The sequence below is a fragment of the Stenella coeruleoalba genome (assembly GCF_951394435.1).
Source record: "Stenella coeruleoalba genome assembly, chromosome: 9".
Classification (NCBI taxonomy): Eukaryota; Metazoa; Chordata; class Mammalia; order Artiodactyla; family Delphinidae; genus Stenella; species Stenella coeruleoalba.
Genome location: NC_137155.1, coordinates 16,908,083 through 16,980,171, shown reverse-complemented (window position 1 = coordinate 16,980,171; position 72,089 = coordinate 16,908,083). Strand labels below are relative to the sequence as shown.

At 39.2% G+C, this 72,089-nt stretch overlaps 1 protein-coding gene and 1 long non-coding RNA gene across 4 annotated transcripts; one reads left to right on the top strand and one right to left on the bottom strand.

The window, feature by feature from the left end:
- Positions 1–28,209: 28,209 nt before the first annotated feature.
- NAMPT (nicotinamide phosphoribosyltransferase) lies at positions 28,210–68,613 on the bottom strand. Of its 3 annotated transcripts, XR_013829668.1 has the most exons (13): positions 67,958–68,613; positions 61,648–61,804; positions 59,584–59,687; positions 57,278–57,406; positions 51,763–51,921; positions 51,053–51,189; positions 46,395–46,620; positions 44,566–44,685; positions 40,918–41,058; positions 39,609–39,743; positions 33,977–34,105; positions 30,952–31,100; positions 28,210–30,204 (listed from the first exon to the last, which is right to left on the bottom strand). XR_013829668.1 is itself a non-coding variant. In XM_079931167.1 (12 exons), exons 1-11 carry the CDS (start codon positions 68,012–68,014, stop codon positions 33,995–33,997), a joined length of 1,476 nt encoding a protein of 491 aa, XP_079787293.1. In that variant the 5' UTR covers positions 68,015–68,613; the 3' UTR covers positions 30,839–31,100; positions 33,977–33,994. The 3 variants fall into 3 exon arrangements, 2 of the variants coding, with proteins under 2 accessions (XP_079787293.1, XP_079787292.1); XM_079931167.1 differs by lacking the exon at positions 28,210–30,204 and having other exon boundaries at positions 30,839–31,100; XM_079931166.1 differs by lacking the exons at positions 28,210–30,204; positions 30,952–31,100 and having other exon boundaries at positions 31,279–34,105.
- Positions 34,157–43,931, top strand: LOC307191256. The gene is made up of 3 exons (XR_013829669.1): positions 34,157–34,887; positions 40,245–40,380; positions 43,014–43,931. It is a non-coding gene; the product is annotated as an uncharacterized lncRNA (long non-coding RNA).
- Positions 68,614–72,089: the final 3,476 nt, after the last annotated feature.

Below are 72,089 nucleotides of genomic sequence, written 5' to 3'. Positions count from 1 at the left end.
CCGCCCACGTGGGCGCTGAGCCAGAGCACGAGCAGCCTGCCAGGGCTGTGCTGGGTCCTTGGACCCTGAACAGTAGGGCCTCCTTTCTTTCCGATTGCTTCACAGCTTCTCTCTCAGTTCTGCAGGACCCCGTGAAGAGGCAGGAGCAGATATTTCTGTTCCTTGGAGAGGCAAGTAAAAAATGGAAGTGAGTCTTCAAGTCTCTCTTTGGGAAGGTAGCAGCAGATGGTGGGAGTGGTAGTGTTCTCATTTGCCATCAGACTGGCCTCTCTCTCCCTCCATTAAAAACCCTTTGTCAGTCATCTTACACGCACTCTAAACCTTCCATTTTCATCTCTCTCTCTCTTTTATCCCCAGCATGACATTCTTTTCCTAGTCATGGTAACTTCTTGGTCTTGACTGTGATTTGCTTACTTATGCAAATCTGCAATGAAGTGTTAGGAACAGTATTAAAATAGAGGCCCTACTGCAGTGACACTTACCTGGAGCCCCGTACAGTACCTATTATTAACAGGACGCACAATTGAAGGAGGGGATAAACACAAAACACACGTAAATCAACCTGGGATGCTTCACCCAGACTTTCCCAATCCCTAGTCCTCACCTCGTGCAAAATACTACTCAAAACACAGCTCAGGGGAAGCCCAGGACAAACTGGCTGTCCATTTGTCAATGTGTAAGGCTAAAGATAACCAGGTAATTAAAGGGAACCATCAGTGCAAAGGAGGAGTTGAACCATGAAGAAGCAGAACAACCTTCTGCTAGGGGAAAACGAGATAATGCTGGGAGGAAGAGAACTTTTGAGGTGGTCTCAGTAGAGATGGGAGAGATTCAAGAGGACATTATATCCATAAACTGAAAGCAAGTTGCCATTGAAAGGGATAGTCAGAAAACTAGAATTCTTGAAATTGAAATCTTGACAATATGATTATCAAAATTAATTTCAGGGACTTCCCTGGCAGTTCAGTGGTTAGGACTCCATGTTTCCACTGCAGGCGGTGTGGGTTTGATCCCTGGTCAGGGAACTAAGACCCCACATGCTGTGTGATGTGGCCAAAAAAAAAAAAAAATTTTTTCAAAATTCCACAAAAGTCTGAAAAATAAAATAGATGCAGCCAAGGACTGAATTCGAAATCTGGAAGATAAAGTTGAAAAAAGAAATCTTCTGAAACTTAGAGACATGATGTCAAAAGAGATAAAAGAAGCTTGGGAAAAGATCGAAGCAGTTTGCCCTCCAATTCCTCTAATAGGAGTCTCGGAAGACGGAAAGAGAACACGGAGAGAGGATGTGACTTTTCTCAAAAGAGAGAAATGACTTGGTCTTCAGATTGAAAGGGCCCATCTCGATACATATTGGTGACACTTCTGCCCTACAGGGATAAAAAAAGAGTATCCTTAAAGTTTTCAGGAAGAAAACATAAAATCGCCTGACTAAAGCCACAATGGCTCAGAAGACTCCAATCAGCAACACTGGACGTTAAAAGAAAAGGGAGCACCAAGTTCCAGGTTCTGAGGGAAATGATTTGAACATATAAATATACCCCAGCTAGGCGAAGCCTAAAAATACCTTCAGACACAGGCAAGGACTCTGAAAGATTGTCTTCTCTATCCTTTTTCTAGAACAGCTACTCAGCGCTGTACTAGAGCCAAGCAGAAAAGGAACCCAAGAAAGAGAAAAACGTGGGCTCCAAGAAACCAGTCTAGGAGGACAGTGACATGACATCCCAAGACAATGACAGTTGCGTCGCACACCTAGACAGCAGTGAGTCCAAATTAGAACAGAAAGTCAGAGGGCTCCATGGAAACAGTTTTCAGGAAGAAAGTGGGCAATATAACACAAGTCTTGTGATTAGGATCTAGAAGTCTCACCACAGCCTTCGATCAATGAGATGGTGGCAGAAGTCTTCTTTTTCTCCCTCCACAACAAGAAAAAGAATGGCCACTAGATATTCTGAGAAATAAAAGGAAACACTCTACAAGAAAGTCATGGTCTGAATATGAAGCAAGTCAGATTTTGAGCAGTTAGTGTATATGAGAAATAGTGATACACCCTCTGAATTAAATAGCAATACAATCTGTCGATACAATCTGTTTGAACTTGTAATGGGTACTCGGTATACACATTTGCCTGTGTTGAGTGTGCTTTTTTATTCCTGAAAGTGGTTTGCCATTTTTATAGCATATTTTCTTTACATATCAGCTTTTCCCTAATAATTTTTTTGAAGAATCACCCAGAGAATAAACTTAGGTGTAAATTTTGTTCTCATTGTTTCTCTTTCCCTCTCAAAAAAAAAAAAAAAAAGAAATATGATTTTGTGGTTTTTAACATAGTATTGGTGACTTTGGATTTGTTTTTTTGTTCTCATGTCAAAGCTTATATTTATTGTCTATTTTATATTTTTTATTTTTTAAGTTAATGTTTATTGGAGTATAGTTGATCTACAATGTTGTGTTAGCTTCTGCGGTACAGCAAAGTGAATCAGTTATACATATACATATATCTACTCTTTTTTAGATTCTGTTCCCGTATAGGTCATTACAGAGTATTGAGTAGAGTTCCCTGTGCTATATAGTAAGTTCTTATTAGCTTTCTGTTTTATATATAGTAGTGTGTATATGTCAGTCCCAATCTCCCAATTTATCCTCCACCCACCATCCCCCATTGGTAGCCTTAACTTTGTTTTCTACATCTCTGACTCTATTTCTGTTTTGTAAATAGGTTCATTTGTACCGTTTTTTAGATTCCATATATAAGCGATATCATATGATATTTGTCTTTCTTTGTCTGACTTACTTCACTAAGTATGACAATCTCTAGGTCCATCCATGTTGCTGCAAATGGCATTATTTCATTCATTTTTTATGGCTGAGTGATATTCCATTGTATATGCGTATCACATCTTCTTTATCCATTCCTCTGTCCATAGATACTTAGGTTGCTTCCATGTCCTGGCTATTGTAAATAGTGCTGCAATGAACATTGGGGTGCACGTATCTTACCTTATCTTTTATTTATTTATCTATTTATCTATTTATTTATGGCTGCATTGGGTCTTCATTGCTGCGTGCAACCTTTCTCTAGTTGTGATGAGCATGGGCTACTCTTCGTTGCAGTGTATAGGCTTCTCATTGTGGTGGCTTCTCTTGTTGCGGAGCATGGGCTAGGCGTGCAGGCTCAGTAGTTGTGGCTCGCGGGCTCTAGAGTGCAGGCTTAGTAGTTGTGGCACACAGGTTTACTTGCTCTGTGGCATGTGGGATCTTCCTGCACCAGGGATTGAACCCGTGTGCCCTGCATTGGCAGGTGGATTCTTAACCACTGCACCACCAGGGAAGTCCCTGGGGTACATGTATCTTTTTGAATTATGGTTTTCTCTGGATATATGCCCAGGAGTGGGATTGCTGGATCATATGGTAGCTCTATTTTTAATTTTTTAAGGAACCTCCATCCCATTCTCCACAGTGGGTGTTACCAGTTTACATTCCCACCAACAGTGTAGGAGGGTTCTCTTTTCTCAACACCCTCTCCAGCATCAGTGGTTTGTAGATTTTTTTTTTTTTTTTCTCAGTACGCAGGCCTCTCACTGTTGTGGCCTCTCCCGTGGTGGAGCACAGGCTCCGGCCGCGCAGGCTTAGCGGCCATGGCTCACGGGCCTAGCCGCTCCGCGGCATGTGGGATCTTCCCGGACCGGGGCACGAACCCGTGTCCCCTGCATCGGCAGGCGGACTCTCAACCACTGCGCTACCAGGGAAGCCCTGTAGATTTTTTGATGATGGCCATTCTGACTGATGTGAGGTGATACCTCATAGTAGTTTCTATTTGCAGTTCTCTAATAATTGGTGATGTCGAGCATCTTTTCATGTGCCTCTTGGCCATCTGTATGTCTTCTTTGGAGCAATGTCTGTTTAGATTTTCTGCCGATTTTTTGATTTGATTTTTTTTTTTTTTGATATTGAGTACATGAGCTGTTTGTATATTTTGGAGATTAATCCCTTGTCAGTAGCTTCGTTTGCAGATATTTCTCCCATTCTGTGGGTTGTCTTGTTATTTTGTTTATGGCTTCCTTTGCTGTGCAAAAGCTTTGAAGTTTAATTAGGTCCCATTTGTTTATTTTTGTTATTTGCATTAGGAGGTGGATCAAAAAAGATGTTGCTGTGATTTATGTCAGAGAGTGTTCTGCCTATGTTTTCCTCGTAGAGTTTTATAGTATCAGGTCTTACATTTAGGTCTTTAATCCATTCTGAGTTTATTTTTGTGTATAGTGTTAGAGAATGTTCTAATTTCATTCTTTTACATGTAGCTGTTCAGTTTTCCCAGGACCACTTATTGAAGAGACTGTCTTTTCTCCATTGTATATTCTTGCCTCTTTTGTCATAGGTTAGGTGAACACAGATGTGTGGGTTTATCTGTGGACTTTCTATCCTGTTCCACTGATCTATATTTCTGTTTTTGTGCCAGTACCATACTGTTTTGATGACTGTAGCTTTGTCATATAGTCTGAAGTCAGGGAGCCTGAGGACTTTGGATTTTGATTGGACAGTCATTTAAGCTCAGCATCTGGAAACTTAAACTTATGGACGTGAAGAAGCATAAGCTTAAAAAAATACCCATTAACCTTAACGTCAGACTCATATTTTCGTAATCTTTTTGAAGTGTTCCTTAGTAACTAATAGGTCTTGTTTTGAAGAAATATATATATATATATATATATATATATATGTATGTATAAAATTCAGCCACTCCTCTAGTTTCCGTTCACTTTCTTTCTGCTAACTCCAAGTAAAACGAAATGAGAGAAGTTTTTAGAAATTTTATTTTTTTATTGAAGTATATTTGACATACAACATTCTATTAGTTTCAGGTATACAACATAATGATTCAACATTAAAGAAATATTTACAGCAGTTAAATATTTGTGGGATTATTTGGGTTGTGCGATTGGAATGGTGTGTGTGTGTGTATGTGTGTGTGTGTGTATAGTTTCCTTCTTGATGCCCCACTTTCCACCAATCATTGCCTTCACACTTGCAGACTCATATTTTTTTTAAAGGACCTCACCTACTTACTGATAGCAGGTGTAGGTTTTCTTGTTGAATGCTCCTGCCTACAAGATTTTAGTTTCTCAAGGACCAGGCCTAGGCCTCTATCCTGTTCCTCTTCCTCTGGCCTGGCTCGCCCAGCCTCAGGGTGCCCCCACCAGGTCCTGGAGGGTGTCCTGGGCAGATGAGAGCCTCTTGGCCCTGTGCCTCTTGATCCCTGCACTCTCATGGGCACCCCACATGGGGTGAGGGAGAAGGGGAGGCAGCTGGTCCAGGTTCGGGTAAGCATGGTGATGGGAACCCACATCGCAAGAGCCTTGAGTTCTCTGTACCAATCATTAGACTTTCAAAGTTGCATAAAGTATAAATCAGAGGCCCAAATGCTTACTAATGTCGATTCAGCACAATAAAGTAATCAATAAACAAAATAGTCTGAGAGGAACAGACTAACCTCAGAGCCTCTTCCCATGAATAAGTATTTGTGGGGACAAAGCATTTTTGGAGAAGTGAATCAGCTCATTTATTTGTAGAGATTTGGGGAATTGTCATAAGGGCCTGAAAGGGTAATGAACATAGGAAACTCTCAATGTTGGTATCATCATGAAAAAGCCTTTCATGGAAAGGAGAGAGACTAGCGCGAAATGTGTTTCCTCCCCTTAAACCATAGGTCCTTCTCCTTGCCATGCTTTCCTGCAGACAAGGAAGGCCTCTAGCAGAGACAGTGAGAATAGAAAGGGAAAGGAGAAAATGGAGAGAGGACATGGGAGGTGGTAGTGAGGATGAAACCCCGAGAGGCAGTGAGTACTTCAAGCTGGACCATGAGTCATAGAGTGACACATAGGTCTGTGGGTCAGTTTCCTTTCTTTGCCCCCAGATCTTGGCATTATCTTGACTTTCATCTCTATGTTCTGCTTGTAGCATCTATATTCCAAAGGGCAAGGCCATTTTTAACATCTTCATAGCTCGTACATGCTTCCTGTTGGAAGGCAAACTCGTTAGAATACATCTACGTCCCAAATTAAATATAGTTTTTTGGTAAACATTTTTGACAGGATATTACGTTGAACCATAGGAAACTGCCATTTTTACAGACCCCCAGAGCAGTCACACATTAGCAATTTCATATTGTTCAGTCTAATAATTTTGTCTTTGAAAGTATTTGGCTGTAAGTTCTGCCTTTAATTTACCATTATTTGGAATTCCCTGGTGGTCCAGTGGTTAGCACTTGGTGCTTTCACTGCAGTGGTCCTGGTTGGGGAACTAGGATCCTGCAAGCCAAAATAAATCAATAAATCAATAAATCATAATTTACCATTAGCTAAGATTTCTCTGCAACTACTACATAGAGGCTGGGAATTTACGTAAACTGAGAACTTGTAACCTACAGATTATTATTCGAGGTAATGACACTTTAGATGCTCATAATACGAAAGGGAATAATTAATGGAGTTGACTTAAGTGGCATCTGTAAACTGTCCTTTAAACGTTTATTAGCTAAAACCTCCTCGTTTTTATTTCGGGGCTGTGGCCGGTTGGCTTCTGGTGGCAGGCTCTGATGAGTGATTAGTGTGCGGGAGGTTTATTCGAGGAGATGCTGGGCTAGCACCCATGGGGGAGGGGAAGGAGCCACACTGGACAGAGGCTGGACTCAGCAGCCGCATAGAGAGCTCGGAGCAAGGATGGTCCTCATGCTGTCCGGTTTGGGGTGCCGGTCGCTGGAGGCAGGCTGCCATCTGCCCTGGGAGGGGGCTGTCCAGAGAGAGCCAGCAGCTGAGGGCTTTAGTCAACGATGTTCCCAGTAGCTGGGGAAACAACCCTGTTGTCCCGACGTGGAGATCTAGTTAGGAAAACACAGCATCCACGACAGTGCCATTTTTTTTAAGGTCTTCTCGTAGCACCCTAGCACTGGGCCTGTGGGGCAGAGGGGTCAATGGCCTGTGTGAGAAGCTGATGGGGCTTGAGGCTTTTAGGGAGAGAAAGGCTTTCAAATAGACTTAAGAGGAAAAGGGAGGGTATTGGGTGAGACTTGCCCGCAGATGTCAAGGTGGAGGGAGCTCTGGGTAGGGTCCCGAGTCCTGCCTGTTGGATCCTCCCTGGTCTTACCTGTGAATCAAGGGGGGCACAGACCTGATGAACCCCATCTCTGCCTCCAGCCTAGCACCGGGCAGCGCTCGGAGTCTCACCCCAGTGATCCCAGAGTAGAGCAAATCAGAGTCACTAACTGATTCAGATTTGAATTAGGCAGTTTGCGAATCTTTTCCTCGTTCCTTGTTCGCTCCTGGGGATTGGTGAGGCAGGGTCCAAGCCAGGCCATTTTACAGACAATCACATTGCTTTCTCCTTCGTCTGGCTCGGGACTCTGCACAGGCACATGTATGAATAGGACAGTCCGTTTCATTACTGAGCAGCAGGCAGCAGGTCACAGAAAGAAAAAGAAGAAAGAAAAATTGGAGAGGAGCCAAGAATTAGAAACCCAGCGGCTGAGGCGCACGCCCGCTGTGCTCACCTGGGCAGCACACGGAATAATACAGAGACAAGTAGTGTGGCCGTGTGCAAGGATGACACAGCAACGCGGGAAACAGCCTGTATTTTTTCAGGGGTGATGAAAACGTTCTGGAGATGGATAGCAGTGAATGGTTGTACAATAATGAGAATGCCCTTAACTGTGCACTTAAAATGGTTAAATGGTAAGTTTTAGGTTATGAATATTTTGCCACAATTTATAAAAAAAAGCCAGACATGGCCGTAAGGGATGGAGGGTTGGATAAAGATGTCATAAAGTAAAAGTCATGCAATTACACTGATGAAATCAATTACAGCCAAAAAATAGCAAATGTCACAACCCACATGCAGGCAGTGACGTGCACACCCCGGTATAAATACAAAGTAGTGGAAAGAGCCAACCTGGATATCAGCTGGGTTCAAAGCCTAACTCTGCCACTTCCTAGCTGTGTGACCTTGGACAAGACACCTAACTTCTCTGAGCCTGTTTCTTATTTATAAAATCAAAATGATGACATTGGGGCATCCCTGGTGGCGCAGTGGTTAAGAATCTGCCTGCCAACGCACGGGACACGGGTTTGAGCCCTGGTCCAGGAAGATTCTACGTGTCGTAGAGCAGCTAAGCCTGTGCACCACAACTACTGAGCCTGCGCTCTAGAGCCCGCGAGCCACAACTACTGAAGCCCACGTGCCACAACTACTGAAGCCTGCGTGCCTAGATCCTGTGCTCTGCAACAAGAGAAGCCACGGCAATGAGAAGCCCTCGCACTGCAACGAAGAGTAGCCCCCGCTCGCCGCAACTAGAGAAAGCCTGCGCACAACAACGAAGACCCAACGCAGCCAAAAAATAAATAAGTAAACAAAATCTATTAAAAAAAAATTCAGGATGCCTGGGCTTTAGTCATGGTTCTGCCACTGTGAAAACATGGGCAAGTCACTCACCCTTCCTGGATTTTGATTTTCTTGTTGTGAAACAAGAGTTGTACTCAGTGACCTCTATGATTAGTTCCTGCTCTAACTTGCTTTTGAGCTTCATAATTTCAGAGCACTCCAGACCTTTACTGGAAAGTGTGTGTCCAGGAAAGGTGAAACTCAGAAGAGCCAGTTCTGTTAGTCTGCTAGGGAGACCATAACAAAAGTACCAGGAACTGGGTGGCTTGAACAATGGAAATTTACAGTTTCATAGTGCTGGAGGCTAGAAGTCCAAGATCAAGGTGTCTGCAGGGTTGGCTCCTGTGAGGGCTTTGAAGGAGAAGCTGTCTCACACCCCTCTCCTAGCTGCTCGTGGCTTGCCAGCAGTCCTTGGCGTTCTGTCTTCTCTGCCTTCATTTTCATGTGGCATTCTTCCTGTGTGTCTCTGTCTCTATGCCCACATTTCCCTTTTTATAAAGACACTGGTCATATTGGATTAGGCCCACCCTAATGACCTCATTTTAACTTGATTACCCTTGTAAAGACCTTATTTCCAAGTAAGGTCTCACGCTGAGGTACTAGGAGTTAGGATTTCAACATATCTTTTTTGGAGGACACAATTCCGCCAGCCCATAACAGCAATCACAATACGTGGTTAAATATTTCTGTATGGAAGGAATGAAGAAGTGGACTAAAAATAGGTTTTTGAATTTTTTCAATTAGGTGATACCTTTTTTTTTATTTCTCTGGAATATACCTGAAGTTGAGTTTGTCAGGTATTATCGGGTTTGAGATGCAGTGTCCTTTCAAATGGTTCCCTCTGAGGAAATTTTACGCGTTCCTTTTTTTTCTTCTCCTCCCTACTTGCTTGTTCCCCTCATTCTTTTGTGTCTCCAGCTCTCATTGCATTAATTCTTACTCCATTCTCCTTCATCGCCCTACCTGGATCTCAGAAAATTAGGGAATATCTGTTCTTTATTCACCCTGCAGAGTAAAAACGCAGCCATCATTCTCACGGAATCATGACGTCTGCTTTCAAAGCCTCTCTTCTTCCTCCCCGCTTTTCCAGGGACTCAGAAACCTTGGGCCTGGAAGGGACCTGAGATGTTTTCTGAGCCCAGAGGTGGCTTGGGTCTCCTCGAACGGCCTATATTTTTAGGCTGGGCATGACCATCTCTCCACTTCTCAGGTATATTAGGTATCTCTTTCTTATGTCAATTTAAAATCCGTTTCCCCATTCTGTCGCCAGTGAGCTCTCTAGAGTGTGACAGAATGAAGCCATTGCATCTCCCATGGGAAGCCCTTGGAAGCAACACCAGCTACGCAGGTTCAGACTCCTCGTAACATTTGAGAGGTAGTTTTCTCTGGTTCTACTAGTTATTTAACCAGTCAGCTTCAGGGTCTGTGACTAATTAGTTGAGGTAACTTGGGTAGGTGATATAACCTCTTTGAACATCAGGGTCCACATCCTTGAACTGAGTTACAGCTAAAAGACTTGAATTTAAAGGGCCTGCTTTCTTCCTGTCTAGATTCACTTTTCTGAATCTCAGAAGATCATAGTACTGGGGGCTTCCCTGGTGGCGCAGTGGTTAAGAATCCACCTGCCAATGCAGGGGACACAGGTTTGAGCCCTGGTCCGGGAAGATCCCACATGCCATGGAGCAACAAAGCCCGCGAGCCACAACTACTGAGCCTGCACTCTAGAGCCCATGCGCCACAACTGCTGAGCCCGTGTGCCACAACTACTGAAGCCCGAGCGCCTAGAGCCCGTGCTCTGCAAGAGAAGAGTAACCCCCGCTTGGGGCAACTAGAGAAAGCCCGCACACAGCAATGAAGACCCAGTGCAGCCAAAAATAAATAAAATAAATAAATTTATAAAAAGAAAAGATCATAGTACTTACCTTCCCTCATGGGACTGCTGTGAAATCAAAGGTGATAGTATTTGTCAATTTTTGTTGTTGTTGTTGCTAGTAACTACTGCGGCTGCTGCTACTATAAAGGGCCTGGCAGGAGTTCCTCTTTCTAGGCTGGGTTAACAGCAGAAGTAAATGAAAAACTTTTGCTGCAAGTCACCCTGAGCTTATAGGAAGTGGTTGGGGACAGGATGTGTGGGAAAGCCAGGAGGGTTATTCAAAGAATTATTTCCAAAAAAAAAAAAAAGAATGATTTTCAACCTGTGACCCAAGTTATGATTGTTAGCCAACTTGTAGAGCTGTCTGGGAAATGGCCAAATTCAGTTCTTAGAAGATCAAACCTGGGAGAAGTGCATTCACTGTTTTGGAACAAATTAAGCAAAACACAGGATGACTGGCATCCTTTTGATCCCCTCCCTCATCCGTATCAAGAGCTAAGCCCCTTTGATTTCAGAGACTTCAAGAAAAAAGGTACAGAAATGAGTTCTTTTGTTAAAAAAAAATCACAAAAGAAAATAATAGGGGTTTGTATCTTCCTGGCTGGCCCTCTTTTTCACACATTTCTCTTCTGGCGTGAAGCAGAACAACAGAACTCTGTGTGGACAGATTACAGTGCACTTACCAACAGAACTGAATGGGCCCTCCCTCGTGGATGTGGCTCAGAGACTCCCACTTGGTGGCACTGATGGCCAGTTGGGTCCTTTCCATGGAACCACTGAGCGTTATTTCATCCTTGGGGTTTGCAGGGTGAGTTTGCAGCCATCCTGGGCTTCTTGTCGCTGTAGTGTCTAAGAGAGCATCTGGTGGTCTTTTCAGCCACTCTAATGAAGAGAGAAGAGAGGTTGCTTTCAAGAGCCCAAGGGCTTCGCATCTGTCATGCTTACACACGAATGATTTTAGTATCCGGAGAATCACATCAGGAGCTAGTTAAAGCCATTCCTAAATTATTTATCTGGGTCAGATTTTGGTTCACTCTCTTATTCAAGATAAAGAGACTGTTGCTCTGATAGTATCATAAAACCTCTTAACGAATCTTCCATGTTTGCTCGGTGCCTTTCTGATACCCTAGTGATTGTTAATTTTTGTTTGGGACCTGACCTTGGTATAAAAATCTACAAAATTTACCCAAATCTTTATTACCTCTACGTGTAATCAGCTGAAAACTTGTTATGTAGCATTGGTGAAACCACCTGGTAGTGGTATGAATGTATATTTGGAGATGACAGAACTAAGGAATTTGAACCTTTATCATTAAAATAAAAACCCTAAAGTAAGCAAAATATATACATAATTTTTAAAAGATTAAGGTGCCCATATTAGATCAGTCATTCCCAAACTTTTCTATTTATCAGGGTTACTGCAGTAGCTCCTTGGCATAGCCTTTCAAAATCTGTTCTTTAAAAACTCCACTGATGATTCTGATAGGCTCCATTCCACAAAATAGTCTTTTATATTTTTAAATTCAAACTGTGTCAGCACTGGCCCTTGTGCTGTTAGTTGTTCTCACTAACCCAATTAATTCCCTTCATTTTAGTTATAAACCATAAGTTGAACTTATTTATTGCATACTTTTTTTTTGCTGTACGTGGGCCTCTCACTGTTGTGGCCTCTCCCGTTGTGGAGCACAGGCTCCAGACGTGCAGGCTCAGCGGCCATGGCTCACGGGCCCAGCCGCTCCGCGGCATGTGGGATCTTCCCGGACCGGGGCATGAACCCGCGTCCCCTGCATCGGCAGGCGGACTCTCAACCACTGCACCACCAGGGAAGCCCTATTGCATACTTTAAAAAAAATATATTATTTATTTTTGGCTGTGTTGGGTCTTTGTTGCTGCGTGTGGGCTTTCTCTAGTTTCAGCGAGCAGGGGCTACTCCTCATTGTGGTGAGCAGACTTCTCATTGTGGTGGCTTCTCTTGTTGCAGAGCATGGGCTCTAGATGCATGGGCTTCAGTAGTTGTGGCATGTGGGCTCAGTAGCTGTGGCTCGTGGGCTCTAGGGCTCAGGCTCAGTAGTTGTGGCACACGGGCTTAGTTGCTCCGTGGCATGTGGGATCTTCCTGGACCAGGGATTGAACCTGTGTCCACTGCATTGGCAGGCAGAGCCTTAACCACTGCACCACCAGGGAAGTCCCTATTGCATACTTTTAAAACATATAGACTAATTTACAAAATCTTAGCTAAGGAATTCTATTGCTCACAAAGTAATTTCTCCTTCATCCCTTGTTAAGCTTTTTTGTCTTTAATCCTCTTCCAGCTAAAAACAAAACAAAAAAACCCCAAGAAAAACAAGAGGAGTGAATAATTTGAGAAAAATCCTTTAAGTGGCCATGTACATGTGTTTTCATGCATGCAACTGTGTTAGCCTGGGGCTTTTGGGGTTGCAATATCAGAGTCTACCTCAAATGAGCTCAAGCAGAAAAGTGAATTTATCGGCTCATGGAACTGGAAAGTCCAGGGATGCAGCTGTGTCAGCTTGATTCAGAGAATTCGAATCACCCCAACTTCCTTCATAATCTGAGCCTTCTTTTCTCTCCTTGGACATAGGCTTCCTCCATGTGGCTAAAAGCAGTGTCCACAAGCGGCCTGAGATTCACAAACCCATAGCCAAGTACCCTAAGAGAAAGACCTCTCTTCTAATGTCTGCTTATTAATTCTATGGAAGACTCCATTTATTAACCCTGCTTGGGTCCCATCTCATTGCTGTGATGGTGCACTGTGACTGACAGCACCACCTAGACTATATGGAATGTGGAGGAACCCTCCAGAGAAAAAGTTACTCTAGAGTAGAGGTTAGCAAATTGGTTTCTCAAGGGCCATAGAGTAAGTATAGTAGGCTTTACGGGCTACATAAATCACTGCTGCACCTTCTTTTTCTTCTCCTACTAAGCTTTCTTTCACACTGAGGAAAAAGTACTGGGAGTAGGATCAAAATTGAGCAGAAAAAGGAAAATAGGGACAAAGGAAAGCGGGAATGCAGAAAAAATGGGTGAGGGTAAGAAATAGTTTAGAGAGTATTAAGGAGCATAATTTAGAAAGTATTAAGGCCATATTCCTTATTCCAAAAGAACAGAATGAGCTCTAGAGTTGTGAGGCTAGAAAAATGACTATTGGCAGCCACCCTTTGTGAGAGTAAAAGGAAAATTCATTTCACTTAAATAGGAGCAACTGGAAAAGACTGTGGTCAATGTCCATACAAAGTTCTTATAAGAAAAAATATAAGGAGCAGAATAACGTTCCTTCAGATGATGAAAGCACACAAGAAGGACATGGTCACGAAAGAGATGAAAACCATAAGCTAAATTAAAAAAAAGCTAAAATGAAATAAGAAAATGATAGAAGCGTGGAAGAACAATATAAATCAAAGGTACAGAAACTCATACGTGAAGTATTTGGAAAAATAGGAATATATGAAAATAAAGGTGACAGAACTACCTCAGACAAGTATTGGAAACTTAAAATCATTTCAGAAATAAAGATTAAACTATACTGAATACAAGAGCAAATAAACACATATAATTCATTTTATTTATTTTTATATATTTATTTTTGCTTTTTTTGAAATATAGTTGATTTAAAATATTATATTAGTTGCAGGGTACAACACAGTGATTCAGTATTTTTATAGACTATAGTCCATTTAAAGTTATTATAAAGTATTGGCTATATTCCCTGTGCTGTACAGTATATCCCTGTAGCTTATTTATTGTATACATAGTAGTTTGTACCTCTTAATCTCTTACCCCATCTTGCCTCTCCCCCCTTTCCTCTCCCCGCTGGTAACCACTAGTTTGTTCTGTATGAGTCTGTTTCTGTTTTGTTACATTCGTTTGTTTTATTTTTTTAGATTCCGCACATAAGAAATGACATACAGTATTTGTCTTTCTCTGTCTGACTTATTTCACCTAGCATTATACACTCCAGGTCCATCCATGTTGTAAATGGCAAAATTTCATTCGTTTTTATGTCTGAGTAATATTCCATTGTGTGTGGGGGGGGAGGGTGGGGGGGAGGGAGGGAGATATCACATCTTCTTTAGCCATTCATCTGTTGATGTATACTTAGGTTGCTTCCATATCTTGGCAATTATAAATAATGCTGTGAACAGTGGGGTGCATGTATCTTTTCAAATTAATGTTTTTGTTTTCTTTGGATATATACCCAGGAGTGGAATTGCTGGATCATATGGTAGTTCTATTTTTAGTTTTTTAAGGAACCTCCATATTGTTTTCCATAGTGGCTGTACCAATTTACATTCCCACCAACAGTGCACCAGGGTTCCCTTTTCTCCACATCCTAACCAACACTTATTATTTCTAATCTTTTTGATAATAGCCATTCTCTCAGGTGTGAGGTGATATCTCATTGTGGTTTTGATTTGCATTTCCCTGATTAGTGATGTTGAGCACCTTTTCATGCACCTGTTGAGCCTCTGTATGTCTGGGAAAATGTCTATTCAGATCATCTGCCATTTTAAAAATCAGATTGTTTGGGGTTTGTTTGTTTGTTTACTACTGAGTTATATGAGTTCTTTATATAGTTGGGGTATTAACCCTTATAGGATATGTGATTTGAAAATATTTTCTCCTATTCTTTAGATTGTCTTTGTATTTTGTTGATGGTTTCCTTTGCTGTGCAGCAACTTTTTAGTTTGATGTAGTCCCACTTGTTTATTTTTGCTTTTGTAGCCTTTTTGCTTTTTGTTGCCTTTGCTTTTGGTGTCAAATCCAAAAAATTATTTCTAAGACCATCATCAGGGAGCTTATGTTTTCTTCCAGGAGCTTTATGGTTTCAGGCTTTATGTTCAAGTCTTTAATCCATTTTAGTTGATTTTGTGTATGGTGGAAGATAGTAGCCCGGTTTCATTCTTTTGCACATGGCTGTCCAGTGTTCTCAATACCACTTATTGAAGAGAATGTCCTTTCCTCAGTGAGTGTTCTTGGCTCCTTTGTAATAAATTAATTTACCATATATGCATGGGTTTATATTCGTGCTCTCTATTCTGTTCCACTGATCTATATGTCTCTTTTTGTGCCAATACCGTCCTTTTGATTACTATAGCTTTATAATATAGTTTTTAAAAATAAATCTCACTTTATTTTTTTATAAATTTATTTATTTTATTTATTTACTTTTGGCTGTGTTGGGTCTTCGTTGCTGTGCACCGGCTTTCTCTAGTTGTGGCGAGCAGGGGCTACTCTTTGTTGCGGTGCGCGAGCTTCTCATCGCGGTGGCTTCTCTTGTTGCGGAGCATGGGCTCTATGTGCGCAGGCTTCAGCATTTGTGGCTCACAGGCTCTAGAGCACAGGCTCAGTAGTTGTGGTGCACAGGCTTAGTTGCTCCGTAGCATGTGGGATCTTCCCGGACCAGGGCTCGAACCCATGTCCACTGCATTGGCAGGCGGATTCTTAACCACTGCGCCACCAGGGAAGCCCCTATAATATAGTTTTAAGGCAAGCAGTGTGATGCCTCTAGCTTTGTTATTCTTTCTCAACATTGCTTTGGCTACTCAGTCTTTCAAGGTTCCATCTGAATTTTAGGGTTGTTTGTTCTATTTCTATGAAAAAATGCCATTGGAATTTTGATAGGAATTGCATTGAATCTATAGATCACTGGGTAGTATGACTATTTTAATAATACAGATTCTTCCAGTCCATGAGCACAGATGTTCTTTCCATTTATTTGTGTCTTCCTCAATTTCTTTCATCAATGTCTTACAGTTTTCAGAGTATAGATTTTTCACCTCCTTGGCTAAATTTATTGCTAGATATTTTATTCTTTGTGATGCAATTGTAAATGGATTGTTTTCTTATTTTCCCTTTCTGATAGTTCATTATTAGTGTAAAGAAACATACTGATTTTTGTATATTGAGTTTTGTATCTTGCAACTCTAATGAATTTATTATTTTTAACAGTTTTTTTATGGAGTCTTTAGGGTTTTCTATATAAAATATCATGTCATCTGCAAATAGTGACAGTTTTACTGCTTCCTTTCTGATTTGGTTGCCTTTTATTTCTTGCCTAATTGCTCTGGCTAGGATTTCCAGTACCATGCTGAGTAAAAGTGGTGCGTGGGCATCCTTATTTTGTTCCTGATCACAGCAGAAGAGCTTTTAAGTTTTTTCCCATTGTGTATAATACTAGCTATGGATTTGTCATATATGGCCTTTATTATGTTGAGATATGTTCCTTCTATACCAACTTTGATGAGAGTTTTTATCATGAAAGGATGTTGTTGAATGCTTTTTCTGCATCTATTGAGATGATCATATGATTTTCATCTTTCATTTTGTTAATGCAGTGTATCACACTGATTAATTTGGAGATGTTGAACCATCCTTGCATCCCTGGAATAAATCCCACTTGATCATGGTGTATGATCTTTTTAATGTATTGTTGAGTTTCGTTTGCTAATATTTTGTTGAGGATTTTTACATCTGTGTTCATCAGGGATATTGGCCTATACTTTTCTTTTCTTGTAGTATCCTTGTCTGGTTTTGGTATCAAGGTAATACTGGTCTCATAAAATGAGTTTGGAATTGTTCCCTCCTCCTCTATTTTTTGGTAGAGTTTGAGAAGTTTTGGTATTAATTTGTCTTTAAATGTTTGCAGAATTCACCAGTGAAGCCATCTGGTCCTGGACTTCTTTTGTTGGGAGGTTTTTGATCACCAAATCAATCTTCTTACTAGTAATTAGTTGGTTCAGAATTTCTGTTTCTTCCTGATTCAGTTTTGGTAGGTTGTATGTTTTTAGGAATTTATCCATTTCTTCTAAGTTGTCCAATTTGTTGGCATATAATTGTTTATAGTAGTCTCTTATGATCCTTTGTATTTCTGTGGTTATCAGTTGTAATGTCTCCTCTTTCATTTCTGATATTTATATGAGTCCTCTCTCTTTTCTTGGTGAGTTTGGCTACAGGTGTGTCTATTTTGTTTATCTTGTCCAAAAACCAACTCCTAGTTTCATCACTCTTTTCGATTGTCTCTCTTTCTCTTTTTATTTGAAATCTTTCTCATTTCTTAATGTAGGCATTTATCGCTATGAACTTCCTTCTTAGAACTGCTTTTGCTGCATCCTATAAGTTTTGATATGTTGTATTTCAATTTCATTTGTCTCACAATATATTTTGGTTTCTCTTTTGATTTCTTCTTTGACCCACTGGTTGTTCAGTAGCATGTTGTTTAATCTCCACATATTTGTGAATTTTCTACTTTTGTTCTTGTAATTGATTTCTAGTTTCATACCATTGTGGTCAGAAAAGATGCTTGACATTATTTCAGTGTTCTTAAATTTATCAAGACTTGTTTTGTGGCCTAGCATGGGATTTATCCTGAAGAATGTTCCATATGTGCTTCCAATAGACTGTTTTGTTTTGTTTTTTCCTCCCCTGTGCTATGTGGCTTGAGAGATCTTAGTTCCCTGACCAGAATTTGAACCCAGGTCCCCTGCAGTGGATGCGCAGAGTCCTAACCACTGGACAACCAAGGAATTCCCTCCAACAGACTTTTAAGAATTACAAGACAATTGAGGAAATTTGCACACTGACTAGATAGGTATTTGATGATATTAAACATTGTTATTTTTAGCTGTAATGAAATATATTACAAACAATGAAATTTGGGTTTCATTTAGAATGGGGTGAAAATGAATTCCTTCTCAATTCTGATATTCTATCATAGGAAGCAGCTCATTGATTATGCTAAAAATTTGTTTGGAATAGATGCTACTATTCCTCATTAAGAAATGTGCTTATAGATATATGGGTTATTTAAGTGTCAAAAACTTTTGAAAAGGAGCTAGCTCTGAACACAAACATATAAATCTTCAGATATGTGATAAGCTGTGGAAACAAAAAAGAAGTCATCGACTATGCTATAGAATGCTATCTTTCTCACATTACTCTGAAAAACAGAGGTAGGCTGAGAAACTAGTTCTTTTTAGTCTACTTAAATCAAAACAGAAATACTAGTTCAAATTATTTGGAAAGACCTGATTTGTTCTTTCGGGCTAGAGCTTCTTTAAGCAAATATGTAAATTCATACACTGAAAGACAGTTTTTCTGCAAAGTACTAATTATCACTCCTAATGTGGGTCTCTTAGAGTGAAAGTGTTAAGTATAATCTCTTTGAATATTCTATATATTCCATATATCTCTGTATATCTGTACTCTCTCTGCATATTCTTAAACCAGTCAATTTAGAAAAGTTTTCAAAAATGAGATTGGATCAGGATATGTGCTGAATTGGCACCTGGGCAGTTAGATTGCTTTGAGTATTCCAGTCTGAGGAAGGACATATTCCGATCAAAGGGATCTGTCCTGTGTCTAATAGGCTCAGCCCCCTTTACCGGGGTGTGAGTGCAGGATCTCCAAGTGCGCAGTCTACACAGGTTGCTCCCAGTTTCCCACGGTACCACGTACACTGGAAAACCTTTGAGAGCTTAAGGAAGAGGTCAGGGTGGAGAGCCCACCTCTGGCTCTGTTCATGGTTTTGCTCTTAGGGGTTGGTTGGTTGCAGATTTGTTAGGGTGCCCTCACCTCCCTCTTTATGTTCTTTGCCCTCTTTTCACCCACAGCCCGAGCTGGCTGAGGTAGCTGTCTGGATTGCTGGTGGACCTTCTGGATTGCCTGCTCTTTCTTTCCCCACTTGGAAAGCTCTGCACATGATTTCTTATTTTTCACCCCTTGTCCCAAATCTGCAGGCAGTCAGCTGCCTGAGAAGTTGTTTTGATGAGGTTGATACAGCCCTTCCCAGCTCCGACCGGCTCCTCAGTGAACAGCCTAGGTCAGAGTCAGAAGGAACTAAAAACAGACGGAAATGCCCTAGCTAGTCATCCTCAGGTAGCTGGGTCAGATGAGGCACCCGAAGAAAAGTAATAGAGACTGACATACAGCCCTGAGACCTGCAGGCGCTGCTTGATGGAAAGCCGGTGTGTGATTCTGGCAGCAGAAGAGCAGTAGACACGCACGCATTCACACACACCCATACTGCACACACTTGACCAAGCACTGCAGAACCTCGTGGCAAAATAAAGTGGCAGTTGTACGTCTAGAGTTTGGCGGAGAGTGGCTCTTGGAGGGGCCTTCCTGGAGGAATGATAGCAGGCCAGATCTGGAGTGAGATGCTGCACGTGGACAGGCACGGGGGTGAGGGAAAGAAGGAAGGACTCTTCGTCGTGGCTGATGTAGTGCAGTCAGGAAGGTGAGCATGGTGGCTTGTGGAGTCGCACAGCCCTGGCTGGAAGTCTCACTCTGTTCCTTACTAGCTGGTTACTTTCTCTTTGTTTTCGTCAGTTGTTTCACCTCCAAAGTGGGGATGACGACTACCACAGAGAGCTGCTGAGGGGGTTAAGGAAGGCCATTCACGCAAAGTACCTAGCATAACATAGAGTACCTAGCATAACATAGAGTTAGCGAGCGTAAGTTTTCATTTCTTTCTTCACCTAGGAAATGGCACAGTGAGAAAGTTTGTTTACTCACCACATTCCTGAAGCTCATCTGGTTATAGTTGGGGCCCCTAAGTTTGGCTTAGGAGCCCCCATGATGTGGGGCTTCCTGGAGAGCTATGATCTTGTGCATATAAGACCGGGGTGGGTGATGCTGTACTGGGTCCATTTAGGCCAGTGGTTTTCAACTGCAGGTCATGACCATTAGTGGTTCAAGATCCCAATTCTGTGGGCTAGAACCAGCATTAAAGAAACCCAGTAGAGTAGGATATAACCAAACAGCAGATTTGGCTGTATCAGAGGGCACTGCACCAAGTAAGGGTTTCAGTAACATACGTATACGTGCGTGACGGAGTTGCAGTATGAAATGTGTTTTTTTTTTTTTGTGGTACGCGGGCCTCTCACCGTTGTGGCCTCTCCCATTGCGGAGCACAGGCTCCGGACGCGCAGGCTCAGCGGCCATGGCTCACGGGCCCAGCCGCTCCGCGGCATGTGGGATCCTCCCGGACCGGGGCACGAACCCGCATCCCCTGCATCGGCAGGCGGACTCTCAACCACAGCGCCACCAGGGAAGCCCTGAAATGTGTTTCTTACTGAAGGTTGTTGTCAAAAAGAAAAAAACAAACAGGCAAAAATTATGGTGTGGAGGATCAGAGATTTTATTTAGGGAGTTCTGACTACCCTGAGAGTTCAGGCCTTCTGACCAGTGAATTCCTGCGGAGATCTTTGTACCATTTGTAGTAATCTGGGGGTCTGTTGGGGAACGATCTCATTTGACCGTTTTTTGCATAAAGCAGCTGGAAATTCTAGTCTGGAATTCCCCACAAGATGCAGATGAATGAGGGCTCCTTGAATGGTTGACCTATTCCCACTGACCTTTTTGCCTTCAAAAGCATGAGTATTTGGCTCCAGGTAACGAGGACCTGGGGGCATGGAGTAGGAGAGGCAGGTGGAGGGGTGAGATGTGGCTGGACCATGAGGGATGGAGGGAGGAAGAAGTGAGTGCTGTAGGATTATGAAGCGCCATTCGCTCAGCAGGTACCTGGTGAATGTGTTCCGGGGGTCAGGCCCCAACTTAGGCCTGAGACAGGCATGCGCGGCCAGAAGGTCAGGCATTGTGCCTGCCAGCACAGGGCATAGCATCTAGTGGGGAAACAGATAAGGGCCTGATAAAGTAGTTATTTATTCCAATGAGCTATATTTTTTGCCTATTAAGAGTTAATGTGTCCCTGGACATAGCATGGCACTGAAATAGCTTTTTAACTGTTTGTGGCACATATATTACTTTGTTCTCTGTTCCTAGTTTCAAAACTAGCTGACAGGGAATGAGGTATTTCTCCCTCTCTGTGCATATACATACACACACACGTGCACACACACACGTACACATACGTACACAATGCTAAATGAAGATGCTTGTGAGCTTTGGGATCCTGTTTTTTTCAATGGGCTAGTGACTCCCAGTGGCAGAAAGCTCTCCTCACCTACCTCCAGCGGCTGGAAAAACTCATTTCCAGAGGAGTCCTGGGCACCTCGCTGTCCTGGCTGACGAGGCCAGCACTTGTAATTCTGTTTATCAGAAATGCTTTTTGTCATTTCTTGGTAACAACAGCAATACTTGCCCCTTGTGGAGAACATAGATAGCATAGACCTAGATCTCTTTTGTACATGGAAATTATTGTTAGAAACCTCTTTAGAGGTTAATTTTTTCCAGGTTATCATATGTGAAGAGGAGAGGAAAGAACATTTTAAAAAAATTGAAGCATAGTTGATTTACAATGTTGTTAGTTTCAGGTGTACAGCAAAGTGATTCTGTTTTATATATGTCATCTACTCTTTTTCAGATTCTTTTCCATTATAGTTTATTACAAGGTACTGAATATAGTTCCCTGTGCTCTACGGCAGGATCTTGTTGTTTACCTGTTTTATATATAGTAGTTGGTGTCTGCTAATCCCAAACTCCTAATTCATCCCTCCCCCACCCCCTTTCCCCTTTGGTAACAAGTTTGTTTTCTATGTCTCTATTTCTCTTTTGTAAATAAGTTCATTTGTATCATGTTTTAGATTCCACATATAAGCGATATCATATATTTGTCTTTCTCTGACTTACTTCATTTAGTATGATCATCTCTAGGTCCATCCATGTTGCTGCCAGTGGCATTTTCAGTGGTTTTTTCTGGCTGAGTAATAGTCCATTGTGTCTGTGTGTGTATATGGGTGTGTGCGCATAACACTTTTGTCCATTTGTCCAAATGTCTGTTGACAGACATTTAGGTTGCTTCCATGTCTTGGCTATTTTAAATAGTACTGTTACGAACATTGGGGTGCATGTATCATTTCAAATGAGTTTTCTGTGAATATATGCCCAGGAGTGGGATTTTTGGATCATATGGTAGCTGTAGTTTTAGTTTTTTAAGGAACCTCCATACTGTTCTCCACAGTGGCTGCACCAATTTACATTCCCACCAACATTGTAGGAGGGTTCCCTTTTCTCTACACCCTCTCCAGCACTTATTTTTTGTAGACTTTCTGATGAGCATTGTATTGACAGATGATTTGTAGACCATTCTGACTGATGTGAGGTGATACCTCATTGTGGATTTGATTTGCATTCCTGTGATAATTAGTAATGTTGAGCATCTTTTCATGTGCCTACTGGCCACCTGTATGTCTTCTTTGGAGAAATGTCAATTACGGTCTTCTCCTCATTTTTTAATTGGTTTGTTTGTTTTCTGCTATTGAGCTGTATGAGCTGTTTGTATATTTTGGAAATTAAGCCCTTTTCAGTTGCATCATTTGCAAATATTTTCTCCCATTCTGTAGGTTGTCTTGTTGTTTCGTTTACGGTCTCCATTGCTGTGCAAAGGCTTCTAAGTTTGATTAGGACCCATTTGTTTATTTTTGCTTTTGTTTCACTTGCGAAAGGACACGTTTTGCTGTTACTAGATGGAGGTGGTTTGAAGTCATTGTCCTCTTTCCTCCCTGTAGGAAAAATGCTGTGACCTTTGTTTCCTCAGGCAGGCTAGGGTGGTGTCAAGTTGTATAAACCTCACAGAACCATTCTTGGCCATCTTTCACAATGCCCTGTTCTCTAAGCAGAAAGGACACTGCTGGTGAAGTTTTAGGATGGAGGTAATAAGGTTTGTAAAGCGCTTATAGTTCTGCCTCAATATTTGGGTAGTGGTTTATATAGAGCAGTGAGTCTCAACCAGAGATGATGGGTGTTTACGAATTCTCTGGTGGTTTATCCAAACTACACAGACCTGCTGTACAGCACAGGGAGCTCAGTTTGGTGCTCTGTGGCGACCTAGATGGATGCGATGGGGGTGGGGTGGGAGGGAGGTCCAAAAGGGAGGGGATATAGGTGTACTTACAGCTGATTCACTTCATGTACAGCAGAAACGAACACAACATTGTAAAGCAATTATACTCCAATAAAAAAAAATTAGAAACAAACAAAAACAAAACAAGAAACAAACTACACAGACACTTGTACCTGTCATATCCAGGAACGTATCAGATGTTCAGGAGTAAGTGTATGTTTCAGAAAAGCCCCACAGGTAATTCTTACCCTACCCTCTCCTACTCCACCTACTGATGCAAAGGGGAATGCATGTAAACACTGCTCAAAGATACAGACAGTAGAGTTGAAAAATACAAACATGGGAAGCTAAAGGGTTCAGGACAAAAATAAACAGGAGGCACTATTTCTCAGATGCATCTTTTCCTGCAGTAAAGCGTCCACTGACATCCCTAAATGTGGCTTCCCGGGCATCAGCATAATCTGAGGGGAGACAGCTCTTTGCCAGAGGTACATATTATCCCCAAAGCTTGGTAAATACAGCTCTGAGCCAGAGCAGGGAGGCTCTCTTCCTTGTGCCACACTTGGTTGGCACGGCTTGGGAGCCCAGTGATGTAATGTGTAGTTTCAGCCCGCCTTGTTCAGAAATCCCAAGCAAACAAGTCCTCTGATTTAAAGGTAAATAGCAGCAATTATTTTCAGTAAACTGTTTAATTAAAAAAAAATTTTCATCCTTTTGGCATCTTATACTTTAGACATGTCTCTTGTAAGCAGCAAATAGTTGGATTAAAAAAACATTCTTTTAACTGATTGTGTAGGATATGTTTATGTACTATTGACATATGTTATATATATTGAATGTATGTAGCATGCATCCTATTATTATTCTTTTGCTGTTTTTGTCCCCCTTGTTTTTGTTACCTTTTCTCTCACTTTTGGCCACCTTTTGAAAAATTTTGATCTTTTCCTGTTAGTTTGAAAGTAACATACTTTGTTCCTATTCCTACTAATTCAATATACATACTTAACCAAAGTCTAAAATTGATCAATAAGTTTAACCACCTTCTGACGATTCAAGTGCCGTAGAACACTGAATTCCATTTACCTTGCTCCTGAGTTATGCTATGCCTATAGATTTTAAACATTTAATTTAAATCCATAAGACACCATCGTTGTTTCATACAGTCAATTTTGTTTAGTCGCCCCATATATATTTACTACTTCTATTGCTCTTCATCCATCTCTTAGAATTTTCTTTAGTGAAGGTATGCTAGGGACAACCTTTGAGTTTGGTGATCTGAAAATGTATCTTCATTCTTGAAAATTATATTTCATGGGAGTAGGGTTCTACGTTGGTAATTATTTCCTCTTAGGTCATCGCATTGTCTCCTGGCTTCCACTGCAGCCTGTGGCATCTTAGCTCCCTGACCAGGGATCGAACCTGGGCCCTCAGCAACGAGAGCACAGAGTCCTGACCACTGGACTGCCAGGGAATTCCCACAATCTCTTTTTCTCTGGCTGTTCTTAAGACACTTAGTGTACTATTGTTGATTTGCACTTTCACTATAACATGTCTGGGTGTGGCTTTTTAAAGTGTATCTTGCTTGGGATTCACTGAGCTTCTTTAATCTTTCACTTGTTGCTTTCTATCAGTTCAGGTAAATCCTGAACCCTCAGATCTTGAAATATAGCTTCTACCCCATTTTCTTTCTTCTTCTTCTAGAGCTCTGATTAGACATACCTTAGGCCCTTCCCCTCTCCCATGTTGCTTACCTTCTTTTTGATTTCGTCCATTTGTTTTGTGTTGCGTTCGGAATAATTCCTTCCGACCTGTCTTCCCTTTGGTTCCCTCTATGGCTGTCTAATCTGATAATCTGTTTCTGTATTTTTTATTTATACAAATTCCATTAATCCCTTTTTCAAATCTGTTATTAAAAAGATTTCCTATTCCAAGTAGCTTCAAGCTATTTCATTAACAAAAATATTATGCATATTTTATGTCTCATAATTTCCGTATCTGAAACTTTTGGATTTTTTGGGTCACTCTCATTCATGGTGTCCTGTTTCCTTGTGTGATTACTTTTTGAGTTGCTCATTTTCCTTAGAATATTATTTTGGGAGTCCTTTGAGGCTTAGGATGAAACAGTATCCTTTCAGAGGATCTGCATTCTGGCCAGCATTTAGGGAATTCCCCCAGTCCAGTTTAATCTAAATTTACAGCTTGAGGCTTTTGTAACATGTACAGGGTGTGAATTTGGGTTGCAACTAGGTGCAAGGGCTAGCTTGCAGTGACAGTTTGTCAGAGGTTTTTCTTAACTCGGTCTGCCCAGAGCTAAAGCAACTTTTCTTGCAGGGCCCTAGTGGTGTTGGGGTAAAGGTTTACTCCTGGTTCACCATCATCCGGAAGTAGCCCTTTGCAGGACCTGCTTTATAAAGGGTCTTTGATTTCTGTTCGCATGTCCCGTCGGGCCCTGGAAACTGAAGCTCATACTCCTCAGGTTTGGTAGATGCCCCGGGATAAAAGTACCTTCCGTACTTGCTTCTCTATTCCACATCCCATTTTCACTTGGATTTTGACCTAGTCATTTCTTGCTGATGTTTGTTAGTTAAATACAAAAAAAAAAAAAGTTACCCATTAGTTTTTGTTGGCTTTTAGTGGAAGGCAGTCAGAATTACCTAGTCTGTTTACATTTCTGGAAACAGAATCGTCTAGTTATAAAAATACAGAGAAAGCTTTTGTCAGAAGTTTGGTGTTGCTTGGTTTACAGAGAAGATTCTGTTTCTCCATCTGTGAAAGAGACATTTAAAATAGCCACCAATTTTGGAATCTGCATCAATGAAGTCTGCAGAACCCCTTGCGAGTTGAATTGAAATCACATTTACTTACTTTGCCTTGTTACAAAAACAATGATTTGTAGGTGATTTTAAGGTGATTAAAACCTTAAAATTTCTAAGAGCACCAGTAGACGTTCAAATAAAGAGGGAAGGGCATTTGGTAGAGAGCACCCTTAATCTCTGCTCTGCAATTACAGGCATACATCATTATTTTCCTGTGCTTGTTTTTTTACAAATTGAAGGTTTGTGGCAACCCTACATGGTCAGATGATGGTTAGAATTTAGCAATAAAATATTTTTTAATTAAGGTATGTACATTGTCTTTTTAGACATGCTACTGCGCACTTAACTGACTGCAGTATAGTCTGAACATAACTTTTATAGGCACTGGGAAAGCCAAAAGCGAGCCAGACTCGCTTTATTGTGACGTTTGCTTTTTTGAGGTGGTCTGTAAGTGAACCCGCAATATCTCCGACGTCTGCCCGTAACTAGGAGTTCTCATGGTGGAGTCTATGTAGCAACCCCCTTAAGTTATATGCAAAATGTTTTATTTGCAAATAAGAGTTTTTCTCTGAAGAAGGCCCACAGCTGTAAGCACAGTCTCAGAGGTCTAAGGTCCAAGGAAAGTTATGAACTACTTAAGTACATACAAGGAAATCTTAGGCAAATAATTTATCCTCTTTATATGTTAGTTTTCTAACCTATATTTTGATGAAACAAACACTTCATGAATTTACTCTAAGGGTTTTCCAAAAAGACGGTAATATGTGAACATGCTTTGAAAAAGTTATCCGTGTTTAAAAAACAACTTAGTAAAATGTTCTACTTGTTTTTTTTGTTTGTTTGTTTTTCAACACTTATTAAAATGTTCAGGGTACTACAAAGGGTACCAAAACACTGTGGGAAAGTGTTCATCTTAATGACATTTATTCAACAAACATTTAAATGTACTGAATGCAGGAGATACAGATGAATAAAACACCATTCTATATTCCTCATGCAGGACCCAGAACCATGGATTGTAAGAGCTGTTTTAGAAATACACTTAGTACCTGTGGAGGCCAGAGGAAGGGCATGTGGGGTGGGGATGGCAGATGAGCGAGCTGTTGCATGATTCTTGGGGGTGTTACCACCCAACACCTAAAATGAGTTAGTCAAATGCAGCATAAGTAAGGAGAGGAGTGGGGAAATGGTGTGATGTGTGTGCACGTGCAGGAGTGTGTGTAGGCAGAGCAAGTAGGTGATGCTGGCACAGAAAACAGAGGGCAAGACATGAGGCTGCGTGTGTGGCAGGGGCCAGATCAGGGAGGGTTTGTGGGTTAGGTTGGATTCTGAGCATTATCGTGGGCTAAAGACAACACCAAATGCTTTAAGCAGGGGACTGAAATGATTCGATTTTGTTAGAACACTTTTTTGGCAGTACACAGCAGTGGGGGGGAGGAGGCTAAGGATGTAAAATCTAGTTAGATATGTTTTGTATTGCTTCAGGAAGAGATTTGTGCGCCTAAAGTGGGAGTGGGAGAGAAGACAGATTATAACATTATTTAGTAGGTAAATCAATAGGAATGTGTAATTGAGGACATGTGCAGGGTAATGGAGAGGGAACTCTCGCTCGGGCGGTTGGCTGAACCCCCAAATGAGGTAGAGAATCAGGAGGAATATAAGTTTGGCCTCGTCGTATGTGAGTAGGTATCTGGGTGGAAATGCATCACAGGTAGAAAAGTCTGGGCTAGAGAGAGAAATGCGTGGAGGCTTGAATAAACAGGTGATTGCTGAGAGCAGGAGTGGCTGAGATCAGCCGAGATAAATAAGGAGATAAGCAGGACACGCCAAAATTGAAAAGGTAAGTGTGTGAAGAAGAGCCCCAGAGAGAGAAGGCACCTGAACTGTTCCAGCACAAGATGAAGCAGTTTCAAGGACTGAATTACTAACAGTGGCAAATGCAGGGGAGATCCTCCGGTAAGATAAGAACTAAACATATTCGTTTGACAATCAAGAGGCGTCTGTTTTGTTTAATGAGGGATGAGAACCAGATGGGAGATGAACAGCAAGTGAGGCAGTAAATGGAGAGGAAGTGTACACAGAGTTTGGATATGAAATGGAGAAGGGCGACTAAGCTGGTGCTATCAGGGAGTGACTTTTTTTTTAAGGACTGGAGAAACAGGAACATGTTTGTTGGCTGAGGAGGAAGGACTAGAAAGGGAGAGGGTGAAGATTAAGAGTTGTTTTTTCCCAGGCTCAGAGTTCAGGCTACTTAGGATAGAGCTAAAAAGAACTAAATTCGTAGTCAGTCCATCAGGAGGGCTCCTCAGCCCAACAGCTGATCCATCCATCTTAATAAAAACTGCAGAACGTCTTCCCTAGTTTACCTCAAAGAAGTAACAGCTCAGTAGGCAATTATAATAATTATAAAGAAAATAAAGTAAGTCAGGATAACTATATTTTTAATAGTATTTTGCTGCCAACAAAAGAAAGATGCTTCTTTGGGATGAACATAAATCAATGTAAACCAAAATTGTATTTTTCTGCAAAGATTATGCTATAAACTGGTAGAAAAGTCAATTGACAGCTTATTCTACTCGCCAAGAGAACAGTATGAGCCCTGAAAAGTGGTAAAAAGATCCCTTGTGAATATACCAACTAAGTCACCAAGAGTCCTGTATATACCAATAAGGTGAGGGGTCAGTCAGCCCACGTGAGAGCACGCAGGCAAAATTCTCGATTACCAAGGACCCATTTTCATGTTAGTTAAAAAAAATTTTGGTGAAGTTGGTAATTGGAGTGAGTCTAAAATTCCATTCAAGAATATATTTCTCTTTGCTGGAATAACAAATAAATAAGTTTTAATGGAATGAAGAACTGTGAACCAATTAAGATAGAGTTGTCTCTGGGGGGAATAAATAATAATTAGAGAAACTTTTGAATAAAATAAAATAATTTGAGGTGGGAATAACCTGAATAAGAGGTGACCGATTTTAACTGGCGCAGAATGCTTTGGTTTCTTTAAAAAAGAAAATGTGACTCTTAAAACATTAAAAACAAAAATTCAAAAATGTATTTAAAGGCTGGAACACTGGGCCCTATGTCAGTTGAAAGGGGATGCTGCAGCAAGCTAGCAAAACCAAGAAATTTTAAACCGAGATCATTCCTTCCTTCCGTCTATTCATTAACTCAACAAATAGTGCTTAAGCATCTGGTAAAGGACATCAAGCCTTTGGCAATACACAAAGCACTTTTTAATCAGTTTGTTACTCGTCCACGCATGTTTGGACCCTTCTAGGAGGCAGAGCTCCTCCTCTTGCAGGCTTGCCTGCGTCAGCGGTCTCCACTGCCTGATCCCTTTGAGGCTCACACCCCTCCTTGTTGCTGCCCCCTGCTCCCTTCCCTTCATTCACTGAACACACTGCCACCTGACTTAGTTTTCCTCTCCACTATGACTCTGGATGATCTTAATGTCCACCCGTCCAACCCACTTGTCTTTTTAGGCTTTGTGATCTTGTTTCGTCTCCAGTGATCTTCCTTAACTTCATGTAGCCACTGCAAGGTCACGCCTTGGATCGTACTACACCACGAACTTGCTCTTCTCATATCACTAATCCAGGCATCCTGGTCTCAGGCTAGCATTTTCTGTCCTTCCCAAGCTGCTTGCTCAACAACTCCCAGTAGACCACAGCTGTCGTCAGACTGTCCATTGGGCTGTCTACTGTCTTCCCAACACTGTGTGTTGCCTTGACGTCCTTACCTATTCAGTGTAAGTACCGTAGGACCCTTTTCAACAACTCAATTTTAATAATTATTCAGTTATTGTCCTTTGTTCTAGTCAGACTTATCTGGCAAAACTCCAAGTTATCTATTTTCTGCGCGTCTGTACCTAGGCATCAGGGTGTTACTAGGGAGGGCAACAAAAATAAAACCACAAGAGGCAAATTTTCAGTGTAAGTTCTCAATCACCAACTAGTTGGGGAACTACAGAATGGTGTGGAGGACCCAACACCTCTGGGCACTTTACTCTCCACAATAACTGTTTTAAAACGTGCATTTTCAACCATCTGCCCTGGTCTCAAATTTCAGAGAAAACCAAAGCCTGCATACGCACTAGCCTCTCCTTTCTTCTAGATTAAAAGCACTCTGTCCATCGGAAGCCAATCCTTTGGACCCCATCCTCCTCCACTTTCTTTGGAACCCAGTACCATGCTGATTCTTTTGACTCTCTGGTCTTCCACTTCTCCCTTTTTCCTGGGTCCTTCTCAGAGATAAAGCAGTACCTAAAAAGGGAAAGGGAGACACACTGTTGCCTCATTCTCTCCTCCTTCACACTTCCAACATTTGGGAGCTGTGCAAAGGGTAGCTTCTTTCTGACATCTACCTCCTCTACTACCTGGAAGGGCATGTCTCTAAGCTGCCAGTTATTTCCAGGAGGTCAAATCCAATAGATGCTTTCAAATCCCTCACTCTACTTGATTTCTCAGCAGTATTCAACACCTGTGCACAAAAAAAAAAAAGCCCTTCCCTGGGCTTCCATGACTTTCCTCCTCCTGGTTTTCCTTTCATTTCTTTAGCTACTGCTTGTCAGTCTCCTTTGCCTGCTGATCTGCCACTTAAAACTTTTGAGAGTGCCTATGGTGTTGCCCTGGGCCCTCTCTTCTTATAGCAGAGATCCGCACATTTTTTTTTCTTTAAAGGGCCATATAATAAATTATTCTAGGCTTTGCAGGCCATAAGGTCTGTCACAACCACTCAACTCTGCCACTGTGACATGAAAGCAGCCATGAACAATAGTTTAACTAATCGACATGGCTCTGTTCCAATAAAACTTTATTTACAAAAACAGATGGTGGGTTGGATTTGGCCTACAGCCTGTGGTTTGCCATGCTATACTCTATACTCTGCCTAGAGAAGCATCCTCTCTTGAGTCTCCAATGACCATCTATACATCACATTCATATCCAAATCAGTATCTCCAGCTACCTAAAATCCACATTTAAATGTCTCAAAGGCATCTCAAATCTTACCTGAGGAATTGTGCTCTTTGCCCCCAAATCTGATCTTCCTCCAGTGTCCTTAGTAAAAGGCACTGCCATAGAGTGCACAAGGCAGAAAGTAAGGCATCCTAGATGTTTCTCCCTCTTTCATTCTCTAATTCTTTGAACTGGAAGAATACCTAAAAAAGGTAACTCTGTAAATGCCATTATTTGAAGCACACAGTCAAATTTAACATTTCACTAATAGAGCTAAACTTTATTTCCATGTTTATTACATGTTTATCTTTGATGTTGAATACATATTAGATTGATTTAACATACAACTTGGGAGAAAAGCTGACATTCTCCATTAGATGGGTTAAAAAGGAATGTAAAACTACAAAATACTTGTTTAAGTTTGAATTCTAAATTATGGCAAACAGAACAATAATTACCTTGCCATTTTTCTCTTTCTAGTTTTCCAAGATGGATTTCATTATAAAATGTTTTTCATGACAATTTATTTCAAGAAAGGAAATAAGGGATAATCATTAAAACCATTTTACTTTAAGTATAGAGTACAAATAAAGAGTCTTAACGCAGAACTCCTATCTCCTATTTAAAATACAAATAATACTTCAGGATATTATGAACTGAGGGGGACTGACTGTTGTAAACTGCAAATCTAATGACTTGAGCAAACCCACACATGCCATTTGCTTTTGTCTGCAAGAGTCAGGCTAATTTAAGGGTGACACAACAGAGTCCTATTTGATATCTATGTCACCCAGTTTCTACTCAGAATGGGGATGGCCAAATACTAAGTGCTTACGTGATGGAGATTCAGGATTCATCAATTCCAAGTGGCTAAGAGCTAACAGAGTTAATCATTCCATCCCCCAATCTATGGCCATGTACAAATGTACAGATTTTAGCATTCACTGAAAGTTTTAAAATAAAACTCCTCTAGATACTCTGAAACGGCTGAAATTCACAGTGTATAAAGACTGTTATCTGCAGTATAATTGCAGTGTTTCAGCAAAATCAAAATTATGGGTGGTTATCAAAGTTGTTATTGGTAATAGTTTCTTTTTCTTCTCTATAAGCCCCTTAGCATATTTTGTGAAGAAAGGTGTGTTCTTAATACTCCTACTCTTTACTTAGATTTAAAAAATAATAAATCAGCTTAAAATTATTTTCTACCAGGGATTACAGGATGAAAACTCTTACTAGAAGTGTGAATGATGCCTACTGTTCTCATTAGACAGGTGTTTAGAATCATCTGCAAAATCCCATATTCTTCTTAATAATGCATATAAAAGATGTTTAATAAAGATAACTCGCTTCTAATTAGATTACTCTAGTGATAAAATATTTTCTCATGTAACTGTTTAGGCCAAATGATTTATGGCTTTTCCATTTTTAAAATTTCACTTTTAATGTCATGTTGTTAAAGCTTTTCTAAATACTCTTCTAATATCAGGTTCTTAAATGAGAAAAGACAAAAGAGCGAAAAACTCCGTCTCAAGGCACACTCCTTTTCTTACAACAGGGTTGACACACTTTTCTGTAAAGGGCCAGATAATAAACATTTCAGGCTTTGTGGGTCACAGGGTCACTACTGCAATGACTCAAGTTCTGCTGTTCTTGTGAGAAAGCAGCCATAGACAATATGTATTTATAGAAAGAGTAGTCCGAATTTGGCCTGCAGGCCACAGCTGGCCAATCTCTGCCATAGAACAGAAAGGACATCTAAAACATCCTGGTCTCTAGTCCAATGTGATGACTGACTCAGAATCTAGCAGTTTAATCACTCTAGAACACGTTGATGTTGAACACCGAATTTAGCCAACTTTCCGCTTCTGGTTCAGATTATTCAAACTCATGTCATCATGCTTTTCATTTGGGATAATTTATCTTCATTTAAGAACTTGCCTGAGCATTATTTATTGAGGGATTCAGTTTAAAATTAATAAATGATGTCCATAAAATTGAATATCCAATTTAATTTTTGAAAAAAATGAAAAATATAACAGAATCAAAACATTAAAAATAAGTACACTCACTACCCATTCCAGTAATTCATTTAAGTCATATCAACTATAGAATAGGAAAAATAAATTCAGAAGTGTAATTACTTTAAAATACACTGCTTCCATTTCTGTCAATATTTTACATTTATGTATATATTCTAGAGTGTAAGCAGAAATTCTCTCTAAAAATCTCCTTAAAATCTTGAGGTGCATATTAGAGCCACAGGCATTATCTGACATATAAAATTGCAGTACAGGCCTTTCCAATTTGGCATTTCACTGGTACAATACAATGACCAACGTGTATAATCACTGTACAGTGCCTAGACATTCCAGTAAGAACCATTATTTCCTTTAATGTAGAATGATTAATACATATTCTACAAGGGGCAGTGAGGTTTAGTAATTCTATTGGGTATGTCCTGACGTAATTTTCAAATTGTACAATAAAACAAACAGCTTTGTTAAGGCCATGTTTTATTTGCTGATTAATGGACAAAAGGCAATGTAATTTATTTTCAAGTATTTTCTTGAAAGTCTGTGCTCATAAAAATCATGAAAAGTTGGAAAGACTGTTAAATCACTGAAACTTTAAATATATCTTACACAATCTTGTTTGTACAAAAATACAAGTTAAATATAAACATAAAGCAATCATGATAATTTTATGCAAATCTGTTTTATGTGATCTTCAGTTATATATAAAAGTTTCTTGGTTCTGTTTGTGAAAAGATCAATACCAGATTGAATTACTATCTATTGGCAAAGGGCCCTAAAAAGCTTACTTTAGCAATTATCTTTTACATGGTTAAGAGCATTTCCTAATTTGAGATCACCTAAACACTGGAAAAAAGAAAAAATGAAAAGGGCAGTATGTCCATAAACCAACAAATAATGTGGCTGAAATGTATCATAAAACACAAAGAAACCCCACACATCTGTACAATAAACATTATGTATTACATACTCACACACACAGGTGTATACGTGTGTGCATGCACGTAAACACACACACACGCACACGCAGGCACGCACACACATACCCAGTCATAAAACAAAGCTTAATGAGGCGTTGCTTCCAGTTCGATATTCAGCTGTGCATTTTTTCTTACTTCATCAAATGAATAGCTTTTCGTCACCTTCCCATTCTTGAAGACAGTATGGAGAAGATCCTGCACAAATATAACAATATTAAAGTTTAATGATATTAGACTATCAAAATTCTTAAGTAATGCTTTGATGAATGAGGTTAGTTAAATACACAGAGATGTTGATATTGTTCAAATTATGAAATGATTTTATTCACAGAGAATGCTGGTAGAGCAGGCATGATCTAAAATGGGATGTAGAGATATTTAACTTTTATGGAAAGGAATGATCTGAGTAGTACATTCTTAAAACAGTGTTCCTTAAAGGAAAAATGAAAAAACCTAGTTGACCCATCTCTTTTTTTTCAGGTGGAAGATGCTTACTGCTTTGGTTGCCCAGAAGAACTATGGCTGTCACTGATAAGCATGACTGACAGATCAGCAAGGAAAGCCTGCCAGACCTTCCCTCATTCCTAGCCAAGACTCAACACCGATTAAACTTCTCAATTTGGAATTTACTAAACTTTCTAATCACGAGTTTTGGCCTTAAAGAAGCAAGCAAGCAAACAAAGCCAACACTGAAAACAAGCAACCAAACCCAGAACAGAAACATAAATTGATTTCTTGACTAATGCACAGCCACTGATTTTAAAAACTCTGTGTATATTCCGGAAGTCAGTGATACGTGTAATCCATTTGATCCACACAAGGATAAAACAAAGACCAATTAAGAGAATTAGGACTAAATTCCCTTTCGAGTCTGGTAAAGCCATCCCTGTCTCAATAAGGAATTATCTGCCTCTAGTTTTTCCTGAAAAATCCACAGAAGTAATCTACTATGCCGAAGTTTTCCATCTCATCGGAAGGTGAGGAGCATACAACGTTATCTAACATTTTTGTCATTATGTTGTTTCCTTTTTATCCTATGTTTTATTTTTTATTTAAAATTTTTTTATTGAGGTATAGTTGATTTACAATATTAGTTTCAGGTGTACAACATAATGATTTATTATTTTTAGATTATAATCCACTTAAAGTTATTGTAAAATATTGGCTATATTCCCTGTGATGTACAGTTATGTGTAGTTTCTTTTTTTCTTTTTTTTTTTTTTGCGGTACGTGGGCCTCTCACTGTTGTGGCCTCTCCCGTCGCGGAGCACAGGCTCCGGACGCGCAGGCTCAGCGGCCATGGCTCACGGGCCCAGCCGCTCCGCGGCATGTGGGATCCTCCCGGATCCTCCCGGACCACGGCACGAACCCGTGTCCCCTGCCTCGGCAGGCGGACTCTCAACCACTGTGCCACCAGGGAAGCCCATGTAGCTTATTTATTTTATACACAGTAGTTTGTACCTCTTACTCCCCTACCCTGCCCCTCCTCGCTTCCCTCTCCCCACTGGTAAACACTAATTTGTTGTCTGTATCTGTAAGACTGTTTCTGTTTTGTTATATTCATTTGTTTTATTTTTTAGATTCCACATACAAGTAATAACATACAGTATTTGTCTTTCTCTGTCTGACTTATTTCATATAGCATAATACCCTCCAGGTCCATCCATGTTGTTGCAAATGGCAAAATTTCTTTTTTTTTTAATGGCTGAGTAATATTCCCTTGTATATATGTGCCACATTTTCTTTATCCATTCATCTGTTGATGGACACTTAGGTTGCTTCTGTATCTTGGCTATTGTAAAGAATGCTGCTGTGAACATTGGGGTGTATATAGGTTTCAAATTAATGTTTTCATTTTCCTTGAATATATACCCATGAGTGGCATTGCTGGGTCGTATGCAACTCTATTTTTAGTTTTTTGAGGAATCTCCATACTGTCCTCCCTAGTGGCTGTATCAGTTTACACTCCCACCAACAGTGTAAGAGGGTTCTCTTTTCTCCACACCCTCTCCAGCATTTGTTATCTGTAGACTTTTTGATGATGGCCATTTATTCTGACAGGTGTGAGCTGAAACCTCATTGTGGTTTTGATGTGCATTTCTCTAATAATTAGCAATGCTGAGCATCTTTTCATGTGCCTGTTAGCCATCTGGATGTCTTCTGTGGAAAAATGTCTGTTCAGTCCTTCTGCCCATTTTTAGATTGGATTGGTTTTTTTTGGATATTACGTTACATTAGCTTTTTGGATATTTTGGATATTAACCCCTCACTGGTCATATCATTTGTAAATATTTTTCCCATCAATGTAGGCTTTTTGTTTCATTGACGGTTTCCTTTGCTGTGCCAAAACTTTTAATTAGGCCCCATTTGTTTATTTTTGCTTGTATTTCTTTTGCCTGGGAGACTAAGAAAATACTACTATGATTTATGTCAGAGTGCTTCGCCTATGTTCTTTTCTAGGAGTTTCACGGTATCATGTCTTACATTTAGGCTCATTACTGCTTTTGACACATTCTGTATCTTTTTTGTTTTGTGTATCCCTGAACTACTTATAGGTGATTTTACTGTTTGTCTTTTAAACTTCCTTAGTATATGCTTGATTTGCTACCTTTACTATATAACTGCCTTTACTGATGAGGTATTTCCTTTTGTAATTATCATGTTTACTCCTATTAACATTTCTTATAAAGCTGGCTTGGTGATGCTGAACGTTTAGCTTTTGGTTGTCTGTAAAACTTTTGATATCTTCAAATCTGAATGAAAACCTTGCCAGGTAGAGAGTATTCTTGGTTGTAGGTTTCACCCTGTCATCACTTTAAATATATTGTGCCATCCCTCTGGCCAGCAGACTTTCTGCTGAAAAGTCAGATTATACAGCCTTATTAGAGTTCCCTTGTAAGTTGTTGCTTTTCCCTTGCTGCTTTTAACAATCTAATTACAGTGTTTCTTGGTGTGGTCCTCTGCGGATTTGATCCTTTTGGGGCTCTCTGTGCTTCCCCTTCCCAGGTTAGGGAAGTTTTCAGCTACTGTGTCTTCAGATATGTTCTCTGCCCCTTTCTCTCTCTTCCTTCTGGGACTACTACAATGCAAATGTTAGTTGCTTGATGTTGTACTAGAGGTGTCTTACACTGTTCTCATTTTTTAAAATTCTTTATTCTCTTTAGCTTAAGTGATTTCCACTACTTTGTCTTCCAGTTCACTGATCCATTCCTCTGTATCATTTCATCCGTTGATTCCTTCTAGTGTATTTTTAATTTCAGTTATTGTATTCTTAATCTCTGGTTCTTTATATTTTCTGACTTTTTGTTACAAACTTCTAAACTCTCACTCTGGTTAGCCAGTCTTTTCATGAGTTCTTTGATCATTTTTAAGATCATTATCTTGAACTCTTGTACGTGGTAGGCTGGTTATGTTTTCTGACCTTTGAGAAGTTGCCTTTTGTAGAACTCCTCTGTGTCCCAGCAGTGAATCCCTTCTGGTCACCAGAGCTATATGCTGCTCTAGGGCTCCTCCTATGTGGGTTGCTTGGGTCCTTCTGTTGTGGAAGACTGACTACAGCAGGCAGTCTGGTAGATGCAGCTGGCTCCCAGTCTTGTTGGTTGCCAGGCCTTGGGTGTAGACTGCTCGCAGCTGGTTGGTGGGGCTGAGTTATAAGGCTGCTAGCTGTGGAATCCTGGGGGTGTCCCGGGGCTAGTGTCAGCCCACTGCTGAGCAGAGCCAAGTCCTGAGGGCTGGTGTCAGACTGCTGGTAGGTAGGGCCAGCTGCTAACAGCTGGCTGTGGGGTCCAGGGTGTCCTGAAGCTTGTGTTGGCTTGCTAGTGAGTGGGGCTGGATCCAAGAGCAGCTAGCTGAGGGGCCCAAGGTGTCTCCAAGGTCAGCTACTGGGTCTGACTCAGGCTCCTTTCAGACTACTGCTTCTGCCCTGCGTCTCAAAGCATGTGTAAGTTTGTGTGTGCCCTTTAAGAGTAGAGTCTCTTATTTCCCACACCCTGGGTGTCCCGAAATAAGCCCTGCTGGCTTATCTTCCGGGTGCAGGACCTGCCCCAGGCTGGAGAGGCTGAGGTGGAGCTCAGACCCCTCACTTCTTTGGAAGAACCTCTGAAATTATATTCTTCTCCTGTTGGTGGGTTGCCCACTTGCAGGTGTGGGTCTTGACTATACTGTGACTCTGCCCCTCTCACCTGCCTCGTCATAGTTCCTTCCTTATAGCTTTAGTTGCAGATCTTTTCTGGTAGATTCTGGTCTTCCTCGTCAGTATTTGCTCTGTAAATAGCTGTAATTTTGGTGTGCCCGTGAGAGGAGGTGAGCTCAGGGTCTTCCCACTCCACCATCTTGAAACAATCTTATCTGTCCTTGTGTTGCTTCAAATCACACTGCTCTTGCTGTGACATTTTCTTTATAAATTTAACTTTAATCTATTGAGGAAAGGTGGTTCCTATTAAATCAAAAGGTCTAGATGATCATAAATTGATTAGTGACTCAAATGTTCTCGAGTATCACTCACATACTCTTAAAATCAATGCCTTGTTTTACTCATAGTTATGAGCATGTCTAAAGTGACTTTTGTCACTTTGCCAATTCGGCAAAGTCTTGGTAGTACAAGAGTTAAGTGAAGGCTATGCAAAGAACTGCATAACAGGCTATATAAAGGAATCTAATTCTAAAAGTTTTAGGGACTTATATATATTTTTCATTAAACAGAAAAATCATATTGTATTAATTCTGGCTCAAAATCTTAAAAGAATATAATAAAAGTAACATAAGCAAAATATGTGATGTGGTATAAAGGATCAAAAGTTTAAAAACATCTAAAGTAATAAGTTAGTGTATTTATGTTTAGTGTAAACCCTCCTCTGAGAATATGAATATTCATGAGTAATTTTCCTCTAAAAAAGTATTTTCTTTTTCAATCTGGTGGCTTAAAAACAGAAATTTTATAACTATTGAGTTCAGGAATATAAGTGTACTTTTGTATGTTAACGAGCAGAGAGACTACTTTAGCATACTATAAATGTTTCTAGTTTGGTTGACTAAAATCAGAAAACTTGGTTAAGTCTAGGTTTCACCATTTATTAGTTATATAATCTGAATCAAGTCTCACTGTTTTCACATCTTACACTACTAAGATAACGTAACTTGCCTTTTTTAGTCATTAGAGCTGCTGGGAGAATCAAATGAGACTAAAGAAAACCATCTGAACTGGATTCTATTGTTTTGAAAAAGGGAATTGTCTTTAACAACATTTTAGAATTTGGATAGCCCTTCTTTTATCTAATAAAATTACCAAAGTTTTACTATAACATAAATAGCTATGAGCAGTCTAAGAAGAACATCCTTTAAGTATTCTTAACTATTCCCGTTCAGAAACGATTCACTGCTAATTGGCAATAAGAGTAAGATCAAATATATGCAAACTCACTGAAGCTCACCAATCACTCCCTGCTGATCACTATGTAGAAAACCATAATTTTTTTTGGAATGTTACAAAATATTTCACCCAATGTATGTGAAAGTCTCATATTTACTATCTAGCCATTTCTTGCTTTTCATCGTATTTTGGAAGGCTAAGGTCAGCAACTGTAAACACTTTAAATAAAACATAAAAGCTTCCTTTCTTAATCTGAAGAGTCAACCTACTACTGTTTAAAAACCAAACCAAACCAAAAAAAAAAAAACCCAAATCAGCATAGATACATACATGACCATATTCTTCAAGGTCTCCTTTTCCTTCCTCAAGTGTAACAAAATTCCCTGCTGGTGTCCTATGCAAAGATAATCGGCCCTTTTTGGACCTTTTGTTGGGATCAGCAACCGGGTCCTTGAAGACATTAATCTGGAATCCAAATTAAGAAAGTTGGAGAAATACAAGACTAATCATCAGAAATGTTCACTCAACACCCATTAAAAAAAGAAGTGTGTACCTAATTTATATAAATTTTAAGGCACTTTGTACGTATAATTAAACCAATCCACACCTGGCTTTTAGAGACAAGACTCTAGCCTGTTTTGGAGGACAGAGTCCTCTGTGATGAAGAAGGTATGAACAAAATCCAAATCTTGGATATCCTTTCTTACCAGTGTAAATACTAATACTCCATCTGTAGTAAGTCTTTGAGGTTAACAATGTGACCCTTAAGGTATCTCCTTTTGTATTATGCCTTGCCCTTAAACTGATCTAAGTACAGCACATGTGTGTTACTGAAAAATCAATCTATGTCAACTCAATTATATAATCTGCGGCAAGGGAACGAGGAGTTTACTATGATAAAGCCTTTCCTATTTCATAACCTTTTCCCTTTTGTTACTTTTTATTCTATTACCTTGTTACTCTCAGAAGCAAAGAAGACCTAGAGAACCTAGAGCACAATGTTTCAGGATCAGAAAGGAAGAAGCAACTGGAGATGGCTATAAGAAGAGAAGCAGAAGAGGCAATCCCAGAACTCGCCAAAGAAAGATGGTGGTGAACTAAGGTAGGGAACCAACCCCTGTGTTCTTAGGATCCCCTACACACACCCTTTAATACACAGACTCTCAAGAGCTTATGAAGAGCTAGGGAGACTGTTGTTCAGCTGCTTGCAGCTTGGGTTCCCTTGTTTTAAGGCTACCAGAACACGATTCTAGTAACACAACTCACATGTCATAGTTCACCTTCCTAAAACATTCTTTGACAGTGTTTACATACGTGATGGCTAGGTTAGCTGACATTCTCCTTCAAATATGGTCAACTTTTTGATTCAAAGGTATATACTGAAGTAGTGGAAATGAATTGACCTGCATCATCTCTCTTAAATAATCTCTCATTTCCCCAAATCTCCATTTTTTTCTGAAGTCAAGTTATCACCCCCCCCGTCTCTTTTCCTTCTTTGTTTCTGCCTCAAGGTCAGGGGTACCTGACAATACAGTAACAGTTCAGGACCATATTATACTTGGACTATTGTGTTCAATAAGTACATTCAACATACACACATAAATATTAACAACACAAGAGTAAAAGTTCAATGACATACCCCAAGGCCATTGGTTACAACATAACTACATTTAAAGGAACAATTCAGGAGATCTCTTGTTAACTTCTGTAGCAAAGCTCCACCAGAACCAAAGGAAACATTTTCTATGCTCCATTTTTTTTGCTTCATGCCTTCCACAATCTAGATTAAAAATAAGATATAAATAAATAAATTTAAGCCAAGTAATTTGGAAGAGGAAGGAGCTAATTATCCATGAGCCATATTGATGAATAAACCATCCAAAGCTGTTTTATAACACAGTAAATAATGAGATAAGAATAAGGTCTACACAAAGTTACATTCCACTCTTTTCTTTTAAAAGACCCACCAACCCCAAAAAAGGGCAGCCCAAGGGATAAGTGTAGAAGGAGGGGATTTCATTCAAAGTTCCTGAATTTGTGTTGTAGTCACAGTGATTGTGGTTTAGGTTGGGGGAATGGAGGAAATGAGAGGGAGAAAAATAATAGCTATAAATACCTAAGGTTACTTGAGTAAACTCTCATCTACCTCTTGCAGTTACTGCCCAGATGCCAGTAGCACAAGCAATGGGGCCTGGATGTTTGCCCCAAATTACTAGATTCTAGAAATGACACTCCTCATCACTAATAAATCTCAATACATGTTATCACATGTCATATGTAATGGGGCATTTAAAAGTCAACGGATATTGGTGGTAAAACAGTATAAAACACCCTCTCCTGCGTAACAGTTGAGACACTGGCAGTCATCTTACTCTGGCTGGTACTCCAGTGCCGTAAGCAAAATTATGAACTGACTGGGTGTTAAGATTTATCATTGGATCATTTTTGGGAGAATGATCATCTAAAAGCCAGAAAGAGAGACCTATATGAACAGAGAGTTCCAGCAACTAGAATAGTTAAGGGACACATAATTTAAAAGTTGCATTAATTTATTAATCTACATTATTATCATCATTTGTATTTCTTTTTCCTAAGCAGGACTTATTTACCTAGCATCTGTCTTATTTAACATATTCCATCACTTTTATGGTAGAAGGTGGCAAATAAAATTTAATAACCATTTTTAATTTTATAAGAATAGTCGAAAGGAAGTAACTGGAAAGTCCCGTTTCATTTTATTTAAACAGAACTTTCAGAAGTGATCAGAAAACCGTAAGCAAGTCTAATAGTTTTAAGTGTATCATTAATATAAATTTGCCATATTCCCCCCAATACCAAAAGTCTCAAACTGACCTTTTATCTACCCTTATTTTCAACCTTGCAAGACACAGATAGATAAACTCCAAGGACCTTCATCTTTTAACAAGCCCACACTTAAAAAAATATCTCAGCCATCTAATTCTCCTGGTATATGTCAGGAATCAAGATGGAAACATATACAATTTATTTTAAAGTGATTCCTTAGGTTGTACATAAACCCAGTCTCATGTCTTTTATTACTATACCTGAACCCAAAAGTACTCAAGGGCCCTGAATTCAGATTTATTTTTCACTGAACTAACTGTAAACTAAGTATAACTAAAATAATAATAAAAACCTTATAAGACAACACAAAATTAAGGCATGTTCTAAAAAGTGCATTTCAATACTGAAGAAATACAAGGAGTAGAACAAAAAAATGGGGGAGAAGAAATGGAAACAGATAAAGATGGAGGGTAAGGAGATTTGGGTAAAATATATAGAGAAAATAGTTTCAGAACTGTCACCTGATTTTAGGTAAGCCTCAGAAGCACAAGAAGGAGTAAATCACAAAGAACAGTATCACCTAATGTCATATCTCTGTATTTTAGGACCAATAAGATACTCTTCCCATATAGCTTTGCCAAAAGTTGTGAAATTTAGACAATTTAAAGTTTAAGTGAATTTTTCTATTGTTACAGGAAATTATGGAATTAGAGTAAAAATTACTGTTTAAAAATATTTGCACATACAAATCAGAAGGAAATCTGACTAGACATAGCAAAAATGCTATATGAATTTCCTTTTCTTGCTTCTAAAGACTTACTTTGACCCACCTACAGTATGAAGAAAGCAGGTAGCAGGTATTACCCCCTTTAGGTAAAGAGTGCATCTGCATTAATACCAACTATTCATTCTCTGACCATTCTGTTTAAGGTTTCACCAATGCCAGAGAATATCTGTCTCAATATTTAACTTCTTGATCATGGAGTTTAAAAAAAAAAAAGTTCGAGTTCTGAACTGATTCTCAACTTTAAAAAAGAAAACAAAAAGAAAAAAAGGAAAGCCAAAGAGCTTCAGTTTTTAAAGGGAAGTTCAAATACCTGATGGAACAACCGAACTTAAAGAGCTGCCCCTAAGAACAAGTAAGGGTAGGTATAAGCAACGGGAAGCGTACTGGGCTAATGCGTATTCTGATATACAGTACCCTGCCCACATTTCTTCATCTGAAAGGGGGATAAGTATGTGTGAGGGTACCCGCTACAGTGGAGGTATGCGTACTAGTTCTTAACTGATACCAAGGTCAGAAACCTTCAATTCAGCTGAGCGACAGGACAACTGCAATTAAACATGCCAGCTGAGATTTCTATGCTCAGGTCCTCTTCCTTGCTGATTTTTCTTCCTTCCTTTTCACATCAAAGCCTTAGAAGAGCTGGGGAAGTTTCTACTTTTCTTAGGCAAGGCAGTTTGGGAGAGTTGGTAGAAGAAACCTCATTTCTGTTATTGCGAGACATCTATTCCAGACATCATTTTCAAACTCTAAATGCATATCGCCACGGAAGTACTGATAGTGATATGCAATAGTTCTTACTTTTATTTATTTAGTTTAATTTTTTTTTGTTTTTGGCCACCCTGTGCGGCATGTGCAATGTCCCCGACCAGGGGTGGAACCCTTGGCCCCTGCAGTGGAAGCATGGAGTCGTAAGCACTGGACTGCTGGGGAGGTCCCAATAGTTCTTACTTCTAAATGAATCTTTGGAAAACAAACTATTTATAATTTGGGTACTGACCTTAATCTAACCACACTGAACTCTTTCAAACAGAAGATTCCATCTGAAACTATATACATTAAAATTTCAGTGCTTTATAGTAGCTGACAGTCTACAGCGTGGTATCGCTGATAGTCTTTAATACCCAAAATACTCCATAAAAATTGAGTTCCTTAGAAGCTTATCCGAGAAACAAAAGAGGAAAAAGTTTTAAATTGCATAAAACATACGCTATTTGGCTAATAGTGGTAACAGTCAATGTTAAAATTTAGAAGAGGTGACAAACCATTCAATAATTTTTGAAAAAGCACAGATGAATATCATTCAAGTTTCACACTGTTAGAATGAAGCTCCATTCTATTAAAACTGAGACCTATTTGTACAGTGTCAAGACTTTTTGTTGTATATACAAAAAATATTCCTTGACTGGCATTTGCTTGTTTCCTAGTGACACTTCTTTGGGCTCATCATCCAGGGTGGCCAATGAGGACTGGCAGTATGGTTTGGCCGGTACTTCTGTATTTTAAGTTAATATATTTTAAATATACTTCTATATTTTAAATTTTAAGCAATTAACAGAAAAGACATAAACCATCTTAAACACTTATTAAAAGAGTCACAGCTGTACTTAAATTATTAATGTGTTCTTTATCAAACTAATAAAAAGGAGTTTAATTATAAGGATTGCTTTATTGAAACTTTTAATATAAAATCCGTACCTCTTGTAAAGTATTAATATCCACTCCATCCCCTTGAATAACTCTAAGATAAGGTGGCAGCAACTTGTAGCCCTTTGAATTCTCAGTAACAGGGAACTTCTTACCTAAAATATCCAAAACCTGTATGGAAAAATACACAGCCAAACACAAAATAACTAATACTGAAAAAAAAGTGTTAAAGCTTTCCAAAGTTTAAAAAAACCCAAGATTGTTAGCAAAGCAAGGTCGAGAATATAAAAATTAATCAAATTAAATTTTACAAAACTATTTGTCTCAATTCCTTTTGATTATGTTAGAAACAGGCATGCAATTTTCTACCAAGTCAACTTATACTGTAAAGTGGCTCAGAACACAAGTAGTTTTCCCTCACATTTTTCAAATTAGATTCAGGAAAAAAAAACCCTTTAACATTAGGAGCTTACAGTGGTAAATATAATATTTTTCAAAGGTATATAAAACATCATTTAAAAAAGATGATTATACTTTTGATTTGGATTTTTTTCTGCTTGTGCCCAATAATTTAATTTGTCTGACACGAATCCACCTGAATTACAAAGTTCAAAGAAATCATGATACACAGATAAAGCTGGAAATGAAGCATATATAACCCGTAGTTTCTCTGAGGTGCTTCTCACTTAACAATGACACCCATTTTTAAAACCAAATTGCTTAATATGCCAAGTTGTCCCACTTATTCATTAACTACTGCAAGTTTGGGAGCAGCTGAAATACCTCAACGCTGACTGAAAATTTCTCAGAAAGCTTGGTCAGAGATTCCAAAGATCTACCCAACAATCACTCCCTTTTCCTAAATAAATTGTTCTAACAATGAAAACATTCCATACTGATAACTTTGTTGATTCTTGAAACTAGGTTTGGATATTTTTATTAGGTAACAGGAAAAACATGCAACCTGTTCAGTTTGCTAAAACCAAATCTGTTCACATTTCAGGCTAAGATCAGACCTTCAGACGGCCTATTAACAGGATAGGAAAAGACCTCCTTGATTCTACACCCCACTTTCTTAAGGGGTAATTCATCACCTAATCATCAGCTGGGAAACAGTGTGGTAAAGAGGGAAGGTGACAGCCACAAAGACCTACGTTGGATACTTGGCTTATTTTACATGTCATGTGACCTGAAGCAAGTTTATTTTAACCTCTCTAAGCTGGTCTCTTTGTCTATAAAAAAGAGATTGTAATATTGATCATAGGATTTTCATAGAGATTAAATAATGACACAGCTAAAGCAAAGCACGCACAGCACTATACTTTCCTAGTAGTAAGCATCAATAACCTGCTCTTATTAGTGCTTTTCAGAGAAGGTAAACCAAGTCCTAAACACTAAAAACAATGCAACAAGGCTATATTGAGAATCAACAGTATCTGTAATGAATCTCTACTTGAAAACTATTTCCAAATTATTTTTATTCCACATTACATTGCACATATTTCTTTTGCACTAAAACCTTCAAAGGTACTGCAATGATAAAGGAAAAAGGAAGAACCCACAAACTTGGTAACCAAATCACAGGACTGGTTAAAATGTTAACACTATTAATTAATTTTGAAGGTAAAAAGAAAATATCTATTCAACAGTACTTAACTGTTTCTTTGACAGTATATAAATAATCCATAACTCTGGATATCCTTTCTCTGTTATTAATGCGTGACCTTGGGCAAATCTATTACTCTCTGGGTTGCAACTCTAAAATAAGGGGACTAGTCCAGAGAGTTCTGAAATGGTGTGTGTATAAATGAAATTAAAAGTAGTGTCGATGCAGCTGGTCTATAGGCACTTTAATAGTCAACTTACGTATTAAAATTTACCTTTAATACAGTGTCAAGAGGATTTCCAGAATCAGGTCTGATTATTAGTGGTGCCTCTGTACTTCTTGATACTATTAAATGTCTTAGATCTTCACCCCAGATTTTCTCACACGCATTATAAATGTCATAGCTATCGCTGACCACAGATACAGGCACTGATGAAAATTGTGTTACTATATGTTCAAAAGCATCTTTTTCATGGTCCTTCCCCCAAGCTGTTATGGTACTAGAAAACAAAATGAAAATACAGATTTACTTAGGCAGACACATTATATGTTCCTGAATCATATCTCATGTTTACTATACTACACCTTCAACACTGCAGAGAAGGTGAGTGATTTAGTTTAATAAATGCACATCAAAAGGTTAACTGAGTATCTGAGCCAAACCACTCCTTGGCCAATTTTTAAGACTGTAAGTAATCTCATTCCTCTCCAATAGTTATTTAAACTCTTAAGTCATGTTCAACCAACTATAAAACTACATTATCTTCTTTTTTAGTATTCCTGAACCTACCCATTTAAAATGAGTGAGCTAAAAAGTACCTGCTGCAGACACTTTCTACGTTACACTGAGATGTTAGAAGGAATGAACACATACTCCCATTATTCTGCTAGGCCATGCAAGCATTTGGCTCCCTTCTGTGCATTTTCAAAACCATATACCAATAATAGAAGGGACACATTTTATCTTTCTTACATTTCAAAATCTTACACTTAAAAGCAATTACTTAGGCAATTATTTATACTACACCATGCATAGATACAGTAAACTAACTCTTTACCTGTTATATCTTCAGTTGGCCAGTAACAGGTAGTCATTTATTTCACTTACAGATTATCCACTAGTACTTAATATATGCTCCGGGAATAAGAATTATAATATTTAGTTTCAGCAAAACATAATTAAGATGGGAAATAAAGCGTGTGAGTTTCTATTAGGCAAGTATTATTATAGTGATTTTTACACTGTCCTCAATAATGGTGGTTCTTTTTGAACAGATTAATGACATGTAACCTAAGTACTTGCTGGTTAACCAATATATAACATAAAAATTTTTTTAAATTCTTAAAGAAAACTTCATAATGAATTTTAGAATTGTTACCATTTTCTCATGCCAAGTAGTTTTTCTTTCTCCCTAATTTGCTAGTCTTTGCCTCTACCCCATTTTCCGAAGTAAAATGATGGAAAGTAAAACAACCCATTCATTTAACCCCATGCAGATATAAGATTATCTCAAAACTGTTTGAAAAGTCATACTAATTTATTTTTGAAATTGTTGTTTTATTCTTATTTTTTTTCTAAAGGACTGAAGTAAACAACTTTTCTTATGCGGGGGATGGCAGAGCATGGACATTTCAGGGGTGTAAAGACTTAGCTACCCAGAACTACTCTCATCTGAAATGGAGAGATAGCATGTTTATATAAAACTCATTTTACAGTGAACAAAGTAGCTATGATGCCAACTCTCCACTTAATGCAAGTATCTGCAGGCTAAAGGGAAAATTAACACATGGATAAAGAGAAGCCCCTTCTTCATATCAAGAATTGCTATGGTCCCCTTTATAAGGGAGAGAATTAAGCTCAAAAAGTACCAACACTGGAGAGCTTTGCAATGTAAGAACAAACTCTTAGAGTTAAGAGGTCACTGTTTATGCCCTTATTTTTTACTAGCATTGTATCAATACAGTCAACTAACTCTGCTATTTGTGTGTATCACATCTAGCAAACTTAATGGTTCATTTTTAGTCTTTATCTTACTTGCTCTTTGGCATGTGAACTTCCCTGAAGCTTTCTTTCCCAATGACTTCAATGACATATCCCATGTTTTGATTTTTTTCCCCATACTTCTATGGGTCCTCTTCAGTTTCCCCTAGATGCTCTCCTTTCTCAATGTGACCTGGGGCACTGGTCTCTCTCTATACCTCCCTATGTGAAAAACACTCAAAAGCTTTTAAAAAATACCTTTGTAGTGAGAGCTTCCAAAATCTGTACCTTAGCCCAGGTTTTTTTTTTCTGGAATACAGATCCATTTTGTTAGGGAGGAAAATGAGTTTCTTCATCTCATCGTCCCACAGACATTCCCCATAGCACCCTCCACATAATCTAATCATAATAACATCTAGTATAATATTTGGTATATGGAGATCATAAATATTTGTTCAATGAATTCTACTTAATTTAATTTGATACCTTTCCAAAGTCTGAGGAAGAGTTATGTAATTGAATATTTTCAAGTCCAGATTCATATATTCTTTAAGAAAATATTTATAACAATAATGGCAATGTTCTAAATTTTAGTGTTTTCTTATTTTAAAGTTATCTTGGATGTTAGTTCATTTTCCCTCAATGACCTTCTGATGTAGGAGATGTAAAATTTTAGCTCCTCCTGCATGGAAGAACTGAAGAACAGAGAGATAAATGACTTGCCCAAGGCCACCCAGTATGTCAGCTGTAAGGTCACTCAGATTTCCCAACTTTCAGTCTACAGCTCTTTTCACTATACTTTGCTATTGTTTAAACGACCTGTCTATTTAAGAACATCTGACACATTAAAGAGTCAAATTTGCAGGTGTAGTAAATATTACAAGACTATAAAAATACAATAGATTTTCAACCTGTTTTAACATAAAGCCCTAAAGAAGATATCACCTTTATTCTCAGATGTATAGTATCATACTCATGATATTATTACTCTGAAACAAAAGCATCAATGAAGAGTCTAATATATGGGTACTACAAGAAGTTTTTTAAAAGGTGTACATATATCTAAGACCAAAAATAAAAATACTGCAACCCTAAAATCCTGGTCTGTTAATGTCACTCTTATTTTCCCAGTTTCACCAGTCTCGAAACTTACATGTGAAAGTATTCATGTCCCTACTAATAAAGCAATGCTAATATATGTTAGCTGAATGTACCCTCTACTGAGCCCCAATTCAAATCATCATGTTCCAGCAATTTCATCTCCCTAGCCAATGCTCATGTTTATCCCCTTCTTTCCATTTATTTAGCCACTTGGATCTGAACCTCATCATCTGTCAAACTTATTGCAACAGCTTCCTATAAATCCTCCTAACTTTTCATTTCTATTTTTCAATTCATAAGATAGCTCACTATTACTCTTTCGACAGTATTTCTCTGATGACATCACTTCTTTGCTCAAAAACTTCAATGCCCACTCCCATTTGAAAATGGAATTAGAATAATCTAGCATGATGAGCAAATAGTTAACATTTCAATATCAAAATAAATTTGAGGGTGTTTACTAACCTGTCTTTCCACTCTACCCTACATTCCCTACAAAATGTCCCTACAAAATACATTTCAGCCCTTATTCCCTAAACACATCCATATTTGCCTCTTTCATTCTTGCTCCTTCAGGACAATGCTTAACACATGGTAGGCATGTAATAAATACTTAGAGAATGAATAATCTAATGTCTGCCATTAAATTTTACCAATCATTCAAGAAGTCAAGATTTGCATACCATCTCTATAAAACCTTTCTTGATCCAACCCTATCAGTGGCACATGACCCTACTTCTCCTTCCTTTGCACTGCTAGAGCACTTTAATTGTACCTCTTTAAAAGCACTTAACAGAGCAGAACGCTGCTAGTGTACTATTTTTAATCCAAAAGATAGGATTAATTCTTTACATCTTTCTATCCCTTGTAGCACCCAGTAGACTGCCTGAGATCAAAGCTCAGCTTTATTCACTGCTGGTTTTAACACCCTGCAATATTCAAGTATGAGTAGAATTTAATAAACTGCCCCGAATTAATTACATTAAATAATTTTTGTTATAAGAACCAGAAATAAGGTTTGGCATACATTTTAAAAACTCCACTAACTTTCAATAAAATTAACTCTAGGATCAGAGCAGCTATAGCCTAGATCATAACTGTCTTCTAGTTTAACTTGAGATGCTTTAGTAAAATCAGATAAGGAAGCGTAAGAAGACTCTAACACTCTTCCTTTCAACAAAAGGGCTAACCTGCGGGCTTCCATGGTGGTTGAGAGTCCGCCTGCTGATGCAGGGGACACGGGTTCGTGCCCCGGTCCAGGAAGATCCCACATGCCGCGGAGCGGCTGGGCCTGTAAGCCATGGCCGCTGAGCCTGTGCGTCCGGAGCCTGTGCTCCGCAACGGGAGAGGCCACAGCAGTGAGAGGCCCGTGTACCGCAAAAAAAAAAAAAAAAAAAAAGGGGCTAACTTGCTCATCTATAATTGAGGGTACTGGGTTCAGAAGATAACTTCCAGAACAAAGATAAGTGAAGTCATGTAGAAAGCAGGGAAAGGGAAAACAGTGACCAGGTTTCACAGTGAGGGCTTCTAGACTTAATGAATACAACCTATCTGCACACGGCAATAGAGAAGCTAAAAAAATCCTTACAATAAAACCTACAGAGCAATATATATGAGTTGGAAAAAAGCTCCTAAATTGTTTCTATTAGGACAGTTACAAGTTCTCTACCTCCCCGAGACCAGTCTTTACACAGAGTATGAATACTGAATTAGTATTGCTTAAATTCATGAAGATTTACTGTACTACCTGGCTCTGTAGTTAAACAAAACATCACTGAGTTACCAGAATGAAAAAATTTAGTTATAGAAAACCAAGGTTAGATAATAGGAGGATGAAAACAGAATTTTACCTGTGTTCTGCCGCTGGAACAGAATAGCCTGGAACAGGATCTTTCGTTCCATAGTATTTTTTAATTAAAGCAATTCCTGCTACTGTATCTGTTCCTTTGAAGTTAACCAAATGAGCAGATGCTCCTATGCCAGCAGTCTGGAAAATAAACCATAAACCAAAATCCAAAAAAAGAAAAAGAAAAGACCCATACTTGAGGTATAGAGCATAGCCCCCAAAGCAATTATCGTCTTCAGTTATTCCTAAAGAGATATTTAACTATTATCAGAGATAATAGTTTCTTATGACAAAGATCCAGTTTTTCCTAAATATTTAAGGATTCAACTGTTGCCTCCTCAAAGAGACCTATTTAATAGCGATCCACCCCCACTTCCCATCACCTCCTTTTCCCTTACTCTGCCTTGGCTTCCCTGTAGCATTATCTGACATCTGCTAATATTTATTTTATCTGTTTATCCATCTGTCCATCCATCCATCCAATACGTAAAGGACAAGGATGTTTACTGAAGGCTGTATTTCAGGTATTTCTAAAATAGGCTAACACATCTTAGGTATTTAATGTATATCTCTGATTGAATCTCTGGAATTTCAAAATGTGGCCTGCTTAGAAGCAAGATCAATCCCAGTAACTTCCCAAAAACTTTACAGTGGTAACCGTAACCTAACCGACAATCCACATTTTATTAATTGAAGTTCACTTCAGTTTCTTACCTCTTGGGAAGAGACTCCTCTGTAGCCAAAATCATGTAACTTGTACTCCAGACCATCTAAGTTACCAGACGTTTCTAACAAATATTTGGCCAATATTTTCTTCTGCTCTCTAGAATTTGTGGCCACTGTGATTGGATACCAGGACTGAACAAGAATAGTCTGTAGTAATAAAATCAACCACAAACATTAATACATAAAAAATTGGGTTCTTTCTGAGGAAAATCCTAGCTTTCTCTGGAGGTATGTCCTGGACTTCCATACTACCAGAAATACCAATTGGACATTTCAACTGTATGGCAGGACGCCCACCACATGCATTTCAGATACAGTGCCGAGCTCAGCTCTCAAATCCGCAACACAGAGGATAAGCAAACTCGGTCCTTAACAGTAAAGAATGTCAAATTACCTATTTTCCATCCAAAGCTCCAAAGTAGCAAATAATATTTGGAAAGACTATCTGTGATGAAGGACCAATGTATTTTTTCATTTTCAATCTATTGTGGACCAATAGTTTTATAAAATATACTCACACTTGGATGTTGAGGCAATTGCCATCAAAGTTTCTAAACGCTTATCCTTGATTTCCGTATTTAATGTGGACCTGCATCAAACAGTTCATGGACCAGCACTGGTCTTAATAGTCTACATCTTAAATAGTCTACATCTAAATAAGTTATTTATTTACTCCTCTAGGTAGTACTGGATCTAATTTTTCCTCGGATCTAACATGACTACTGGTAGGTTATGTACTTGAGGTATTTTTGTGTAGCACTAGACAATTCTATTCATTGAGCTATGCTTTATGTCCTTGGCTTTTATCAAAAGTCATTATAAGAGAGCCACATGAAACATTTCTGCATATGCTATAAACTTGTGAGGTCGCTGTCTATTTTGTAACTCAGTTCCTATTACACAGGTTCCCAAGTGAGGAAATGAAAGAATTGCTGGGTTCCTACTTTCTGCTAAGAACTGTCCCTTGCTTTCCCTTTTTTCCTTGGCTGCCAGGAAACTCCAAAGAAAGTCTGATGCTTAATCACAGCAACTATACTAATTATTATAGCTTAGGAATTCACTCCTCCATTCTAGGATCGTAATTTTCTATCTTTTATTTTGTAAACCAGATAGTCTGCTATTACAAGCAGCTTCAAATTTGTTTTAGAAAGAGCTGCTAAGCTGACAACAACATCTGTGCTCACTCAAAAAGCTATTTACTTCCTTAATTAAATTTTACAAAACAATCTTTTGCTGAATACCAGCTAAGTGACCAATAAATAAAATAAGTAAAAACAAACAAAAAGATTATTTAACCTTGGACTTCCCAACTCAGTCACCTAAGAAAAACTGCAGCATTGGATTCCTATGATTGATTAACTATGGCTCCAAATTCTTTGCAGCTCCTCCCATCAAGAGATGGAATCTATCTCTTCATCCCTTGATTCCAAGCTGTCCTTTTGATTTGCCTTTGACCAACAGAATGTAGCAGAAGCCATATTTACGACTTCCAAGCTTCTGTTTCAAGAGGTTTTATAGCTTCTACTCTCATTTTCTTAGAACCTCGAGACTGCTGTGTTATAAAGAAGCCTAAGTCATGAAAAGAGGTCCAGCAGTCCCAGTTACCTGAGCTGAGGCCCAGACATGGGAGTGAGGCCATTTCAGACTGTTTTATCCGAGCTGAACCCTCAGCTGAACGCAGACTCATATAAGTCCAAGCAAGACCAGCAGAGAACCATCCAGTCAACCACAGAATCATGAGAAATAGCAGTTGTTTTATTTTGGGGTAGTTTGTTACATAACAGTAGAAAACTGACGCAACTCCTAACTTGAACTCTATGACAAATCACCTCTGTCTAAGCATTCCGCTCCTGAAATTATTCTTTCGTAATTGCAGTGATTCCACTGCCAGTGCCCATGATTATCCTGCTTCTAATCTTTAGCTTCTCTGACTTACTCTTTATACTGCACTGGTTATCCTTCTAAAGTTAAGAGTTTTATTCAGGTTTTGCCATTCCTTAAAATCCTTTAATGGCTATCTATTGTCCACAGAGGAAGACAGCCACTTCGTGTTGAAATTTGAGGGCTTTTACAAACTTGCCTTGTTTACCATCTAAAGATTTATCCCTTATGGTATTTTCCACTTTTATGCTATAGTCTCCCTTGGGCTACTTGCCATTCTAAGAATACCTCACCTTTTCCTGTCCCTTATTAAAAGCTTATTTTCCACTTCATGATATCTTAGACAGAATTCCCTATTTTTGCTACCAATTCAGCATTCTTACTTATATTAGTGGTTAGTTAAGAATAAATTGCTCCTCCTCCAAAGGCCCTTAAGTAAGACATAACTTACTCTAATTTCTGTGCCCAGCAATTTTTGGGTATATAACTGTAATCAATACTCATTTGCTGAAGTTAATTCAATCAACTCTCACATTTTTAATTTAACTTAGACTGATATTATCTAGGAGTATGAGAAAGATAGAAAACATAATGTGAAAAACTCTAGTTGAGTTATAAAGGTAGAAGATTGACCTTACCCCTCGAAAAATGCCAGGGAAGGAGAGAAATAACTATGAGACACAGTGATCCTTCACATCACCATTTCCTTTTCATAGTCCAACAAAATCAGCTTAAATTATACTCTTAATAAAATCACTCCCCTTTAAAAAAGATCACTGTAGGTGTAAGCAAGGGAAAAAAAGGCAAGTTAGTTTGGGTTAATTCAAGGTCTAACAAAGTGGCCTTGTTGGAAACTTCTGCAAAACAGCAATTTGCCCACACAAATCAAGATAAAATATTTAGCTGAAAACTAAGACTAAAGTAAATGAACCTGCAAGTTTTATTTAAGAAGTGTTCATTATAACGTTACTGTCCAGGATAAGGAATTTTAAAGAATAAGAAATGGTGTGGTATAGTCGAAAGGGGACTGGACCTACACTGTTAACTAGCCTGTTCACCTCTCAGGGCTCAATTTCCTCATCTGTGAAATGAGGGCATTTGATCAATGTAATACTTTTAAAGTCTTCTTTTTAACAGCAAAAAGGTATTGTTTTGTTTTTTTGGTTGGAAGAAATGGTTAAGTTTAGCCCAATATGTTCATTCTTCAGCCCCTCACAAGTCTGAGACACCTCTGAAGAACACTTAGACTCTCTTAAACATGCTTTAAAATCTGATTTGAGGGCTAAGGTTTCTTCTAGCACCGATACTGAAATTGATAAAGCAATTCAATAATTTTAGTGGATTTTAAAATTCAGTGTACAGTGAATCAAAGAATGTTATTAATAACTTTGCACCGGGAATTCATTGGCGGTCCAGTGATTAGGACTCAGCGCTTTCACTGCCCGGGTTCAATCCCTGGTCAAGGAACTAAGATGCAACAAGCTGCGCAGTGTGGCCAAAAAAACCCACAAAAAAACACCACACACACACTTACACACACACACACACACACACACACACACACACACACACACACACACACACACACACTTTACACATACTGGCAAAGGGAACTGGAAGGAATACTACTTAGTACTGTTATTTAAAATGTTTTAAATCAAGGATTTCCTGAAGAAAATCTCAAGTTTTTAAATAACAAGTTTGTTGGATTTGGTAACAGATTCCATTTGTGAGGTGGTAAACTTGGGCTGGAGATGGATAAGAGGAAGATGAACCTCCTCTAACTCCACACAGAAACCCACGAAAGAGGCAAAGTGACTCTGAGAAAGCGGCTTCTGGAGACTCGGTATTTAGATTACACACAGTTTTTTTATAAAACATAGGCTCTATCACAAAGGGATTGTTTCAGAACATACATTTTTGTGCCTTAGATAAAAATACCTACCAAGGAATGAAATTATTTAAATAATATACATTAGAATAGGAGGTAAACTCAATAAGCAAATGAAAACAGGGCATTTTTTTTCTTCAAAATCTAACAGCCTCATATTGGATTTTATGTTTAATAATTTTTAAACTAAAAATATTTTTCTATTTGCTAACAAACTGCTGTTAAGATGGCCGTATATAAACTTTTTTACTTTACGGTTTTTTTATAGTGAAATACACCAAAATAACGATTATTAAAACAGGTAGTTAAAAAAAACTTTTTTTAAGGCTAGTGTTTTTCACTTTCTTAAGAGGATAAAGTAAAACATACATGAAAAGCAAGGCAGACTTGGAACTAGTTCTCTGCTGAACATCTGCTTTATGAAACTCCAATTCAACACAGGGGAAGAGTACTTATTGACTAAATCCTCAATCAGAAAACTAAAAAGAAAAAAAAGTGAAGCAAGGTGATTCACAAATGATGATTTTCAAAATAAGATTTATCTGTGTGGGACCTTTTGGCACTGAGCGTAAAGGATACACTAGATGATGCGGTTCAGAGCTCTTCTACTCTTTATAATGCCTTCCCCTCAAAATAAAACATCTGCCAGTAAAATAGCATGAGAACTGTTAATAATATGTTTCCTTTTACTCTGAGTTCATGAGTTAATTCAAAGTTTTAAGACATAGAAGTAAACTATTTTAAATCTTTACTTCAGTTAATTGTTCACTGTTTCAGAGCCTGTTAGGCTATTATAAATTGATGGCCCACCCAGAGTCTAAAAAGAAAGTTCCTGTCGACTTAGCAAAAATGTATTTCAAAAATATTCCTGACCTCTTACTTTTTCTAAACTTTTTCCCGTCTTTATAAATGAACCTCAAATGTATTATTTTATAATAGAACAAATTAGTTTAACCAATACATTAGTAAGACAAAAAGTACCAAGCACTAAGTAAACACCTCTCAGATAGTGGGGTGACATTATTCTACGGTTACTTCCTAGGATATTTCTTCTTATAGATAAAAATCTAAGCTATTGATAATCTAATTAGATTATTAATATCAAAGCGATGAGGCTGTGAAAACATGATTGCTTAAGTACAGATACCAGGAAAGCAAACAAAGCCCTGTAATATAAACTCACAGCCTATAATGTACTCTCCTTTTGAGATTAGAAATTAAAACCATCAGTGAATCTTGAATATATTTAAATGAGAAATACCAGGTGGTAGAGTCTAGGCCCTAAACTGATTAGGTAAGAATAAAGAAAACAGTTACTAAGAAGCTGAACAAAATTCTTTTAGTCTAACTGGAACAGAACAGCCATAAAATGTCTTAAGTTACTAAAAATACACCTGTGCTGTTTTTGTAATCTTTCTCTATGATGGTATATATTTAGGATTGCAACAAATAAGATGGAGGCCAACTGAGCTTTAACAGTAATAATTCTTTACAATTTGATTTTAAGATCTCAGAAGACTAGATTTTACTGGAAGGAAACTTAAAGATTATTTAGTCCAACTGTCATTTTATAGGTGAGGAAATTGAGGCCTGGAAAGGTTTAGTAAATTTTAGGAGGTTACATAACTTTATTGGTAGCATTTTTTAAACTAGAATCCCAGTTGAATGGTTTTTACATCTACAATTAATGTTAAGTAAAAGTGAAAAGCAAAACAAAACAAAACAATTCACCTCAATCCAATTTGTAAGCCAGTAACACTCTGGATCTGTGTTTTCCACTGTGAAGAGAACATTTCCTCTGGGAATGACAGAGCCCTCAGGAACAGCTTTTACTTCTATTGGAAGATGCCCATCATATTTCTGGTAAGAGACAATAATGAAATTATTAATTCAGCAGGTGGTATGCCATTACCTGTTTAAATAAGGTTCTTTATATTTTACAGAAGCTAAACTTACTGTCATAGAAATTGCAATTGTAGATCTTATTATATTGCTAGTAATCTGGTCAGAATATCCTTATCCTCCTGAAATAAAATTAGCTAAAATGATTAACAGTTTAGTACTAGCATTAATTTTTAAATTTTATGCTGTAAAAGTACTTCTGCTAAGAAAATTTGTCACTTGAAGAGAATTTCAAACTGATTTCAAAACAAAAAAGTTGTTTTCCTATTCCTTCCAAAAAAAGAGTTTATTCCAACATATTCTAAGAGGACTATCTCTCTTCTAAGTAGGTCATTTTCATAAAAGAAAGGCTAAAGACTGAAAGATAAAATAATGGACTGCTATTAGAGAGCACAACAAAATGAACAAACAAATAAGAAAAAGAGAGCACTCCTTGCCAGTAGAAGAATCTTAAATAGGTTTTCTCTATACTGGTAGTAGACCTGATACCATTTTGGTAGTAGACAGACCAATCATAAGTATACTTTCTAGAGCTTTGGCAGTCAATATCCAAGTGCAACAATTCTCTCCCAAATTAGGCTGAGGATATAGTGGCTACATGGTATGTTACTAGATATTTAATTACGCCTCCCCCTTTTTAAAGTTAAAAGCTGTGGCTAACTTTTGGCTAGTAAGGTTTATTTATGTGATTTGGGACAAGGTAACTAGAATAAAAAAAAATCACGTTACAGCAGAAAGAATAATGCCTTAAAATCCTAGCTTGGATGCAAAAGCAGGTAGGAAACTGTGGGCAAGTAATTTAGAATCGCAAGGTCTCAGACTCCATGCTTGTAAAAGGGGTTACACAAGATTATCTCTAGGGAATCTATGAATTCCTAAGATTCTCTGAATATAAAATAAAAAGGTTTACCACCCTGACCACTGAGAATTCTATTACTAAGCACAGCACTTAACTTACCTATAACTATAATCCTCACAACAAACCAAATGGGGTAAGTGTCAACCAAATGAGTTAGCCAACATAATCAAAATATGTTAGCCAACATATTTTACTGACCTTACTCAAGATATGGGAAAACTAGCAGCGTGCTTACTCAACTTCTTCAAAGACCAGTAATTACCAAACAGTAAAATTCAATATTACGATACAGGCAGGAAAGTTAAAGTATTTCTAATTACTTTGTGTTTGATAGTTTACAATGAAAAAGACATTCATTTTAAAGATAATGAACACTTAACATAGCAAGATGCCAATAGATCCCATTCCCAACCTATCTTTGTAAGAGAGAAAACCACCAGGGGACATTCAACACTTATGACTCAATTCCCATGTCTTTGGATGCCCAAAAGTTTAAGCAAGGAATCCAAACATGTTAGGTAGGAATATTACAGTACAATAAAGAATGAAAATTAACTTCATAGATTTGCACCAAACCATTCTTCTAACTATTCAGTAAGGGAAATGTCCTAGAAGTATTACATAGAGACAGACTCACAGCATCTATTTTCTTAGATAATGTACAGTCCAGAAAATAGGCTTAAATTTTCAAATTGCCAAATAATCATGCTCTTTCTTAATTATAATGTATTTTCAAAGAAAGGATTAAATTACCTTTCTGAAAAATGTTATTTAAATTATAATACATATTACAACAAATTACTTAGATATGCTATAGATTTTAGATACTAATGATGTGTTACCAGGAAAAAAAAATTAAACATTAACTTTTCACAAGAATGTCTAAATAGCCATTATATTTATAGGGTCACAGACAGAAAAGAGTTACAATTACAGTTGACCCTAGTACAATGCTTGTGTTAGAGGCACCCACCCTCCTCTGCACAGTCAAAAATCCATGTATAACTTATGGTCAGCCCTCTGTAACTGTGGTTCCTCTGCATCTGTGATTTTGCATCTGCGGATTCAACCAACTGCAGATTGTGTAGTACTGCAGTATCTACTACTGAAAAAACTCCACATGTACATGGACCCATGCAATTCAAACCTGTGTTGTTCAAGGTTTGAATACCTGTGTTGTGTACAGTCTAATCTTCTATTCAAATTCCATGGCAAGAAATTCTGAACTAAAAGCAAAACCAAAATACATAGGTCAAAACATGAAACCATTTTTTACCTCAAGAATGTAGTTCCATCCCTTTTCATTAAAGACATCGTCTTGGAAATGCTCTTTGTACACCTCTTTGGCTTCCTGGATCTTCTCTTTGGTCACTACTTTACCTAAAAAAATAAACATCTCCTGTTTACATTTCTAAAGGCATGCTGTGAGTTGCTGAGTTGTCATAGGATTAATGTCTCTAGCTATTTCGCCCATTCTGTGGATTAAAAAGACAAGAACTGAGGTTAACTGATTCACCCAGAGTCAACAGCAGAGTCAGAAAAGGAATTTGCCCTTCTAACCACTCGCTCTAAGCATAAATGTTAATTTCTTATTTGAAAAGCAAATTTGCAATAGAAGAGATTATTACATGTACAGTATTTTTAAAAAATCACAGTAATAAATTAACTTTTGGGAGATTTTTTAAAAATCTCTATTAATTTATACAGTCTTCAGATTTGAGAGTAAGCCTTTGATAGCTGGCTTTCCAGGTGAATCTGCTCACTTTATTCATAAAGGATGTCTTTGGGGCTGATAATCCAATAATTTTTACAATGCCTAAGTTTTTGCCCCCCAAATATACTTTTAGCTAACTTTATCTGTAAAATGAAGATAATAGTAGAGTACCTACTTTTAGAGTGGTTGTGAGGACGAAATGAGTTAAGACATCTGAATTAAAGCACTTAGAATAATGCTGGCCTATAACACACAATATATTTTAGCTGTAATTAATAACATTTTATAAAGTTTTTAAGCTGTAGAAAATTGAAGTGTGACATTAGTCTTTGGTAACTTTCTCTAAATAAGATCGCTAGTAAATTCATTTAAAATATCTTGGGTAATCTTGTTGCAATGAAGTACTTTGGATATCCAAGTAGGTTTTCAATAGTATAACATATCTGAACTATCTGATCTTAAAATTGCCAAGGTTACAGAAAAATGTCATCATCTGCATAAAATTCAAGTTATTCTGTATTCAATTCTGAGATTACTTTTATGTGAAAAGGTTAGAAATGAAATTTTCCAAAATGTATAAAAAACTTGGGCACTGTTTCCCCCCTCCAAATACCATTACAAAATAAGACTAGAAATGGACTTTCAAATAAGAAAGCACAGAAATTATTTCAGGGATTTTTTTCTTCTTTAAAATGCATTTGAGGGACTTCCCTAGTGGTCCAGTGGTTAAGACTCTGCCTTCCAATGCAGGATGCAAGGGTTCGATCCCTGGTCTGGGAACTAAGATCCCACATGCCGTGGGGTGTGGCCAAAAACTTAAAAAAAAAAAATGCATTTGAGACTAAGTCCACCGTTACAGGTAGTTTTGAAAAATAGGCCTTTAAGGTAAAACTGACTAGCAAAACATATTCTAATTATAATTGCTACCACAATTCAAAATGAGTTCCCAGGTCAGTAACAAATCCTTTATTTTGAATTAATGACTAACGTCTATTAACAAACCAGATTAGCCTCAGAAAATTATTCACTTTTCTAAATTTATTCCCAATCTTACTAGTTTCAGAAAATCTTTGTCATATTTAGAACACCAAGCACATAAGTCAAATTATAAAATTTAATGCTTTCAAATTAACAGATTTCTAAAAATTCCAAAACAACCCCTAAAATAGTTAGGGTAATTAAATAAACATCAAACTAGGACTTCCCTGATGGCGCAGTGCTTAAGAACCCGCCTGCCAAGGCAGGGGACATGGGTTCAAGCCCCGGACCGGGAAGATCCCACATGCCGCGGAGCAACGAAGCCCGTGAGCCACAACTACTGAGCCTGCGCTCTAGAGCCCGTGAGCCACAACTACTGAAGCCCGCGCGCCTAGAGCCCGTGCTCCACAACAAGAGAAGTCACCGCAATGAGAAGCCCGCGCACCGCAACGAAGAGTAGCCCCCACTCGCCGCAACTAGAGAAAGCCCGCGTGCAGCAATGAAGACCTGATGCAGCCAAAAATAAATTAAAAAAAAATCAAAATTAGACTATTCAAAAAGGTACTTAAAATAATACAACAATATAGGAGGAAAACTATGATGAGGTATATAAAAGCAGTGTTTTAAACATATTAGGAAAAACAATACCTTTTAAGTACTTATTAAGAATGTACTGCAACCCATAAAATACTGTTTCCTCATATTTCACCTTCCTTATTTTGGAGTTTTCTGTCTTCTTTTCACGGCATTCAAAGTAGGAATAAACTTTGCTTGTATTGGGTGGGTACTGTTTATAGTGAGTAACCTATATGAAAGAGAAAATACCTGAATTAGAAAATACCAGAAGAATAGAATGTAAATTATGATAAAAAGAGCTTGAAATTATTTAAAACCAGAGAAACTATAGCAGAAATACAAATCAATAAATTGTTATTTTATAAATAGTTCCTGCATTCACAAATATATAGTCTGTACCAACTGTGTATCAGGCCCTGCTTCAGATGCTGAGGATGGGGAAGTAAAACAGACCGACTAGTCCTTCCTCCCATAGGGCTAGGGAGGGCTGAGAGATCATAAACAAAATAATTTGAGCTAGATGGATGCTATGAAAAATTAAAAGAAAATGATGGACTAGAAGGGGCCTGGGAGACTAAAGAGGAGGCCAAGAAGGCTTCTCTGAGATAGTAACATGTGAACAAGATTTACTGACGAGGAAACAGGAAATATCTTGACTTCAGGGACGGAAGAGAATGAAGACCACTGTGGTTGGTGCTTAGAGAATGGGGAGCGGCACATGGTAAGGTCAGAGAGAGAGAGATGCACAGACAAGATCATGTAAGGCTCACAGGCTACCAAGGAGCCTGAATTTTACCTGAAGTGCAGTGGGAAGCCATTAGCATGCTTTAAGCTGGAGTGAATATGATCTGATTCACCTCTGACAAGGATCAGCTTGGCAGAGATGGAGAATGGATTATGGGTGACCAGAGTGGACACAGAGCATTAAGAGGCTACTGCCAAAGACTAGGTTAGGTGAGAGACTGGCTCAGTATCTTTGGAGAAGTAGGCTGATAGATTAGATTTGGGAATAAAGAGGGGAAGGAATTAAGGATGTCTCCTATATTTTTGGCTTGACAACTGAGTGAATAATGGTGCCATTTACTGAGATGGGGAAAGCCATTGGAAGGACTGGGTAAGGAAATCAAGAGCTTAGTTTTAAATATGTTTAGTAAACACTAACAAAAAGTTTCATAATATTCAAAATTAAAGTGACCTGCCAAAAGGGAGCCCTTAAATCATGTTGTTTTTCAGCACTGCTTTGACTTACATTACTAGAGAAAAGAGTTGTACAATAAATTTAAAATTACTTATAAGATGAAGAGAAAAAAAACAAATTTCTCATAATATCCTCAGCAAACATTACCCCTAAAAATGTTTCCTCAAGTGGCATAGCCTTCCTGCAACTAACAGAGTACTGCCAGTACTTAAATATATGTGTGGTAAGAACAGAGGCACACAGGAAAATGTAGCTCTTCTAATAAAACTTAGTTTCACAGTTAGTTATGTGGTTGATTTACTTCATGAAAAAATAAGCTTCTAAAAACTGCAATCCCAGATATCCCTGTATAACAGTTCAAGAGAGGTATGAGAAACATTTAAGTTGCATAGAATCTTTCTGTGACAGCGAAGTATAATTTTCTCCTGAGCTTCTCTAGATTTCCCATAAGGGTGACGTGATATATTTCCAAGAGCTTTCCTCCCACAATGGGATCACACGACCAAAGGCAACTACTACTAACCACCTTTTACAGTTAATCACTAAGAAATAATCACAAGCCAACATTTTAACAGCACCATGTGTATGGAAGAGCACGTGGAATAACAGACTCAAAGTCACAAACTAAGCTATGTTACCTATGTAATATCTAAGGGCACTCATAAGAGGCACTTCCATTGGCTAAGACTCTCTGCCTCTTCAAAGGTGATGTGCCAGAAACAGCAAAAATCATAACTGATTCTTTCTTCTTTTCAATATTATTCAAGATTTGTCAAGCCCTGGACTTCTGTTGCCCCAGAAAATAATTCATTGCTATTTGGCTTTTGAAGTAGTAACTTCAAAATACAACTTAAAGGATTTTTGGATTACATTATTTTGGTGAAGGTGATAAATTGTAAAACCAGCCATTATCATTATGCTGCCTCTTCCCTTAAATCGGGCAGAGTTCCTGGCAACTTATACCTTTTTTTGCCGCAGCTTTAAGAGAGATTTCATACTGACAAAAAGGATACCAGTTTCTGGTATTTTTGTTTTGCAAGATACTCTACAATCATTACTGACCTAATCCAATCTTCCTAGGAGGTATGTTCATGATTTACATGCAGGATTTTATTTCTGTTGCTTGAGTTTTTCCTATAATTTATAATATAAAACTTACTGGAAAAACTCTATCCTAAGAATGAACAGGTACTCTCTGACATACAAACTGCAGCAGGACCACGTGTCTCACAAGGCTTAGGCTGCTGCTGTGACCATACTTAAGTGCCTGTTCAGAAGCGGTGAAAGAGAAGCAACTATGAAAAACAGGAACAGCTCAGAGGAAGACACTGCGTAGCTAAAAGTCCAAGGCAGGACTAACTTGCCCATAAGATTGTCATCTATCCCCAAATCTTTTCCTCCAAAAAGCCCCAAATTAAGATTTGTTATTCCGCTACTAATGAGGAAGCAAGCTCTTCTTTAAAAAAAGCTAACTTGGGTGCTTAATCATCATACATGAATTATACAGCCTCTTATAACTTTTCTAAAATCAACTTTCACCCATCTTAGATTGTAAGGGACATCTTTCGTATTTTATAATATGTAGTAGGTCTCCAATATTTATTAAATTAATGCATGAAAATGTGCTGAGTTCTAGATAACCATTTTTAAATGACCTTTTGAGAAGCAACCCACACTGGACGGCACATTTCATAACTAACATGTGATGTGGTTTAAACTGTAAATTGCTTAGGGATTACTTTCTTGTGCTATACATTATCTTTTCCAACTAGGGCTCAATTGACAACATCATCCATTTTAATCTGCTAACAGGTAAAATGTTCAGAAATGTTTAAATGATTCTCTGCTGTAGTCTGTTACAAACATTATCTACATAGAAGGGGAAGGAAGAATGGAACAGAAATGAATCTTTTAATGATCCGGTTATTCAGAAACTGATCAATGGCTATCCCAGAAATAACTGAAAAAGATGACCTGTCTCTTTTACAAAAAAACGTTCCAAATGCTTTTTAAGCACTGCAATGGCTAAGGCCAGCCCAAACGCACCTTTCTCTAGCTGGCTTAGCACAATGTAGATATAACACAGTAGATAATTTTACTTTAAACCATTTTGAAAACATAAATGGTTAACACTTAAGATTAAGTGTCCTTTTCATTTGGAACAAGAACCCAGGATAAAAATAGAAGAAACAACCACAGTCACCTATTTCCTTAGTTCATCAATATGTATAATAAAGTATGAGATTACAGAAATGAGTATGTATCTTAAATGCCTCTCCTTTGGCCCAAATTGTCCTGATCCCTCTGGAAAGGATACAAGTGAAAACAAAATTCCCACATGTTGTCATGCACTTGGACACTATCCCATCTACTTGCAAAACACCTTTCTCTAGTGCCTAGACAGCCAATTATCCTTGCTTCAGTTCTAGAAAAAATAAATCAACAATATCCTGCTCTCTTCCACCAATACATCTAAAGCTGTTAGCTCCCTACTTTAACTGGCCAACAGTATGCAAGTACTGATAAGGATATGCTTGTAACATTCTCATGTAATTTCCTAATAAAAGTGTAATTTCACTACTTCTAGACTCAAGATTACCATTTCTGTCTCCTCTTCATCTAAGAAGATAAAAAGCCAAAAATACTAAAGAGGCTATAAGGACCACTAAAAGTGTAAGGAAAATGAAACTTAAACGACTAAATTGTGAGTGTGCAATACACTACTTATTTTACTGTACTGCTGTAAACCACTGGTATAAAACATATCATCCTGACTGAATCCTCTTGAGGGTTTTTTTGTGGGGAAGGGAGGGAAATGAAATATCTTACGCAGGTGATAATCTTCTTAAAAGGTTTTATATTCGAAATGGGATAAAATACACCAGTCTGACCTGAAAATGTACAGGAATAAACTTTACTAAATAGATGCAAATTCTGATAGTGTTGTTAAGTATGCCTTGCTAGCAAATTAGAAAACTTTAAGGTAACCACTCTTACCTTTCATCCCAGGAAATTGATGTTAAAGCAATTTACATTCCTTATATATAATGGCTAGAGGAACTACAAACGAAAGAAGCTTGCACACTGTTTTGTAATGTTTAAACCATTTTGAAAATATAAATGGTTAACACTTAAGTGTCCTTTTCATTTATAACAAGAACCCAGGATAAAAACAGAAGAAACAACCACATTTACCTATTTCCTTAGTTCATCATTATGTATAATAAAGTATGAGATTACAGAAATGAATATCTATTTATTTAAATTTATTTATCGTATTTATTTATTTTTAGCTGTGTTGGGCCTTCGTTGCGGTGCGCGGGCTTCTTATTGCGGTGGCTTCTCTTGCTGCAGAGCACGGGCTCCAGGCGCACGGGCTTCAGCCGCCATGGCTCGTGGGCTCTAGAGTGCAGACTCAGTAGTCGTGGCCCATGGGATTAGTTGCTCCGCTGCACGTGGGATCTTCCCGGACCAGGGCTCGAACCCATGTCCCCTGCATTGGCAGGCGGATTCTTAACCACTGTGCCACCAGGGAAGCCCTGAATATATACTTTAAACGTCTGTTTTGTTTTTTTTAAAAGTTGGACCAATCAACCTCCGTTTATATTTCCCATTTTCAATAAAATAAGTTACTACATTAAAAAATCTGAAAATTATTTTAAAGATTTAGTTAAGGATAAAGTTCTAGAAAACTATGCATGAGACCATTCTAAAATCACTGTTAAAAATAGTCAAAACACTATAATTGAACTAAGAGACCACAAGAGGAGCACAAGTAAAAATACCCTTGATAGCACTATGATATCCTTGCAATTGTGTAGATTTCCACTTTAAAATTCCATTTAAAAGACCACTTGTTAAAGAAACTTGGTTCTACTTTAAATAATAACCCACCTAAATTATCATAAGTAGAATCTTAAACCAGCTGGGAAGGAAAGTTCAACAGAGAACTTAAGTAAAATGGGATTCTCCAAAATACTTTATTGGAATATTTAAGAAAAAACAAAAAGCAACAAAAACCGCAACAAAAACCAAAATCTGAAAACATTATGCTTTAATCACTATATTCCAAACTACCATGCTGCTCAAGTAAAAACGAAAATTTATTCTGCGAAAGTGGAGTTTCCAGTCTGACATATCATCTTTTAGGTGTCCTGGCTAACAAAGCTTGTTAGCAAAGTATAATCCAGTTTATTTCATATAATTTGGAAACTAGGGGAAATGATATTTGCCGGATTTCTCTTTAATCACTCTTCCCTTTACTAATGTGTGTGAGTTTCAAATAAAATTAACGGGTCAGCTATACATGCAAGCGTCCAATAGCCATAGTAAGAGAATGTTGTGTCGCTTCTCTCTCAACAAGTTCTCCAAGGTTAACTACAGTTCCTTTAACACCTCGTGTTTCACTTTCCTTTTCACAGAAACCTCACAGGGATCCTAATGGAATAAGGACAGATCGGCCTTTCCAAGAAGAGGTACGGAGCGTGAGTGATCACCAGGAGCAAGGGAGTCTGAAACGGAGCCCAGTGGAATGGGACGGGGGACCCAGCCGGGCCACAGGCACAGGAACGTGGCTGGCTGCTCTGGCACCCCTACTAGGACTTCGCCCACCCGTTCCTCGGGAAGGGGCGTACCTGCCGGCTAAGGCGTGAGCGCGCTCGACTCAGCTCCGCGGGGGAAACCCCACTTCTCAAACCCGGCTCAGTCTTTCCACCGTGGAACCCCAGGGGCCGTTACCTAACTGACCCGCTCCTCGGGCGAGCCCTCGCTCAGCCCGGCCCGGGGCCAAAAGGCCGTGCTCCTGCGGAAGGCGTGAGCTCGGCCGGTGACGCCCCAGCCACCCCGGCCGCCGGCCCGCTGAGCCGAGCTGAGCCGCCCCGAGCCCCGGGCAGCAGGCGAGCGGCACCAGCTCGGGCCCGCCTCAGCCCCTCGCCGCGCCCCCCCCAACCACGCACCCCCAGGCCCCGCCTCCTGCCGTCTATCCCTCCATCCCTCCTCCATCCGCCTCCTCCCCACTGCGGCGCCAGCCTCACCTGCCCCTAGTCGCCGCCGCCGCCGCCGCGCCTTCCCTCGGGGCCGCCTCGCGCCACGACCCCAGCCCGGCCGCCCCTGCCCCGCAGCCTCGCGCTGGTCCCCGACGCGCCCTCTCTTCCTCCGTCACCTGCCCCCGCCCCGAGCTTCTACCTTGTACGAGTCGGTGGCCAGGAGGATGTTGAACTCGGCTTCTGCCGCAGCATTCATCTCGGGCCGGAGTGTAGGGGCCGCGCGCCGCGGGCTGCCCGGCGCGGCTGCGAGGAAGGAGAAAAATGGGCTTCACCGCGCTCCGTTGCTTAAGTCACCGCTCTGTCGGAGAGGGAGGGTGAGAGGAGGGGGAAACGGAGCCGGGAGGAGGGACCAGAAGAGGGCAGGCCTGGGAGCCGTGACGCGGCGGGGGAGGCGGCGCGCGCGCTCGCAGTCTAGGGACTCCGGCGGCCTCCTCACCCCGACTCCCCGCCCCCGCCCCATCGCCCTGGCGGGGACGCGAGGGGCGGGGCGCGGCCGCGCGTGCGCAGCGCGCAGGGGGCGGGGCGGGTAGGACGTGAGGCACGCTCCCTTCTCGGAGACGCCCATCCCGGGAAGCCTGAGGCTGCGAGGCCGCCCCGGCCCTTGACCCGGGCGCCGGCTTGGCTTTCGTTTCCCTGCCCGGCGCAGTGGGGCGGGGCCGAGAGGGGGCGTTCCCAGCCTCGCCACCTCTGCGATTAGCCGGTTCGCCCGCCCCGCTGGCACCTTCCTATCCTACCCAGTCCTGGCCCGTTTTCTGAGTCCTCTTGAAGTCACGCCACCCGGCTAGGGGCCAAGGAGCCTCCCTCTGCCCGTCTCTCCGTCCCCCTCGCGCACGTACTCACCTTTGTCTCTGGCTCGGATTAAGGATCGAGCCTTTTGCCTCCATCCCTCGTGTCCCTCCTGGTCCTCCTAACCCTCGCTTTAAAATCTGAAGAGCGGCGGTGAGGAATAGGTCTGGGGGTCCCCTTTAATCTGACGCATCGACTCCGCTTTCCTCCGGCTCTATGGCTGAGCTCTTGATCCTTTGAGGATGCTTAGACTGTCCCCGAGAAAATAGACTGCGCCCAAAGTCGGGGGTTGAATTCAATCCTCACAGATAATCAAAGGACAAGACCTAGTTGAATCTAATATTGCCGAGAAGTAAACGGCAACGAGCCAAGTCTTTGACAGGGTGTGAGACTGACGTTTGTCATCGTTGTAATCGCTCAATCTTGGGAAACGGGTTGGCAACCTGGAAATAAAAAAACGAGTGAAACGACGTCGGATGACTTCAGCCAAATGCGGACCATCTATTTGCGCAGTTCTCATACGTGGTTGCATTTTTGCGTAAAACTAAGATTCCCTTTGTCCCCATGATCAATAGCTTTTTTTTTTTTTTTTTTTTTTTTTTAAGATTTAGGTTTTACAAGATACAAGTAGCTGGGAAAAAGCGATTTAATGAAAACCAGTACGGGAACTTTACAGATTGTCATTCAAATTAGTGAAAGTCTCATTTTATGGGGGTGGGGGGTCGGGGTGGAGGCTGTGAATTGAGAGTTTCATTGCCCGAAAACTGACACCGCTTCAATTAAAAGCAACTTCAGTCCAGACAATGTCACGGAGTCAGTACAGATTCCTGACAAATGCCTCCATCTATAGGTAGATGCAGCACAAGCAAAGATCACAGAAGTAGTGAGATATCCCTAGGCACTCACCAAGGTAGTGAGATATCCCCTAGACACTCACCAAGGTAGTGAAAAATGCTAATGCATTTAGAATTATTTTCAACAACGAGGTTTAAGACAAACGAGGCTTTTTTGGTTGACCTTACGTGTGTTTACTAGGGGAAATTACTTTTAAAACTATTTAAATAATTAAAATATAAAAAATTTTATTAGGGGAGATTCTGTTATATTAGTTTAAGCAGTGCCATTCAAAGAAGAAAAATCATCCTTTTTGCTCCTCTTAATTTGGAGCTTTTTTTCCTTCATTCATTTAAAATTTCTATAACCTGCTTTACTTAAATGATAAATGCTTTTTGCTTAGCTTCCTGGAATCCATGTATGTATATAACTGACTATTGTTCTATGCACCTTATGCAGGAAAAAAAAAAAAAAGAATTCTGATTACAAAGAGGGCTTTGTTTATGGTAGCATTTTTTTAAAAAAGCAAAATAAAATTTGAACTGCATTCTTTGAGCTGAAGTTACAGTTTTAAGGTGAAAAGCCTTAATATCAGTGCAAGTAAAAATGTTAATATTACACTGCTTGTTAAACGCAGAAACTCATAAAGCCTGCACCCATATTAGCAACTTAAACCCTCACAGCAGCCTCCAGAGAGGAAAATGAAGTCATGTTACCAATAGAAAATGACCATTTGTCTAAGGTAGAATTAGACACACTCTATATGTAACTACATGGTTAAGCAGGAACAATTTTGAGTTAGTCAGGATTTACAACTATGAAATTATCACCAAATACAAAGTCAAGGTTTCATTTTGAAATGGCCTCCCCGAAGGACAATTTAACAGCTAGCATTTAGTATGTTTATCTAGTAGCATATAAAAGATCTGAGAAACTGTTTCTCATAGGTCCCCGCAACATGACAAATGATGACGAAAACAAAGACTCAAATGGGCCCCCTCACTTTGTTCAAAGTCCTGGATTAATCTGCCACTCCTACCAAACAGCCCGTCAAGCTTGGTGAATTGGGCATCCAGCTCCTTGTCTATCTTCCTCAGAGAGCTATGAAAGGCCTGTGACTCATACATTTGATCAAAGTGGGTTTTCCTGCACCATCCTGTTTCCACACACCCTTCCAGACAGCCTTTGGTACACTTTTGTATTTCAAAGTTGCCTCGGATATTCTAATCAAACCTGAGTTCACCTCAGTAATAACACTGGAGAAGTAGGTGTGGGACTCACCCACCCGGAACGCCTGACAATGGTCCTATCCATTACCCTACATAACTTTCTCTAGCCTAACCAAGGAGCAAAAGCTGTCACGAAGACAAATGTAAAAGAGGAATTTTTAAATTAAACTTGAACCTTTTTCTTATTCAAACTTCCATGGCCCTTTGGGGACACCCCAGAGTTCTAATTTTGTAAGGAAAAGGTCTCATCTACAGAAAGACATGGGTCTTTGTGAATCTGATTATCAGCGCTGCCCACCCCTGACTCAGTTTGCTGGGTCCTCTACAATCACATAGAGATGCACAGAAAACTGCTGAGTCTTAGTCTAAAAGTATAGAAATGATAGAGTAAATGTAACCCACATACAGGAAGAATTAGCACACATACATGGATTGTTCATAGACCTTCCATTACAAAATGTTCTGGTACACTTTCTATGGTCTTGTGGTCTGACTGTGCTACACTCTTCTAACTAACTATTTTCCTGGGCAAAGTAAGGAAAATGTGTACATGTTATGATGCTATGAGTGGGGATTTGGATGTCATAATTACTTATAAATTTTGCTGATGGCCCCTTTTAGACTCAATGGCCACAATCAATGACTGAGAGAATGAGACTGTTAGGACTATAAAAGACTGTCAAGATATTTTCATGCAGCGTTTCCCTAAGAGAGTTTTTATCACTGATGGTAGTATGTGGTACATATCAGTGGTACACAGATATGCATTTTTATTTCAATTATTATGTATTTACCTTATTTTATTTTTTTGTGGTACGCAGGCCTCTCACTGTTGTGGCCTCTCCCGTTGCGGAGCACAGGCTCCGGACGCGCAGGCTCAGCGGCCATGGCCCACGGGCCTAGCTGCTCCACGGCATGTGGGATCTTCCCAGACCAGGGCACAAACCCGTGTCCCCTGCATCGGCAGGCGGACTCTCAACCACTGCGCCACCAGGGAAGCCCTATGTATTTATTTTTAATGAGTTTTAGAAAAATATAACTAGCACACAAAACTCAATTTTTTTCTTTGGAATCATTACTTAGGATGAAGCCAAAGTTGATGGGCACTTGGACTGGTGAACTTTGTTATTTTCCTTGCCTTTCCTAACCTGTCAGCTGCTTTCATATCTTCAACAGAAGACTGGTTTCCTTGAAGAAGCTAAACAGAAAAGGCTACATACTTTATGATCTCATGTATATAAGATTCTAGAAAGGCAAAACTAGTGTGAAAGAAAGTGATTGTCAGAGGCTGAGGCTAAGGGAAGCTGACTGAATGCAAAGGGGCATGAGGAAACTTTTGGGGTAAAGGAAATGATATGTGTGATAGTGATTACACAACTGTTCACATATGTCAGAATTAATTGAAGTCTATACTTAAAATTG

Coding starts and splice junctions, on each gene's coding strand:
- NAMPT (XM_079931167.1), bottom strand. CDS start 68,014: ATGAATGCTGCGGCAGAAGCCGAGTTCAACATCCTCCTGGCCACCGAC. Junction 59,688..61,647: donor TCTTAATAAGTACTTAAAAG/GTATTGTTTTTC, acceptor TTATTTTTTTAG/GTAAAGTAGTGACCAAAGAG. Junction 57,407..59,583: donor GATGGAACTACATTCTTGAG/GTAAAAAATGGT, acceptor GTCTCTTACCAG/AAATATGATGGGCATCTTCC.